Source organism: Mytilus galloprovincialis, chromosome 2 (assembly GCF_965363235.1).
Source record: "Mytilus galloprovincialis chromosome 2, xbMytGall1.hap1.1, whole genome shotgun sequence".
In the NCBI taxonomy this organism is placed as follows: Eukaryota; Metazoa; Mollusca; class Bivalvia; order Mytilida; family Mytilidae; genus Mytilus; species Mytilus galloprovincialis.
Window position 1 is genome coordinate 71351823 of NC_134839.1, and position 72089 is coordinate 71423911.

General features: G+C 32.5%; 1 long non-coding RNA gene across 1 annotated transcript; it reads left to right on the plus strand.

Moving 5' to 3' along the window:
* Positions 1–9269: 9269 nt before the first annotated feature.
* On the plus strand, positions 9270–18991 carry LOC143062394 (uncharacterized). Its single transcript, XR_012974728.1, has 4 exons — positions 9270–9368; positions 16745–16890; positions 17780–17871; positions 18724–18991. It is a non-coding gene; the product is annotated as an uncharacterized LOC143062394 (long non-coding RNA).
* The last annotated feature ends 53098 nt before the right edge of the window (positions 18992–72089 follow it).

Here is a 72089-nt window from a genome sequence, read left to right on the forward strand (position 1 = left end):
AATAGGTAACGAATAGGTAACGAATAGGTAACGAATAGGTAACAGGGTATACGTATTAACCGAGCGCTGGAACGGGTACATGCGCGCTAATAGGATCATTTCATCTCTAAGAACACATTCTTACCACCAGAGACCTGAACACAATTAAAAAACGATTTATTTCAAGGTGCACCGTATACCCCGCGCATTAAAAGCGAATAGGTAACGAATAGGTAACAGGTTATTTACCGAGCGCTGGAACGGGTACATGCGCTCTAATGGGGTCATTTCATCTCTAAGAACACATTGTTACCGTCTGAGACCTGGACATAATTAAAAATCCTTTTCTAACAGGTGAAACGTATAAAAAAATGTATTATAAGCGAATAGGTAACGAATAGGTAACAGGGTATTAACCGAGCGCTGGAACGGGTACATGTGCGCTAATAGGGTCATTTCATCTCTAAGAACACATTCTTACCACCAGAGACCTGAACACAATTAAAAAACGATTTATTTCAAGGTGCACCGTATACCCCGCGCTTTAAAAGCGAATAGGTAACGAATAGGTAACAGGTTATTTACCGAGCGCTGGAACGGGTACATGCGCTCTAATGGGGTCATTTCATCTCTAAGAACACATTGTTACCGTCTGAGACCTGGACATAATTGAAAATCCTTTTCTAACAGGTGAAACGTATAAAAAAATGTATTATAAGCGAATAGGTAACGAATAGGTAACGAATAGGTAACAGGGTATTAACCGAGCGCTGGAACGGGTACATGCGCGCTAATAGGGTCATTTCATCTCTAAGAACACATTCTTACCACCAGAGACCTGAACACAATTAAAAAACGATTTATTTCAAGGTGCACCGTATACCCCGCGCATTAAAAGCGAATAAGTAACGAATAGGTAACAGGTTATTTACCGAGCGCTGGAACGGGTACATGCGCTCTAATGGGGTCATTTCATCTCTAAGAACACATTGTTACCACCAGACATGAACACAATTAAAACACGATTTATATTAAGGTGCAGCGTATACCCCGTGCATTAAAAGCGAATAGGTAACAGGTTATTTACCGAGTGCTGGAACGGGTACATGCGCTCTAATGGGGTCATTTCATCTCTAAGAACACATTGTTACCACCTGAGACATAGACATAATTGAAAATCCTTTTCTAACAGGTGAAACGTATAAAAAAATGTATTATAAGCGAATAGGTAACGAATAGGTAACGAATAGGTAACAGGGTATACGTATTAACCGAGCACTGGAACGGGTACATGCGCGCTAATAGGGTCATTTCATCTCTAAGAACACATTCTTACCACCAGAGACCTGAACACAATTAAAAAACGATTTTTTTCAAGGTGCACCGTATACCCCACGCATTAAAAGCGAATAGGTAACGAATAGGTAACAGGTTATTTACCGAGCGCTGGAACGGGTACATGCGCTCTAATGGGGTCATTTCATCTCTAAGAACACATTGTTACCACCTGAGACATGAACACAATTAAAACACGATTTATTTCAAATTGCAGCGTATACCCCGCGCATTAAAAGCGAATAGGTAACGAATAGGTAACAAGATTATTTACCGAGCACTGGAACGGGTACATGAGCGCTAATAGGGTAATTGCATCTCTAAGAACACATTGTTACCACCTGAGACATGGACATAATTGAAAATCCTTTTCTTACAGGTGAAACGTATAAAAAAATGTATTATAAGCGAATAGGTAACGAATAGGCAACGAATGGATAACAGGGTATTAACCAAGCGCTGGAACGGGTACATGCGCGCTAATAGGGTCATTTCATCACTAAGAACACATTCTTACCACCAGAGACCTGAACACAATTAAAAAACGATTTATTTCAAGGTGCACCGTATACCCCGTGCATTAAAAGCGAATAGGTAACGAATAGGTAACAGGTTATTTACCGAGCGCTGGAACGGGTACATGCGCTCTAATGGGGTCATTTCATCTCTAAGAACACATTGTTACCGTCTGAGACCTGGACATAATTGAAAATCCTTTTCTAACAGGTGAAACGTATAAAAAAATGTATTATAAGCGAATAGGTAACGAATAGGTAACGAATAGGTAACAGGGTATTAACCGAGCGCTGGAACGGGTACATGCGCGCTAATAGGGTCATTTCATCTCTAAGAACACATTGTTACCACCTGAGACATGGACATAATTGAAAATCCTTTTCTAACAGGTGAAACGTATAAAAAAATGTATTATAAGCGAATAGGTAACGAATAGGTAACAGGGTATTAACCGAGCGCTGGAACGGGTACATGCGCGCTAATAGGGTAATTGCATCTCTAAGAACACATTGTTACCACCTGAGACATGGACATAATTGAAAATCCTTTTCTAACAGGTGAAACGTATAAAAAAATGTATTATAAGCGAATAGGTAACGAATAGGTAACGAATAGGTAACAGGGTATTAACCGAGCGCTGGAACGGGTACATGCGCGCTAATAGGGTCATTTCATCTCTAAGAACACATTCTTACCACCAGAGACCTGAACACAATTAAACAACGATTTATTTCAAGGTGCACCGTATACCCCGCGCATTAAAAGCGAATAAGTAACGAATAGGTAACAGGTTATTTACCGAGCGCTGGAACGGGTACATGCGCTCTAATGGGGTCATTTCATCTCTAAGAACACATTGTTACCATCAGAGATATGAATTTAATTGAAAATCTTTTTCTAAAAGGTGCAACGTACAACAAACGTACTATAAGTGAATAGGTAACGAATAGGTAACGAATAGGTAACAGGGTATTAACCGATCGCTGGAACGAGTACATATGCGCTTATAGGGGTATTTCATCTATAAGAACACATTATTACCACCAGAGATATGAACACAATTGGAAATCCTTTTCTAAAAGGTGCAACGTACAACAAACTTTTTAAAAGCGAATTAGTAACGAATATTTAACAGGGTATTATCCGACCGCTGGAACGGATACAAATGCACTTATAGAGTTATATCACCTCTAAGAGCCCAAATCTTCCACCAGAGACAACAAAACAATTGAAAATCATGTTTTAAAAGGTGCAACGTAAGATACACGTATTATAAGCGAATTATAAGCGAGTGATGGAACGAATTAAACAAGGTAATAGCATGCTCCGAAACGATGTACACCCTGCTTACATGTTTAACTCTACCACATTATGTAAGTATGTGCCTGTCCCTAGACAAGAGCCTGAAATTAAGTAGTTATCGTTTGTTTTTGTGTTACATATTTCCGTTTATTTTTTTGTATATGAAATACGGCCGTCAGTTTTGTTGTTTGAATTGTATGAGGTTGTCATGTCTGGGCCTTTTATAGGTGACTACACGGTTTGGGCTATGCTCATTGTTGAAGGCCGTACAGTGAACTATAGTTGATAATTTCTGTGTCATTTTGGTCTAATGTGGAGTGTTGTCTCATTGGTAATCATACCACATCTTCGTTTTTACGCAAGCGCTAACACGGTGATTTCATCCCGTCGAACCAAGATCCATCTTCAAACATACGGACATAAAGCAGTTAAAAGGTAGAACGTATAAAAAACAAGTAAGGAACAAATGCGTATCGAACATGAAGTAAAAGGATCGGTTGAGCACAAACACATATAAATAGGTCATAAAAAGATCATTTTACCTCAACCAATTCAGAACTATTACCATATGTAAGACTATTAACAACTAGATTTGTAATTGCTAGCAATAACGGAAGGCACCCCTTCCCCCTATTACCAGGTGAGCAACAGCCATTTTGACAATTCCAAAGTCAAAGAGAGCATCTACAGATGTCTAGTAACATTTTTGCAAAGTTTCATTAAGTTTGAACATTTTGAATTTTTGATATTTTTGCTGTTTCCATGGTTACGGCGGCCATTTTGAAAATTCTAACTTCAAAATCCAACTCTGCCTATGCCAGTTCCCATTCCTGTAAAGTTTCATCCAGTTTGCGGAAAATTCTTATTTTTGAAATTTTTTGACCTTTTTGCATTGTTTCCATGGTAACAAGACCTATTTTGGAAATTCCAACTCCAATGTTGCTCATCATTACTGTGAAGTTTCATGAAGTTTTGAGCATTTTGAGAATTTTGAAAATTTTGGTGTAGTTTCCATGGCAACATAGTAGTTCCAATGATCGCCAAAATCATCCAACACCTGTATATAGTGGGCACCTACATTGTTTTAAAATATGATGATTCTGAGTTGAAGCATATCCAAACAGTTCACCAAAAACCAAAAGCTCATTTTTTTCACAATTGTGCCGTTTCCATGGTAACGGCAGCCATATTAAACTATTCCATGCCATAATTAAAAAGGGGGAAGGATATTTAAAATCAAATAAGTAACGAATAGGGAATAGGGAATAGGTAACGAATAGGTAACGAATAGGGAATAGGGAATAGGTAACGAATAGGGAATAGGGAATAGGTAACGAATAGGCAACGAATAGGGAATAGGGAATAGGTAACGAATAGGTAACGAATAGGGAATAGGGAATAGGTAACGAATAGGTAACGAATAGGGAATAGGGAATAGGTAACGAATAGGCAACGAATAGGGAATAGGGAATAGGTAACGAATAGGGAATAGGGAATAGGTAACCAACTTGATCATTTTTATATCAGCGCATCATAGTTCATTGCAAAGGATATTCATTTTAATTCATTAATTTAAATTGATATATTTTGTTTGCCATTTTGAAAGAACTAATGTTAAAGTAATATACTAAAATACATATCATTCTTATAAATGCAGTACGACTGTGCAAGACCCCCATGTGTGTTTAAGTTTGCTTACGCCCATTTCGTTGTGTCACAGCCAACTACCTTACCCCTAGATGATCATGTGTCTATATTAAACTATAAACAGAGACATCTTTATTAAAATAGTACGTCAGCTTGAAATTTCCAATTAGTATAAAAAAATAATGAAAATAATAGTGAAAACCTATCTGTAAAATACACCTTTTCTTTACAATTAAGGAACTGAAAATAGATACAAGGAAAGAATTTTACTTTTCAAATTAAATTTTGAATTTGTAAACTTATGACAAAGTTTATAATATGTTATCCTCAATTGGAACTTAAAATAGTAATTTTTGGATTCAAAACCTATGACTGTAATTTTTGCTCTAGTAATGATATAGGTGATGAATTTCATTACTTGTTCCATTGTGAAAGAGTACTTTTATAACCATACCATAACGCTTGTTTGGAGATGAATTAAAATTGAGAATGGAAATGGGGAATGTGTCAAAGAGACAACAACCCGACCAAAGAACAGACAACAGCAGAAGGTCACAAACAGGTCTTCAATGCAGAGCGAAATTCCCAGACCAGGAGGCGTCCTTCAGCTGGCCCATAAACAAATATCTATACTACATGAACTAGTTCATTGCTAATGAACACCATACTCAACTCCTAATTGTACACAAGAAACAAAAATTAAAAATAATACAAGTCTAATTAGTATTCTTCTTGACATGCTAGTGCTTTGTATTGGAAAACGAAGCAACATAACTCCGGGGAGGACTGAGGCTATAATTTCAATTTGTATATTGGTGTTTGAATAAAAGATTTTTCATAATTACACTTTGTATTTTTATGAATAAATTTACAAATTAGCTAATTATGGGAATATTTATCAAAACGTTAAGCAATAATCCAGGAAACATACACTATATCTGTATTAGTTTTGTTAAAAAATGCATATTAATATTGGTAGTAAGGACCTACATGTAGTTCTTAATTGAGATCCTCATCAGATATCCCTGGCCATATATTTTCCTTTTTGTCATATAAAGAAATGCTCGAATTTAATATGTACGTACGGGAAACAAGGAACATTATCCCCAGACAAAAAAAATGATTCTAAATACATAGATATAGGAAAATGTGGTATATGAGTGCAATGAGACAGACTCTCCATCCAAGTAACAATTTATAGAGGTAAATCATTGTAGGTAAAAAAAAAACAGCCTTCAACACGGAGCCTTGGTTCACACCGAACAACAAGCTACACGTTCATAAAAGATGAATTTTATTACAAAGGATAATCATCATGAATTATACTGGAATTGTCCTTTGACCTCACTGATATTAATATGTTTATGTGTTGATCTGTGATGGGTATATATGTTAATGAAATCCTTCACCGAATACGGGACCACAATATTACTAGTGGTAGACCCCAATGTTCAACAGTCTTCAATTTCTACCAAATATGGGCTGTCAAAAAAAAAATGCTAACATTCCAATTTTCAATAACAGTTAACAGCAAATATATTATCACAAAAACAGATAACAAAAACCCTAATAGTCCAATAACAGCTAACAATGAATAAGACAATAACAGCTAACAGCAAATATATTGTCAGAATAACAGATAACAAAGAATCAATTTGGCCCATAACAGCATAACAGTTAAACCCCTTGCTCCCCTCTTTGGTTGCCAAAGAGACATATCTCCATCCATGACAAAATCTCTTCAATGTAAGCAATTATAGGTCACAGTACAGCCTTCAACATGGAGCATTGGCTTGTGCCGCAAAGTAAGCTGTAACCCCCCAACTTCACATGTAAAACAATTCAGATGAGATTAAACAACACCCAGATTTAAATACGAAATCATCAATGTTAAAACATGTATATATGAATTACAGTAACAAGAGACAACAAAAATCATAGATTTCTTACTTGGAACAGGTAAGTTAGGAAACCGTATATATATTTAGGGAGGTTAAAAGTATGTGCAGGATCTGTCCCTTTCCTCTAACATAGGACAGTGGCATTACCGGTACAGCACAACATAAGAACAACCAAGTAAAACTCTGAAGAGAACAGCTTTTAAGTTTTAACTAAATAGTTACACTACATGTTCACTATGCGTTCCGAAAAATTTTTTAACAGGTGTCAAGTTTAAAATTCTGTGTACTTATATAATCTTAAATACTATATTGACATCGCAGTGTTAAATATGCATTCCTGTAAATGTTTAGCAAATAGCAAAATCGTCTGCAAGGTTACTTTGTAATACTTAATTTTCTGTAGTAGTTTGAAATTTTAATTCATAAACTCGGTTTTTAAATTACTATGCAAATGCTATAGAAAAATCATAATATATATCCCAAAGTTGTCTACTTTTAAAAAAAGACATTTTATGTTTCAATTCATGACATACAATTGTTTTATTGCTGCTTCTTCTGAAGTCAAACATTAGCAAAAATTCGTAATTGAATGGTTTGTATTATTTAAATATCAAATTGTTAAATTTTCGGCACACTTCGAACGAAAATGTAGTCTTTTGTTTTCTCTGAAGTAACTTTTTTATCCACTATTGATGTACTTTAAATTGGAAATCAATGTGGGGGTCAGACCTATAATCCGACAGTCCGATAGTCCGACAGTCCTTTAATCCGACAGCACGATAGTCCGACAGTCCTATAATCCGACAGCCCGATAGTCTGACGCACGGTCACTTATCTCTGAAAAGTATGCCTATATAGACATGGAACGTTTGTAAATTGGTATATTTTTTCACACAGAAAATTAACAAATCAGTCAGTATGACGTCTTGTACAGGACCGCAATAATCCCATACGAATCGGAAATGAACGGAATCGGGGTCCGTTCACCTTAAAACATGATCGCTCTCATTCAAATTCGCCCCTTTCACTTTCACACCCTACACGTTCTTACCAAAAGTCCGTTTGCACCCTATACCGGTTTGCTTTTGTTTATTATGAAAACAATGATAAACATATTTATAGCAATACTATTACTGCCCAATTAATATACTAACCAAAACTGTATTGCTATAAAAAAAAATCATTGTTTCTTAATAAAGTGCCTTTCTTATTTCGTGCTGTCATTTTTAAAACTTCAGCACTGCAGTCATAGGTCTTAACCGCTATCTGCTTTGTCTGCGTACTGTCTTCATGTCATTGCCCATCTTCATTCCAATCTTTTTCACATAATTGGTGTCATGTCGTGTTGATTCTATGACTAAGGATGCTCAGGTCCTTATAATAATTTACATATAAGTATTATCCTTTTATCAGCAAAGAGTTCAGGTTTTGACAATCAGTAAACCAAAAAAATACTAGATAGTACAGCGGTTTATATTGCCATACAAGCTAGAGCAATGATAAGGTATTATAAATAGACGCAATTTATGTTAAGATTTCATTCCAAATCATTAACTATGAAACCGTTCTGAAAGTGGTTTTGCATCTTGACTGAAATTTGAGATAATGACACTATTCCTATTTTATCAAAACGAATTGCTCGTTTTAGAAAACAAAAGAAACGATAAAAAAAATATTGATACTTCTATGTTATTCTATCCGAAGTAGTCGTTTCATATCTTCGGGGCGAAACCCCTCATATATAAAAGCATACATCTAATACTTGTGACATATCACATTCAACCAGATTATACATTACATCTTGGAACAGTATATTTAACAATATATGTGCTCCTGGTTACATGCATGCGCTTGCGCATGTACAAAATGTATGTAAACAGACATTCTCGTTATCAACATCGACATGATGATATAAGGAATCTTATATTAATTGTTCAAACAAGATCAAGAAGGGATTTAATTTATATCCCATTTCGATGCATTCCACTTTTTAAATTTTAAACACTGCTCGCGTTTCAGCAGTACGCTTTTAAGAAGACAATCATCCTTTGCAGCAGCACGGCTTCGTGTCGGACCATCGGATTGTCGGATTAACGGACTGTCGGACTATCGGACTGTCGGACTATCGGACTGTCGGACTACTGGACTGTCGGAATTTCGGGGTGTCGGATTATAGCTACGCTCCCATCAATGTGACTGATGATAATATATTTTTTTCAACGCCTATGTGTATGCAAAATTAAATTGAGAATGGAAATTGGGAATGTGTCGAGGGAGACAACAACCCGACCATGAGGATAAATGAATCGGGTATTTTCTACATTTCATAACTAAAGAAAATAACAATACATATGTTTGTATATATCATGTATATGGTTGTCCATGGCCAAGTTCTTTTTAAAGTTCAATATTCCTACGCACAATTATAATGATTGATTTTTTATGATGAACAAAATATTATTTAATCAATCATACAAAAATTCACATTGATATGTTTTTTTTTGGTTGGAAATGATCATAAAATAAAATTCTATAAATTATCCATATTTTTGTAGGGAATATTTAGGCGTAGTGATATCCTGATTTTACCGGAAGTTGTTGACAGGCTGATCACCAATCTTCACAAAGTGAAACCTAATGAAATTTAGTAAAACAGTTATTGATATTTGAAAAACAGATTGAATTGTGGTAAGATACTATGTTTTTTGTTGAAATGCATGAACTGATTACAAAACCATTCATTCGATCTCCCATGAAGCCCATTTTATGTCCGTTGATCTATTGATTCGTCATACAATTTTTATTTTTATATATGAATTTTGTTTTATATTACAGCATACACAGTTATCTATTTTACATGAAAGATTAATAAAAATATAATTTCAAAAAAAGTGTGTGTTGTTTTATATGTATTTTAAGTCGTATTTCCTATGGAGAGCAACTGGTTGCCATTACAGTAGGTTACATAGTGGATAGTTATTTTCAATGTATTTATTGTGGTTTACACAATGGCAAGAATAAAGAGAGTCCCGAATATTTGGTTCAGCTCCTGGTAAACACAGAGCAAAACGACAAAGAATACGAGAAGGTTCAGGCAAAGTAAAACATGTGTTCAAGTGTACTTTGAAAGAAGGGACTGGAGTTAGAATAATAAAGAAGCGTAGAGCAATTGCTAACAACAGAATGATTATGAAACTATTAAAGCCAACTATAAAGAAGAAATTCCAGGTGTACAGGTCTGTCGATGGAGTACTCAGAAGTGTTGAAATTAACAATATAGCTGCAACAGGATACAGAATAATAAACTTACAGTGTTTGCAAAAACATGTTTCCGAGATAACATGTCATGCTATTCTTTGTGATAAAGCAAGAGAAAAGGCTATTTCAGGTGCAGTTCCAATAATTTTGGAATCTCAGGTAGCTCATTTTGGACTAGCTGTAATTCTCGCTGCCAAATGTACGGGATGTGGAAAAAAATTCATTTTGAGACTAGCCCCAAATTGGTAAACGTTGGAACACGTCACTATGACATCAATGTCAGAGCTGTGTGGGGTTCAATAGTAAGCGGGAACGGTTTAGCTCATCTAAATGAACAATTGGCAAGCATGGATTCCCCAACTATGGTACAGAACACATTCAGTGTTATCGAAAAAGAAATAAATCAGTGGTGGAAAGTGATGGTAGATGAAGAAATGTCATCCGCCATAGACTTGGAAAAAAAGATAGCAATAGAAAAGAATAGATATCATGAAGGTGTGCATAATTTTAATACAGTTATTCATAGATATATGAAGATGTGGTGTGAGTGCCAATGAGACAATTCTCCATCCAAATAACAATTTTAAAAAAGTAAACCATTATAGGTCAATGTACGGCCTTCAACATGGAGCCTTGGCTCACACCAAACAACAAGCTATAAAGGGCCCCAAAATTACTAGTGTAAAACCATTCAAACAGGAAAATCAAAGGTCCAATACCTTACAAAACTATAATTATTGAAAAATGACAATCATTATAAAATAAAATAAAAAAAACCTCCAAAACCCAAAAGTGTAATAGTTACATTTGTAAAATATACAAAATGTAGGATAATAATTATAATTTAATGGGTGTAGTTGCACTTCTTAATTTTATACAATAAATGTCCATTGATTTTTATAGGTTTACAACCCCAATTTAATAATAATAGAGCGGAACAGTCCTGTATTTAATAACAGTATCGATCCCTTACATGATTGATCGATTTATTATTGTTTGAATAATGTTCAATAGCAACTATAAAATGTATGTTGTAAGAGAAAGATTTATATTTTTTCTAAAGGGGGGAGGGGACACCCAATTTTGCTGAAAAAAATAGTTGATTATTTAGGGAATCAATGAAGCATGACCAGAGTTGGACCCCTCTAAGGCAGTTAAAGGGTCCCTAGTTTCTGCCATTTAATAAGGTTGGTGGACAATGACGATATAATGAATAATAAATTTTTATAAAGAAAATGTATCTTCATACTAGAGAACTAACCTTCCAGAATGTAAAAAATCACCAAAAGCAAAAGGCCCATTAGCACCTGTATTATAGGGGCCCAAATGAACATTGACCAGTATTTGTTATTGCAATGTTTTGGGCTCCACATAATATTTTTTAATGATTTAATGATTTAAAAGTCTTTACGATAAACTTTGGAATCTACAAAACTGAATGTCAAGTTCATTAAATATTTAGTAACATTTATTATTATGTTGGCCTGTACAGATGATTTTTACAAGCAGAAATTTAAGAAACTTTGGTGATTGGCCAGTGGTTTAGCACAAAGATTGTGATTTTATTTAACTGGAATAAGGCTCTGCAATTAATATGGCCCCTAAAAACTTGTTACATTGGTTATTCAGGGTGCAGAGACCATAGGACTCAGTGTAGTATCAACACATGGCACAAGATTCACTTTTGTAACGTCCATTCTGATTTTATATTGAATTAATCCATTTTCATATGTATGAAATAACACTCATGGTCATTCATCCTGTTTTATCAAAAGCTGATAATACACATGTATGATTTGATGACACAAGCAACCACCCTTTTGTCGGATACATGTACATATTGCAAGATAAATACATACTTTATACAAAAATTGTAAAGAAGTATTTAAACAGTTGGGAACCAATAAACAGATTAAATCAACCACAGAAAACTAATTATAACTTATTGAACACCCAGTGGCATATATTTCTGTAACTTATTGAACACCCAGTGGCATATATTTCTGTAACTTATTGAACACCCAGTGGCATATATTTCTGTAACTTATTGAACACCCAGTGGCATATATTTCTGTAACTTATTGAACACCCAGTGGCATATATTTCTGTAACTTATTGAACACCCAGTGGCATATATTTCTGTAACTTATTGAACACCCAGTGGCATATATTTCTGTAACTTATTGAACACCCAGTGGCATATATTTCTGTAACTTATTGAACACCCAGTGGCATATATTTCTGTAACTTATTGAACACCCAGTGGCATATATTTCTGTAACTTATTGAACACACAGTGGCATATATTTCTTGCATATTCCTTGACAATTACGGTATTACAATTTGATCAAGAAATTCTATATCACAAAGGGAATGTTGGGGATTGAGTTTGGGGGTAATTGTCCAATTCATGAAGGAATTACGGGCCGAAAAATGTTGAAAAACAAGCATACTAAACTCAGAATTATACACAAGAAACTGAAATAAAAATCAAACAAGATTAACAAAGGCCAGAGGCTCCTGACTTGTTACAGGCGCAAAATTGCGGCGAGATTAAACATGTTTATGAGATCTCAACCCTCCTCCTATACCTCTAGCCAATGTAGAAAAGTAAACGCATAACAATACGCACATTAAAATTCAGATCAAGAGAAGTCCGAGTCCGATGTCAGAAGATGTAAAAAAAATAAACAAATAAAATAACAAACAGACTACTAGCAGTTAACTGACATGCCAGCTCCAGACCTCAATTAAACTGATTGAAAGATTATGTTTTCATCATATGAATATAAGGCACAATCCCTCCCGTTAGGGGTTTAGTATCATACTATCATGACTTTAATAAATATACATTTCCTTCTAGATATTCCATCCATAACAGTTATTTGTGATGGTGGATGGAGCAAAAGGTCGCACAAGCACTCATATAATGCTCTTTGAGGCGTTGCCGTTGTAATTGGTGCAGAAACTAAAAAAATATTGCACATAGGTATCCGAAATAAATACTGCTACATTTGCAATAGATGTAACTCCCTAGGAATAAAACCTAAAGACCATGAATGCTTCAAAAACTGGACTGAATCAAGTCAATCTATGTAGTTTGACATAATTGTGGAAGGTTTTTTTGAAGGCTAACGATTTTGGAGTCCGTTTTATGCATTTTATTGCAGATGGCGACTCATCCATCCATGCACAAATTATGGAAGGTGTACCTGTTTGGGGAAAATTTGTTCAAAAGATGGAGTGTGTTAATCATATTACCAAGTGTTTTAGGGGTAATTTAGAAAATTTAGTAAATGAAAATCCGAGTTATAAAGGAAAAGGCAAGCTGTGCAAAAGGACGAGAATAAGAATTGTTAGTGCTATCCGGTGTTCCATAAGAAGAAGGTCCTCAGAAAAAAAATAAAACACTAGCCATCAAAAATTTAGAACACGATATCCGAAATACAACATCACACATCTATGGTGATCACACTAGATGCAATGAAGATTTTTGCAAGGTAAAACAGACTTTAGATAAAAACCACAGTAATGGAGCACAAACAGATGCAGTTGATGATGATAATGATGATAATGGTGATGATGACATTTTCCTCCAACAATCGGAAATGTGGACTCAAGGTACATCCTTACAGGCTCAAGAGCAGTCAAGAGGCTCTTGCATGCTTTCAAATTCCGATTTACAATCTGGAATGAGACAGGATCTTACTCTCCTCCTGAACAATGTTGCACATAAGGCTAGATCTTTATTAGGTAACTTTACAACTAATTTGGCAGAGTTTTGGATGCATATGAGAACAAAATTTGATGTCGGAAAGATAATAAACCACTGTAATAGAGGATCATGGCATACCAGATGCTATGCCACTGCTTTAAGATTTAACAAAGGGCCAACTTGGTCTCCAAATGTGTGGGAGCAAGCTACCTAATCAACATCTGGTGCATATTTTGATAAGCTATATGAACAGCGCAAACAATGCATTAACAATAACAATACCACCGAAGACAAGTGCATTATTAAACAAAACCGATGGAAAAGAAAAATGTCATCAATAAAAGAATCAAATACAAAGAAAGCAAAACAGCATTATGGAAAAGAATCTTTACAGGTTGAAAAAGATATTGCGTCGGAAGAATTAGAAAAATTAAAAGTTAACTATTTGAATAAAAACATAGACATTCCTGAAGCTGAAATCATCAAAATTGAAAAAAACACTACGTCTCAACTATGTTCTGAAATTTGGAAAGATGAAAGAAAAAAACGCATTACAGCATCAAATTTTGGATCAGTTGTAAAAAGAAATTCAATAAACAGCTGCGCCATGAGCGCATGATACGCCCGACGTCTTGTGTGAAAGTTTTATGCAATAATCATAAATAGTTTCTGAGAAAGTTTTAAGCAATAACCATATATTGTTTTTGAGACACGGCGGGACATGTGAAATCCCCAACCCTGTTTTTTTTACAAAAAACTAAATTTCACTAAAATAAAACTTTGAATCAAAACCAAAAAGTATACAGATCTTTAGATTAATATAACAAAGAAGTGTGTAAAGTTTTAAGCAATAATCAAAAATTATTTTTGAGATACGGCGCGACATGTAAAAAAAAAACTCCCCTGTTTAAAAAAATACTCAATAACTCCAAAATAAAGATTTGAATCATCACCAAAAAGTATACAGATCTTTAGATTAATATAACAAAAAAGTGTGTAAAGTTTTAAGCAATAATCATAAATTGTTTTTGAGATACAGCACATGTAAAAAAAACCTCCCCCTTTTTTACAAAATACTCAATAACTCAAAAATGAAATTTTGAATCATCACCAAAAAGTATACAGATCTTCAGATTAATATAACAAAGACATGTGTAAAGTTTTAAGCAATAATCATAAATCGTTTTTGAGATATGGTGCGACATGTAAAAAACCCCTCCCCCTTTTTTACAAAATACTCAATAACTCAAAAATAAATTTTGAATCATCACCAAAAAGTATACAGATATTAAGATTAATATAACTAAGAAGTGTTTAAAGTTTTAAGCCATAATCAAGAATCGTTTTTGAGATACAGTGCGACATGTGAAAAAAACACACCCCAGTTTTAGTTACAAAGTGCCGTAACTCAAAAAGTTTTAATCTTATTTTCACCAAAAAGTATACAGATCATTTGACCATCATAAGAAACAACTATGTTAAGTTTCATGAAATTTGGATAACTTTAAGTCGTTCTCAAGTTACGGTGCGACATGTGTACGCCGGACAGACAGACGGACGGACACCGGACATTTGTATACCATAAACCGTCCCGTCAAAATTTTGACGGTCGTATAAAAATTAAAATAGCGCCATTGATTAAACAACTCCTGTACAGTACATTCAAAGGCAACAAAACTACAAGAATTGGATTAAAAGAGGAAAAAGTTACCATCACTGAGTATGTCAATATTAAACAGAAACAAAATATACACACCAAGGTTGAACAATCAGGACTTGTCATTGACAAACATCATAAATTTTTGGGAGGAAGTCCAGACGGTGTAGTCACTGAAAACAATGCTAAAGGACTTATTGAAATTAAAAATCTAGTTCATGACAAGAATATTAATTTGACACAAGCTTCAATGTCAGTAAAAAACTTTTGCCTAGAAAATATATCAAACAACTTAAAACTGAAAACAAACCATAACTATTACTTTCAATGCCAGGGTTTGTTGAATGTATTCAATTTACCATGGATAGATTTTGTGGTGCGAACATTAAATCCGTATGATATACATATAGAAAGAATATATAAGGACACAGTACTTTGGCAAACCAAGATGATACCTAAATTAACAGCATTTTACCACAATGCTTTACTTCCAGAGTTAGTTTCACCACGCTACAATAAATATCCTGGAATAAGAGAACCTGGCATATGGGTAAGGAAGTGTTTGACGCGGTTATTTTGCTTTCTTTTTAACGAATAGGAATAATCTTCCACACGTACAGTCATGTCCCCAAAAAAAATTCCTATATTGTACTTATATATGTGAATATTGATTTAATCAAAAGTGACATATATATAATAGCTAAATCTTTTTGAGGTGAAGTTTACCTGAGAGAGTTTTGTACTTAGTTTGTTCATAAATATATATATATGGAGAGTTGGATGGGGAGTTGTCTCATTGGCACTCATACCACATGTTCCTATATCCATATATTAATTTTGAGTAAAAGTATATACAAATTTATAGTAAAAAAAATGGTTAGTAAATATAGCATTACTAAAGCATTGACTATTAAACTGTTGAAATCCATTTAGTCAAATACTGTAATGTATTTGGAACTGATGTATATGAAGACAGGGGAACAACAATAGTGTTAAAATAAGGCTGATTTTTTTTTTATCTCTTTATTGATGCATGCAATTTAGGCATTCAGAGTTTTCACACAATGCAGAAAATAGTATAAAGCATTGAGCAATTAATACTAGAACAACGATGCAAATTGTTTTACTGTATAATGTGAATAAAACTGAATTATTTGGCTTGAAATAATTGTGGCTTTGTCCACTTAATATATGGAAATTATGATGGTAACATACATTTTGTTCAGATATTTTGCACAAAACAATTAAAATATAGGCAATGTAAAATTTCCTATTGTGTACTGTCCAAATTAAAGTATATTATAATATTAGATAATAGAATTTGTGTAATATTATATATAGCTATCATGATCGACTATTAGATCATTAGAAATAAAAAATCAACAACCAATCAGTAATTAGTAGCTGTTTTTACATTTTCCTTTATTATTTCAGTACACTGAGGTACCATATTTAGGAAGCGCTTCAAGTCAACAGACATCTGGTAAAGTGAAGACAAGACAGAGAAAATCCTTGATAGTTGAAAGTGACACAGAGATAGATGAACCAGTGGTAACAACTACCAGCAAAATTGCTAAAAGGTAATATTATTATAAAATATAACATTATTTAAATGTGTACTAAAAAACCAAAAGTAGCAGTACATTTTTTATGGTTTCAAAAGACATTGGAAAGATGGGAAAGAGTGCTCACATCATAATTTCAAAATAAACAGACAGCAGCATGGCAAAAAAAAAGGTTCTAAAGACAACTTCTCATAAAACACAACATAGAAAACTAAAGACAAACAAAACCAACCCCACCAAAAACTGGGTTTGAACTCTAATCGTCTTGCAGGGTAAGCAGATCCTGTTCCACATGTGGCACCTATCATGTTGCTATTTTTACTACAAACCTGGTGCTATGTGTAATTTAGTAGGTTAATTTTCAGAAGAAAAAAAAGGATTAGTATAAAAACAGTGTTTTGTATGAAAATATCTTACTTATAACTATACAATAAAGTTTCAATAAATTTACAGCTAATTTCCTAATGCATGTAGAACAAAACTTTGGTTAGCTTGGTTGCTTTGTTTGTATATTGTACAATCATTAGGATAACATCCAATTAAATTCAAATATGATATATACAGGTTAAACTATGTCTATATAAATTGTTTAAAGATGTCAATCTAATTTACAAAGCTTGTATAAACAATTATACAAACAAAGCAAGCAAGCCAACCAAAGTTTTACTTTGCAAGCATTAGGAAATCAGCTGTATTGACAATTTTCATATGCCTCAGGTGATTAAAAGGATAGTTATGACCTACATATACACAAACTAAACTTGTCCCTATCAGTGTTAACACATATAATGTTGATTTATTATATAAAGAAAAAATGCCATCATCCTATGTACTTATATGATAAAAATTGTTATTAAAATTGTTAGTGAAGTTTAAAAATAATTATTTTTTCTTTTATTTTCAGATTAAAACGCAAATGTTCTGGACCAAAATATGTAGGGAGAGAAATATTACATGAATGGGTGGAGGAAAACAGCAACAGAAAGTGGTATAAAGGTAGGGTAATTTCTGTAATCCATAATAAAGATGGAGACAAAGATGCTGTATATGAAGTTCTATATGAAGACTTTGATAAACCTTATGAGATTGATCATTTGCTAGAGGATTTTACAAATTCCTCTTTGAAATTGATTGATTTATAGATGTAATTACAATATCATAATTTAATGTGCACCAATAGCTTCATGAGGATGTTTTTCTCACAAATAATTTAATTCTACAACAACACTACAAAAATATCAATGTCTGAGCTTGATCTAGATAATCAAATCAAATAATTCAAACAATGAAACAAGCAATATTTCAAATATAAAATGTATATGACATTGGCGGTATGATTGCCAGAGAGAACAATATAATCAAGAAACCAAAAACTATTGATTCAAACAAACTATGTTCAATGTATGGCCTTTTGCATGGAACAAATGCACATAATTCATAATGTTTTGCTAACTGTTGGTATATATAATTAAATTTAATATGTAAAAAGGGAGGTAATAAGCATTAAAATTATATTTTCTGATTTTAACAAAAAAAAACAGATATTTTCTTTATCCAATGATGTAGTTTATTGCTTTGGTAAAATACCGTTCAATTTAAATCACCGACCAAGTTAACTTTCTAACTTCATTTATATTATATAACATTTTACCATTCAATGATTTTTGAAAACATGCTTTCCATACTTTTCCCAAAAGTAGTTCTAAGATGGAAGATTTCATATCTTTTTTCAAATAAAAACCAAACACTAACATTAGAATTTAATTGAAATCAAGCAATTAATGCATTAAACAACATTGGTAGCACATAGATATAGTTACAAAGAATGTTTTTGTTTATTTTTCATAGATTTAGAAGACAGAAGATATACAGGGCATTTTTTCTACAAAAGGACTTACATTTGGTATTATATTACTTTTGTTTGACATTTTATATTTAAATCAATGTGACACTATGATACTAATGACCATGACGAACACATTGATATGTAATAAGTCATAAATTGTTGGGTAGAAATATTTTTAAATATTTTTTTTTTTTATTTTTTCAAATGTTTGTTATGATGAACCTTAATGTACCCAGTGAGTCAAAAATGAATAAAATGTTGAATATAGGTAATATGTAACGGTTTATTTCTTCCTCTGTGATATTTTATCCTGAGGATAATTTGTCCCGGTAATTTTTTTCCAGGCATGGTATTTCACAGGTTGATTTTTTCCAGAGGAGTGAAAATCTATCTGTGTTATGCGGATAGTATGTACCGGTATATATTTGCCGTACTATATTTCACAGAACCGTGTGAAATAGAGTCCCATTAACTACTATGTAAGTTACTCACAATCAATTAATATATACCCAACTATAATTATAAAATGTTTCACAAAGGTAGACTAAATTTGCATAATTTATCAAAGGGAGGTAATTATGAGCAATTTATATTTTAAAGACATTAATATAATATATTTCTGAATCTATTTTATAGCGAAATTTTTATTTGAATCTTATTTTTTATATATTCATTTATATAAAAAAGATGACTTGCAACTTGATTTAATAAGACAGATAACATAACATTTCACAGGTAAAAACTATCCAGCTGTTAAACATGCTATTGTTCCAATATATTGTTATGCTGTGATTTATCTGATTTACATATAATCAACAACTACATCTCTGTCCACAGACAAAACTATTTATATAGTTAAAAATATCATCATAATCAAATTTTTCTATTACTGTTAACAGTAGCAATATGCAACTATATTTCTACCTTACTTTAAAATTTATATGTGTACTGAGATCTGAAAACAACTCACTTTTTACATGAATTTCACTAACCTTATTATTTTCACAATTACGATCTTTGAAATTACTTCTGATTTTCTTCCCTATGTTTCATGATAATTTTCTTTTTAAAAGGATGATATGGACTTGAATACATTTTTTTGTATTTCAGGAAATTTTTTCAAGGATAATTTGTGAAATTATTTCCCATTATAATATATATTTTTTTAACAATTTTGCTTTATTTCAAATACACTATTAGTATTTTCATTGTATTTTAAAAGGATAATTTTTTTCTAATAACTATTCAATAAGTTAACTACCCAGATAGAATTTCACGGCAAAGGATAAAATATCCCAGGGAAATAGTTTCCTCCGGATAAAAAAATAACAACAACTACTGTGACATTTTTTCCTCCGGATCAAATTTCACCCGGATATAATTTTGCTTTACAAATACACAAGTTCTTACTCACCTATCATGGTTCCTCCAAAAGATTGTAAAACTCTTATAGAGTCAAACTGAAAAGTCACATTACTTCACGATCTAGTACTCTCATGATCTAGTACTCGGATGACATATTTATTTACATTCCATAACACAACACTCTACACGTGGTCGTATTGTAACCAAATCGAGTACACTCAAAACATAGTTGAAGCATGAACTTGTGTATTACCTTTGAAATATGTGTTAATAATTATAATATATGTATACGGTAATGCTACTACCTATATTTACTTTGTATATATAATACATTTGTATAAGTTCAAATAACTTGAAATCATATAGTTTAATATATACATGTAAGATAATTTCTATACTCATTCTGTATCTGTAATTATAATATACTATACATATTTGATGCTCCTGTAGCGCAGTTACTGCGTCTGAGTTTGATTAATAAAGTTTGTGGAGAGTAATTTCCGCATTAGATAAGAAGATTCGGTAGCAATAGAATTATGTTAGAAAAAAATGTTGGTGATCTGAACTGAGGAGCATGTGCCCCCTATGCCCCCTGCCCGGTAAATCCGCCACTGATTGGTAAACGGACAGAAAGTCACTGGACATAAAGTAACAAATTGTTCGAATATATTAGAGAAAGATCTTGAAATTTTTGCTAGGATTTTTCAGTATACGGATATGGATAGTTACTGCACATTACTAGAAAGCAAAGAAATACTGATGACAACTTTAAAACATGAACAATTGTAAGACATAATAGTGTCCTGTGAAAAAGTGTCCACGAGGACAGTTTTTCATAGACATTTGGTATTTTATAATGTCCATTGCCATGGAATAGTGTCCCTCAAATGGACAGATTTTTACTGCAAAAGATATATCTATATGAAATATAGTCCACCCACAGGACAAACTTTCATAGTAGTTGCTATTAAATTGTGTCCTTCAAGGGAAGTAATACAAAGGTCATTAAAAAGTTTTAATATACTTAAATTTTAATTAAATTATGAAGGATTGATGCGAAATTGATTTACATACATGTGTAAACAAACAAATAATTGATGGAAGTGAATATAGAGAAATTTAAGGTCTAAGAAATTTCCAGCAAATGGTAATGACAATGAAAGAATAACAATAAGAAGGAAGTGTAAAATTAAGTCTGAAGAACTCTACTGTATTTGTTATGTCAGAGAAGAAGGCAATTGAAAATAAATAATGTCCATTGCCATGAAATATTGTCTCCTAAGTGAGTTTACTATGAAAATGTGTCCAGTGGACATTTTTTCATGGGGGACATTATTAAATCTTACACAATGCCATAGAAAGAGACAAGAAATACAAAAAAAAAAGATATAAACATAAATAATCAAAATTTTAATCTGCTGACCGAGTCCCTGAGTTAATTTTGTAGATATTTAAAACGGTGTGTTCTCATTTCGCCTTAACTGGAAATTCCAGGTAAAAAAAGGTAAAAACTATACTAAGGCCAGATGGGAATTGAATTAAGGCGAAATGTGAATTTGGATAAAAATATTAGATAAACAAATTAAACCTCTGTGTTTTTATTGCAATTTAAACAACATGCAATTAGGGAATTGTTTCTCTTGAATTATTATTTTTAATTAAAGTTGTGAAATCAGGAAAAATCTAAAATAAATCATTTTTAAGTAGGAAGGTTGCTTCTCTTGAAATATTGTTTGTTTCATATTTAATAAAAGTTGAATTTTTATTTTATTTTATGCAGTTAGAAAAATCTAAATAATCTAATTATCCTCAGAATTATCCTTTTACGTTATGCAACACACAAAAAAGTTTAATAGAACAAAACAAACATGTTTTCCAACAGACTTTTATAACAGAAACATTAATAATTAAAAAAAAATTGAATTAAAAAAATACTGTGCTTATTGTATATTAAATTTGTAAGGATTTCGTTGAACCTTGTGTCTCGCCTACTTTTGATGTTAATCACAGCCTCAACAAAAATGATAAAAAAAAATAATAAAGATATTCCTCTCTTTACTAACTTTTGATTGTCCAAGTTTTGTAAAAAAAAACAGGATAGTTTATGAATCTAATAAATGTTTTAAAAAATTTAACTGCAGACTATATGTAATGTATCTAGAAGAAAAGCTAAGTCCATTCATAAGTAAAATACGGAAATAAAAAACAAAATTTTAACTTAATTTCTTTCTAGATTCTAGCTTTTGATAATAAACAAGCTTCTATCCAAGTTTGGTACAAATCCCTGTGGTAGTGTTCTCGAAAGTATCCTAAGATTTGTCCAAAGTCATAGATCAGACCAATTTTAGGATGGACTTATGATCGTCTTAGGACACTCTTAAATTGTGTCTCGAAGCTATCTCAGACGCATCTTATGTTAGGACGTCCTAAACATAACCTAAGTACGAAATTGAAAATAGGCAACGCATTTTTTGGCTAAAAAATGTATGAAAGATGAAAACTATTAATAAAATTGCTTACGAAATTTGTATACTAAGATGCATTATTAAATGCATGATGTTAAATGTAATTATAAAATAATATTAAAAAAGATTTAATTTTTTACTGAATACAATGTTTTTTTAAAATGATAATTTGAAAATCGTAGTGTAATCGTATCGTGAAACACGAGGTTCAAAGTTTAAAATCATACACAATTTCTTAATATACTATTTAATAATCGATGGTGCGCTTAATTTCATGTCAATTTTTACGTAAACAAATTAGCAAAAAGCATGCACAAAGTGAAAATGAAGATAGGATGATCTTAGGACACCTAATTAGGTGTCCTAAAGTTAGAACGAACAATGCGATGTATGCTAAGTTAAGAGAGCTTCGAGAACATGACTTAGGACAAAGACTTGTCATAACTTGGTCTTAGGACACGTCCTAGTCCTAAGATAGCTTCGAGAACACCACCCCAGGTTAGTATAAAAAAGTTATCAAAATTTTAAAAACTTTAACCTCTGAGTGAATGTAATGTTTCCTGGCAAAAAAAAGGATGAGCCACTCGTAAAAGAATTATTCAAAAAGAGAGACATTGGAAAGACACAAAAAAAACATTTTTTAAAAAGTATTTCAAGACTGATTTTGACATTAAAATAAAACATATCAAACAAAATTGCAATACAAACAAAGAATACCTTAATTCCATTGTTTACACAAGTTCCCATTTCGCCTTAGTTAATTCTTTTAACCTGAAAATTTGTACTAAGGCAAACTGGGATTAATTTTATATAACAATTTTGACAGCTAAGGTGAAATGAACCGAACTTAGAGAGATATTTTTGGGCGTATGACATTTGCGCCGATTTTGAAAATTTTCATTCTTTCATTTGCGCCGATTTCATTTTTTCATTTGCGCCGATTTTATATTTTTTCTTAATTGGATTTACAGGTAAGTTACAGGTAAGTTCATACTTTTACATTGGCTGAGCACAGAGTATTTGGTAAATGGCTGTCCCAATGTTTCGGGTTACCATTCATTTCCCTAAATGAAATCGATGACTGCTTCACGTTTGACAGTGTCTGACGCTCCTTCTGATGACAAATGTCATATATTCTTAGACAACGTACAATAAAACATTCCATAACTGTCAACCAATTCGTGATGGCGTCCATAAAATTAACGAAGGGATGATTTCAACTTCACCATTTGGAACTCTTGGTTTAATAGCTTCCTTGTGAGAAAATGCGAACTCTAGAAATGCCCCCACCAGTACGTATGCCAGACAAAGAAAAGATAGCCTTCGTTATCGACAATTACGCCAAATATAGAAGAGACGAAATCATAAGAAAGCAATATATTAGATGTGTTGCCTATACATACTCAGCAAGAACAGATTTATGATTTGAATGTATTCCGTTTTTATGGATTTGAATGCTGTACATATATTTTTAATTCGTCATTTTAGTTTAAACAAAGTGCTTTTATCTTAGGTTTTTACTTCTTGATTTTAAGCAGGAGACAACAGTTATATACATGTTATGATTGACAATCAATTTCTCAGCCATGCCCTAAGTGCAACAATTAAGGATTGGCAGGCACACCAGCAGCTGTCCTTAGTCATGCACTACTTTTGTGGCCGGAAAAACTTGTCACGTGTTTACGTAAAGCGAAGGTAGCGGTCCTCTCCTGACGATAGTTTTTTGGTCTACGAGATATTGACCTATCCTGTGCAGTTGCAATTTGTCGATATCTGTTTGTTAGTCTCTAAACTGTTGCCTTATGCACATTAAATCGAGCCAAGATGTCATCAACAATCATTCCGGCATCAACCATTCCAAGAGTTTTTGACGGTCATTTTCTGGTTGTCCTGGTTGACGCCCCGCGCAAATTTTTCAAATGTGTATGTGTTTTTCTTACCAATGGTGTGTTTCTGAACATTAGTGAAAAGAATGTATTGATATCGTTTTAAAAGTACAGGTACAGAAGGTAAAACATCAATTTCACGTGCAAAGCTGAAATGGCGCCGAATCAATCATCAGGAAAAAAATACGACTGTTTTAAATCACAGGCGCTTGGGTCTAGGATACAGATTTTTTTTTTTTTTTTTTTTTTTTTTTTGTTAAAATATTCAATTTTCTATATTTATAATACATATCTATCACTTTTGTGCATGTCTCACCTAGTTTCGAGTGATTTAAACGACCCAGAGAAAATACCCAATTTTACTATCCATACTAAGAAAGAAAAAGGCAACTAACTCGACGCCATTTTTCTGCTATCTATAAATAAATAGATTGACCTACCTGGATTCCCCAACGATTTCTCTGGGAAAACGTGCCTTCCTTGCCGTCAGATCGCACACATCGTTGATATTTATCAAATTGGTATTGTTCGTAACATTTCTAATCCATCTCCAGCATATAATAAAAAGATTTTAACTATTTTGACTAATTTCAAATTTACGTGCCCGGAAGTTGACTGTTTTTCCCGAACTTTTGTTAAAGGGAAGTAATAATTTCCCGGACTTTCTCGGAACATCTCTCCAAGTACGTATGAAAATAACAAAGTGATACGATGACTTTCGAACTAATACTATATGTTAACAAACAGATATGATGAACATAGAACAAGATCAAGCCCCTAATTAGTTTGTTAGTGGTCATAATCTTTTAATTTTCAAAAAAACACAGTTTTGATTTTATGTTAGAAAGGGAACTGCAAAATTTGGAAATTTTGTCCCCCCTTTTTTTTTACTTCAGTTAACATGACCCATGTTTTGTAATGATTAAAACAAAGTCATTAACATTTTCGTGGAAAGAAAAAATTAGTTAATTTCCTTGCACCCCCTCCCCCCCCCCTTTTCCACCAAATAAATATCAGATCAAATGGTCAATGGCTTAATTTTGGTTAATTCCTCTCATAAGCCAATTTTGTGTGAGTATTTGTATATTTATAAATAATCTTGAATCAATGTTTTTATGAGTAACTTCCTTTGGTTGAATTGTCATCATTTCAGACTGAATATGATGACAGATTCTTTTCCGGCAATAAGTTGCGCCTTTTTGGTAAAAGTTCGGAAATCATCGTATCACTTTGTTATTTCCATACGTACGTGGAGAGATGTTCCGAGAAAGTCCGGGAAATTATTACTTCCCTTTAACAAAAGTTCGGGAAAAACAGTCAACTTCCGGGCACGTAAATTTGAAATTAGTCAAAATAGTTAAAATCTTTTTATTATATGCTGGAGATGGATTAGAAATGTTACGAGCAATACCAATTTGATAAATATCAACGATGTGTGCGATCTGACGGCAAGGAAGGCACGTTTTCCCAGAGAAATCGTTGGGGAATCCAGGTAGGTCAATCTATTTATTTATAGATAGCAGAAAAATGGCGTCGAGTTAGTTGCCTTTTTCTTTCTTAGGGAGCTACCATTTGATTTTTATGGGTAAAAAAATGAAAAATTTTGTCCTGCATTTTTTTTTTTTAGTTGTAATCTCTGTCCTGCCTTTTTATTTTTCACTCTATTCGGTCCTGCCTTTTTTTTTTTTAGTTTATCCTGACTTTTTTTTACCTAAATTGTCATCCTGACTTTTTTTTTGCAAGTGTCTCATCCTGCCTTTTTTTTTACTCAAAATTCCTGTCCTGCCTATTTTTTAAAAATTTCATCCTAGCCCCCCCCCCCCCCCCCCCATAAAAATCAAATGGTAGCTCCCTTAGTATGGATAGTAAAATTGGGTATTTTCTCTGGGTCGTTTAAATCACTCGAAACTAGGCGAGACATGCACAGAAGTGATAGATATGTATTATAAATATAGAAAATTGAATATTTTAATTAAAAAAAAAAAAAAAAAAAAAATCTGTATCCTAGACCCAAGCGCCTGTGTTTTAAATTACAGGTAAAACTAAGGATTATATCAATGATGTTTATAAACAAAATTTCCAGAAACAACAAAAAAAAAAAAATATTAAAAAAAGTGTTGCTAAACTTTTTTGGCTTTTATTCAATTTAAATCAATACAGAATGTCAATTATCATATATTTTGTCCCTCCATAATCACTGAAATGCACTATCCTTAATGTATTTAATAACTAGGAACAATTCAGAAACATTGTTGAACATGTATAATTCTATTTTATTTAAACGTTGTTCTCATATCATTATAGTCATAAGCAATAAGGATATTCTAATCGATTTTGTTGATTGTGTAATTCAGGGCTGAGTAGGTGTGTAATCGATGAAACGTGCCCGCATTATATTATGAAAATTAAAAATATCGGCGTTTTGCATTTGCGCCGATTTTTTTTTCATTTGCACCGATTTTTTTTACAGGTAAATAACAGGTAAATTACAGGTGAAATGATAGAAGAAGATGTGGTATGAGTGCCAATGAGACAACTCTCCATCCCAGTAATGTTATTTTCATTTATCATTAAAGACCTCTTCCGTTAGCCAGTTGTACATATGTTATGAATTGTTATACTCATTTCCGCATTTTGACCTTCCCGCGCTCCATACAAAGAAAATCCTAGTGAATGTGAGTGTTAAACATTCATGTTGCTTCTGATATGTCATAATTCCATTTTGTTTTTATTAAAATTATATGTTGTTATGATTTTGTAATAAAATAAAATTTCACATTTTTGTTGCTAAACTTTTTTGGCTCAGTATATATATAATAGTTCAAGAAAAAACACAACAATATCTTTAAAATGATTTTTTTCCTGTTCAAAGAAATATATTGTTGAAATTATCTGCTGTTATTCGTATAAATAAAAAAAGAAGTTGCGATATGATTGCCAATGCGACAATTCTCCACAAAAGACCAAAATGACACAGACATTAACAACTATAGTTCACCGTACGGCCTTTAACAGTCCATAGTATGTTTCTTTTTATCATAATTGCAATATGGTATTTTATATTCTTGCATACTATATATCAAGTGTCTTGTTTTAAATTAAGATAGGTCAAGTTATCATTAGACTTCAAAATGTTGAATGAGTTGACGCCGTATACTGCTAATTGTATTTTTTTTTTATAAAACTCTGTGATGTGTTACAGTACAAGATTTTTATAGTGTATTATTCGCCATAAATACAAATTTTATTGTCATATAATTATAGCGGTATTTTTAACATTGCCTACAAGAGAGAGATAGGGGTTTGGCTTGCCATAAAACCAGTTTCAATCCATCATTCTTCAATTGAGAAGATTCACAATATTACTTCCATGATTCAGTGTAACTCCATTTACCGGTAAATTTTATTTTAACTTCTCTGACAAAAAAAAAACCCAAAAAAAACCAACACCTTTCTCAAAGATGTATTTTTTTTAACTTTACGAGCTAACAATTTGCCAGAGCAATTTCATCGTTGATCCATATTCACCATTTGGTACATGAATATGTCCGTGTTTAAAGCGATACGTATATGCAGGACAAATTATTTTGTTGAATGAAATCATATTCTAATGGGTGCCGTAGGAGAACCACTAGAGTTTTGAGCAAGAATTTCTTGGCATGAAACAGATCGAAATCTCGGGGTTCTGATATTTCATGTATATTTTGAACCCGGTAACCTTTGCCAAAAAAAAAATGAATGGTAGTTCCACTGCCATATTCGATGTTTATTCTGAGTCAAGTGTCTGGGCGGAAACTCCCAAGTAGACAACATGCATGTGTATTAGACCATAGCCGGCTTTTCTTATAAAATAACGAGTGTTGCCTGTCCGGTACACGAAAAAGTCGGTTAGAAAGCAAGTTTTTAATTCTAGTTAGATTGGAAAGCTTAATTCGAGGGTTGAAAATTGTAAGCGCTAAAAAAAGGAGGTTGGAGTGGTCCACTGGCAATATTTTTATTTCATAAACGGTACATTTGATAAGTTTATATGTTCTTTTATTTAATCTTTTTAATAACTAATGGATGCCGTAGGAGGTCCAACAGAGTTGTGATTAAGGATTACTTGGCATGACCAAAAATATGTTGGTCCGAGAAACGTTAACACTCAAACCTGACCAACCTTGAATTTCTGCTGACCAATGTCCTTACTGAGTGAAAGATACATACATTTTATTAACATCTAACGAAAACTTTGAAAGTTGAACGTATAAGGATTATTACTTAAAAAAAAATGAGATTTTTTTCAAAATTTGAGGAAAAAATTCGAGTTTCTTTTTAAAATAATACATAGATAGATCTTTATTCTCATTAACTAAATAACATAGTTACAGAGATGATAATATATACAATATACAACATATTTTGCATGTGTGAAATATACATAAATAAATGTAGTTTTAACCAGGAGGACAGACTTTCACTGATATATAGTTTATAAATCTACACAATTTTTCTAGTAAAACAATATTGACTGTAGTGAATACATTTTTAAATTTAAGAATATTAACATTTGTACAACAATAGTGTGGTAAATATTTATATCGTTCTTTTTTGAAAAAAGGACAAGACATATAATTATGCCCGCGTCACACTGTCCCGATTTTTACGCCGATGGCAACGCGATTATGGAAATTTTCAAAATCGGGACTGATCGTATCCAGATCGGGCTATTCGTAGTGCCATCTTTAACCATCGTAGAACCATCGGCCACTTTTTCTAGCCTTCGGGGACAACTTCGGGAAGGGTTCTAAATTTTTTAACATGTTAAAAAATCCCCGAAGGTGCGTCCGATGTTGAGGGTTCGTATTGAGCTCGTATCACCATCCTCACCATCGTAATGTCACCGGAAATGCATCTTTGAACATCGTATTGCATTCGTGTTTCCATCGTTTCCATCGAGCAGTTTTGGCATTACGATGTCTACACGAATGAACCACGAAGCTACTAGAAGGTCTTACGATGGCAACACGACTTCGTGAAGTCCTAGTAATCCCGTCGTGATGCCATCGAATAAAAGTACGAAGGTGACAAGATGGAACTACGACGGCAATAAATCCAGCTAAATGTTAGTTTTTTCGCGCTTAAATATATTTAAAGTGCCATGCGCGATATGCAATGGTCAGTCTAATACGACAGTTAAGAAAGACGTTCACAAAACCTGGAGCTCATATCATATGATTCTATGAGAACAAGAAAGGCGACAGCGTTGTTTCTATTAATTCAAATGGAACAAGAAGAGCAGGTATTACAGGCTCAGGATTTACTTTTACAAATAAAATATTATTTTTTTCAATTTTTCATATCAAATAACATAATGAAAATCATAAACGCGCCACGTATACCAACACTGCAGGTACACGTTTTTATGTATCGTCTGAGATGTTGTCACACGAATGTTTACTCCATAAACATTTTGTTTTCTATATGTCATATTTTGCCGCATTTGTTGCTTTCCCCACATCCTTCCTTTAGTCTATATTATTATGATATTCTCCTGGAAAGAGCTGTTTTTGAATAAAAGGGATCAACGAACCCATTACCTTACCTTTAAGATAGATCAGTTAACATGGGCATAATTATGGGTGATTATTCAGACTATTGCACACATTTTACAGTTCAAACAATGTAATGCCGAGCGTGGCATCCCCTCGTATGTAACATATTGGAGACAAATATGGACACTATATTTGTATATGACACATGCAGAAAATGGTAAATTGAATACGCATATTTGATACATAAACTATTTTTTTAGAAATCAACCAAAAATTATTCAGTAACTGGAAATACCCACGGTCTTCCGTCTTATGATTAAACCAAAAATTAAATATACAATATAATATATATTCAATATTGATCAAACAATTTAAAACGCGTGATGCCTTCGGCGTATAATTTAAATTCATCGTAAGCTGTACAGACATCGTATGGCCATCGCGCCATCATCGTAATCCATCGTGTAGCCTTCGTGATCCATCTTGTAGGCTTCGGCTGAGATATGAAGCTTTTAAAAATACCGTCTTCGGTTAACCTTCGTATGTCCATCTTTTGCTATCGTATATACTTTCGGCACCCTCGTATAGACTTCGTTATTCATCGTACTTGCTTCGGTCACTTTTTAGTATTTTAACGAGATCGGGACAAACTTCGTACGAACTTACAATTTTCGCATTCGGGTGTCCATCGTATATAAAAATCGGGACAGTGTGACGCGGGCATAATGGAATTTATCACCGATGTCAGCAAATTCACAAAGGTGACATAGCCTCTCGGGTCTTTGAACATTTTGCCACCTCCCTGTCTCCACTGGCAAACGGTGATTGCCACATCGAAATTTACATAGTTTCAGTGCATTTTTTAACGATAAAACTGAAATATAATTTTCAAATTTAAGTTCTGTTTTGAATAATTTATAACATAAACCTTTTGATGATTGATTTACATTTGCAAACCATTCTTGTTTAAACTGATCTTTTAACTTTTGTTCAATACTTAATACAATCCATTTTTTTGAGATACAATCTTGATTTTGTCAAATGTTTGACATACCACAGTTATCAAAAATACTTTTGATAAATAACAACCATTTGTTTTCAATTCCATACTTATTATAATTAATATATATCAACTTATATAACATTGACGAAATCTTGTTATCAAGTGTGTTATCAAGAAGGTTGCACCAAAATTTTATCATCCGTAATTTAACGTATAAAGAAATCGGATATCTTCCCAATTCCCCGTAAACCATAAAATTTGGAGTCGATCTTTTTAACCGTAAAACATGCTTACAAAAACTCAAATGTACTCTTTCTAAAATGTCAAGATTTTCGTATCCCCAGATTTCGGCCCCATATAAGAGTATAGGTAAAACAGCTTTGTCTACCTTTTGAAAATATCATTACCTTTGTCTTGTTAACATTAATTTTAAGTTTCCAGTTTTCACAATATTGAGAAAAACTATTTAGAAGTAATTGCAAATCTGTGCTTGACTCAGCGAGTAAAATCGAGTCGTCAGCATACAATAAGACAAATATCTTAAAATAAATATCCAGTTCATCTTCTATATCAGATGTAATTGAATGTATACCTTTTAAATCACTATTTTCTAAAAATTCATGAAGATCATTTAAGTATAAAGAAAATAATAAAGGAGAAAGATTTTCCCCTTGGCGGACCCCAATATCACTAACAAACATGTCAGATGCTTCATTATTATGTACAACTCTTGATTTCACATCTTTATACAAATTTTCTACAATTCTGAGAAATTTACCAGTTATCTTATTTAATACAAGCTTATACAGAAGCGAGTTTTTTTGAACAAATTCGAAGGCTTTTTCAAAGTCAACGAATGCACAATGTAATTTTTTTCGTTTGACACATAGCAACTCAAAGAGTGCATACAATGAAAAAATATGATCGTTAGTAGAGTATCACTGTCGGGAGCTTGCTTGATTTTCGTTCAAGATATTAAGTTCATCAACAAATTCCCCCAATCTATCATTAAGAATAGATGTAAAAATTTTACCAAGGCATGACAAAGCATTGATCGTCAAAAAAAGGGTTGTTCCGACCCCCGGGACCCCCACCACTGCATATTAAATTCATTTATTTGGCAACAAACGCGCGATTTTTACGAATTTTTTTTAAGGGGAAATGGGGGGATTGTATGGCTCATCCTGCATTTTTTCACCCAAAATAAAGATCACAGCCTGTGTATTTTAAAATGCAATAATTCAGAGTAAAATCCCCTTAAAATGCCAAATTAAAAACATTTAAAATCAAGCTAAAATAATCTGGTGCAGGAAAATTGGTACCGTTAATGTTACTACACTTGTGAAAATATTTATATTTATAAGTTAAAATCGACTATTAAATGTATTCTTTTAAAAAAAAATTTTTTTTACTGTCTGCATTCCTCGTCAAATTTTGCTAATTTGACTAAAATCTAGACATCAGGTTCTCTGTTTATTAATTACAATCCAAGATGGCGAAAGACAGTTTTAGATTTTTACCTACACTCAACGTCTCCTCGGCGGTTGCAAAGCACTTTTTTTCTTAATCAATTTAGTTTTCAATCCGGATAACACAGTCACATTACTATAGTAAGTAGTCTTTCATGTTAAAAGACAATGCCGCAATACTATCACAATGTCATTTACACTGTTCAAACATCACCGCACGTCAAACTTTGTACAACATAAAGCCGATTGGACCTTAGTGACAATTTGTCCCGCCCTTATAAATTGGCGTACGTCCGAGCTATCAAATACCTTCAAAATTCTTCCATTAAAACTATTTTACACACAAGAAACTGTATTTTCTTAACACAACACAAACAATATTCGTAATCTTAAAAAATAGAACACTTAAAAAATATATCCAGTGTGCGTTGCGCATGCGATACAGTTTTTCGATATAATGTCATTTTGATAGTTTTGAAATATGTTGTAGGGCTAAGGCCTTGGCGAGTTTTAAAATAAAACATAGGTCACCGTGCTCGTTTTCGAGAAAATTGACAATTTTGTAAAAAAAATGTAGGCAATGTTATAAAAGTTTTGGAGTAAATATTCTTCGTCGTAAATTATTAAGATCGGGTTCAATTTGAAGCTGTGATAAGTGATAATAAGGAAAAAAATAAATCCCTACACGAACGACTATACAATTATCTAAGCCTTGCTTGATCTTGCGGACCAAATGCTCAAAGTGGTATTTTTTTAATCCAAAAAATATGGAAATACAGTGTTTCTGAAAAAGTCATTTTTATCATTTTTCTGCATAAACTGCATTTTGTCATGCTTTCTCCAAATCTCAAATAAAAAATATATGTCACCGTGCTGGATTCTATGATAAACGCGATTTATCCTAAAAATTGCTTCCTCCCTTTGTAACCTCAACGTTAGCGCTAAAGTGCACGACGTCGCTGGCAGACTTTTTCGACGTTATGGCTGTAAATTACAGGCGACATTTTTCAAATGTATAAATTTTGCTTGTAAAGACCTACCTATAAATAGGTTATATTGTTTTCGGAAATAAAAGCATGTAAATCATAAATACATCTCTTTGTTTGTGGTTTAAGTGAGAAATATCTCAAGAAAAGTGATTTATATGGACTGTTGATAATTTTTACGGCTTTTAAAGTTAAAGACTCGGCAATTTAGAACTTGACATACAGGTACATGTACTGTACACACTAGTGTATTAACGTATGTTTTTTTGTTGTTTTTTTTTTTGTTTGGTGGGCTGCTGTTCCTCTATTCACGTTTTAATCACTTCTATTTAGAATTTTACATTAATTCATAAAATTAACCTTTTATTCGTGTCAATGATAACAATTTAATAAAATTGGGAGGCTCCTAAACAGTTTTAAAGTTGACAGTTTTTATAGCTGACTATGCGGTATGGGCTTTTCTCATTGTTGAAGACCGTACGGTGACCTATATTGCGGAGAGTTGTCTCATTGGCGATTATACCACATGTTCTTTTTTGTTGTTGTCAGAAAACAAAACAAAATCTTTAAAGGAGAAACTTCAATATGATAAAGGATGCTTCTGTCCAGACAGAGAAACTATACCATAATTATTTCAATTTTTGATTTGGCAAAAACGATTGAATTAATAGCGAGAGGACTGGACATATTTCCTATGCGTAATTTCTTTTGTAAATTATAAATATATATTTTTTTCACCACAGCGCGACGCATTGCGGGGTATATAAAATATCGCACGTTCATTCCTCTGTCTGTCCTTCCGGTCCTTATGGTTAATTAGATTTTTCAAGGGTACAATCCATGCCAAATTTCTGTTAAACTGATATCGTATGGACACGTTTGAAAATCAGTGCATATCAACTATCCTTTAAAAGAGTTATGCCATTCGGAAATATTAATTATATTGGAAATTGCATTGTATTTGCTGTCATTCCGTCATTTCTCTAATATATTTTGTAAAAGAAATAAAACAACAAAAACAACAGCTGCACTACGAGCGCATGATACGCTCGTCGTCTTATGAAAAAAAAACCCAGTATACATGTTTTTAAAACAACATGGGGGTGGTACAGGAAGTCATGGGAAGTATATCCTGGCTCCTTCCTTATTCTTGCTCAAAAGGGATTTTGTATAGCACAACATTTTTTCTATGATACCAAATTGTAGCTCAATAAAAATTCACTGAGAATTCAAAAATGAAGAATCATCACGAAAAAATATACAGATCTTAAAGGGAAACTCCGCAAAAAAAATGAAAAATTGATATTTTGTTCTTGAAGCATGAAAAACCACATGTTCATCAATAAAAAAGTTTTATTCTGTATGTAAAGAGATCAAAATCGATTTTTGAAATTAATTATCAGTTCTTGGAAATCGCCATCTTGTCAGCATGTCCGATATAAAAAGTAACGTGACTTCTTGTGATATCGATAAACCACAAAGAACAAACAGATTCGGGGATTTACCGACCGTGCGTTATCATCAATCAATCGTGTATTGCCGTAGACGTCATACAGTGTAAAAAAATGTCAAAAGCTATATTAAACCCCAAATAAACTCATATTACAACAACCTGTTGATTGATAAGTTGAAATCTATTGAGGATAAAAGTAAATTAAATTTTTATAAAGGACTTGAGCCAAATCTATTGATCAAACCTTACCTCTCTAACCCAAACTTTGAATTTAGAAAATTAATTACAAAACTTAGAATCAGTGACCATTCATTATTAATTGAAAAAGGAAGGCATTTTAAAATTCCTCGCGAAGAGAGACTTTGCAAAAAATGCAAAGTACTAGATGATGAGAAACATTTCTTAATAAATTGTTCTCATAATTCAAATATTAGATTAACATATTTTAATTGCATTAACAGAGAAAGTAATTTATTTGCTAATCTCACTGACAATGACAAAGTTATATATATTCTTAACCCATCAACACCAACACAAGTGAATAAACTAGGATCCTTTATAAAAAAAAGTCAATGGAACTGAGGACAGGGGACCCTTTAATATTTACCTGAATTTGTGTATATATATTATAAGTTATTCGACGGCAATTGACAAGGAGCGATGTTAGGAAGAGCTTTAGCTTGGACATAATATGTTGATATACAAATGTAATATAATATTTCCACTGTCAGGTTATAGAAATGTATATTCGAAATATTGGACATTTCAATTTCTTTATTAAAATAGTTGTTTTTTTAACTAATCTTTGAATGATATACGGAATCAATTCAGAACGGTCATTTATAAAGGGTGTTGCTAAACGGCGGAAACGGAAAACGGAACGGAAACGGAAACGGAAAGAAATTGTTATATAAACGGAATTAAGGGGGGGGGGGGATAAAGAACTATGAACATCAAAAGATCTTGTCTTGCTGGTAATTTTTGCTATTAAAAGTTTCTATCTATTTATCATATATTCCAATATGCATGTAACAGGCGAACATGCAAGTGAGAAAATTCGTCATATAAGGTCGATAACTCCTATAAGAAAGCATTTGACCGTTTTGACGTGAATGGACATTAGGTAAGGCTCAACATTCTAATAAAATTGAGAATGGACTGACCAAAGAGCAGACAACATCCGAATGCCAACAATAAGTCTTCAACGCAGCGAGAAAATCTCTCACCCGGAGGTGGTATCAGCTGGCCCCTAAATAACATTGTGTACTAGTTCAGTGAAAATAGGCATCACACTATACTCCAAAACATATAAATGAGATTAAATCTAAAAAAAAAAAAATATATACAAGAAAAATAACAAAGACCAGAGGTTCCTGACTTGGGACAGGCGCAAAAATGCGGCGGAGGTTAAACATGTTTTGTGAGATCTTGGTCCGAGACAACAATTATTTCGTAGTGCATTTCTTTTAGAACATAAATGAAAATAAAAAAAATCCCACCTGCGCTTTCTCAAAGAAACTTTTACAGTGTGTTGTACTACTTTTGGGACAAATTATATCAAAATTATAGAAAACTTCATCGTCTCTAACTCAAAATATGGACAATTTTATGTTTAGGGCGTCTTGAAATCTTTTGACAGCTTCCGAAGTGCCAATTTTAAACCTTTTTCACCTGGACCAAATCACTACTTTCCTTTAAAATTCTGGACCCAAATTTTTTTACAGTGTAATTTCACCCCCTACTTGCAATTTGAGGCATTAAACATGGAGAAATAAATTTGGAAGGGGTATAAAAATTAATGGCAAGTAACCCACTGTCAACACTAGGGACTATATTTGTGAACAACGAAAATCAAGGGACGACAATCTTAACCCCCCCCTCCCCCCCCCCCCCAATACCTCTACCCAAAGTAGAATAAAGAAACACATATGAAGCAATACACACAGTAAACCTAATTTTAAAAGAAGTCCGACGGTCCGATGTCAGATTTAACATGTTTTTCACATCAGGTTTTCGTTATTCATAGCGTTTTTTAATAGACAGCACTTGCATTTTATCCCTATGTTTTAATTTTAGCCATGTCGGCTAACTTGGCTGACAGGCAGGGTTATCCATCACAGTTTTTAAACTAGATACACCAATAATAATTGTTGCAAAGTTTAATCAAAACTATCAGGCGACTCCCTAAAAGACATATGTCCGATAACATTTGGCCCAGTAGTTTCAGAGACTGAGAAATTTTGTAAAAGTTAACAAAGACGAAATTGGCCGACAAACGCAAACTGACGAGAAAAGCTTACTAAGCAGGGCCAGGTCAGATAAAAAAAAAGAACTCTCTCAAAGTATACTAACGACTAAAGCAGGTCTTAGTAACAGCAGAAAATGACCATGACAGAGCAAAAACATTGAATGAACATTTCATCATAATTGTATCAATTAAGCAGACATCAACTAAATATGTACCACTACAACAACAAATGGAAGTTTTTAACGACCTTGACTGGCTATACAGCCCTTGCATGGTACCACTAAATAAAGCGTTACATTCAAAATGGAAAGACATTATAACTTAAGTAGGGGCACCTGACACTACAGGGAGATAACTCTGTAAAGTCAGCTAAACGTTTTAATTACGTTGTGTTGTAAAAGGAATATTAAGGTTCTCAATGATCAAAATTGGTGTTTGTCAAATTGCTATATAACCAGTGTAATTTTTCCGACAAAACGGTTGGTTCAAAATTTTTAAAATTTTTATATTTTTGCCAAAGGGTCAAAGTAAATACTTTGTCAAAATTTCATAAAAATTAAACGAGCCAAATTAATTTTAGTGAAATGTCATCAATGCTTTACGTCTTAGATGCATAACTTTTTTATTAGTTGTTAGTGGCTTTGAACTAGCTGTAAGTTAACTGCGAGTACTCTCAGATATGTACCTAGTGTTGGGATGTACACGGCCATGTCCACTTGTACTTGTGTCCATCTGATGAGTTAAGCATTTTAAACTGATTTTTATAGTTCCTTCCTATGTTGAAATGTTATATCACTGTCCAAAGTTAGAGGGAGGGTTGGGGTCCTGCTAACATGTTTAACCCCGCCACAATCTGTATGTATGTGCCTGTCCCAAGTCAGGAGCCTGTAATTCAGCGGTTGTCCCTTATTTATGTGTTACATATTTGTTTTTCGTTCATTTTTTGTACATAAATCAGGCCGTTAGTTTTCTCGTTTGAATTGTTTTACATTGTCATTTCGGGGTCTTTTATAGCTGACTATGCGGTATAGGCTTTGTTCATTGTTTAAGGCCGTACGGTGATCTATAGTTGTTAATTTCTGTGTCATTTTTGGTCTCTTATGGAGATTTGTCTCATTGGCAATCATACCCACATCTTCTTTTTATATATTTACGTAAATGTCGCAGTTGCAACTATGTGCTGTCATCAAGGATTGCGTCCAAAAAAACCCGTTACGGACACCTTACAGATATATTTATTTCATATTTTGAGAAAGCCCCATATAAACTATTAAATCAAAATTAAACAGTTACAGGAAACCAGGTAAAACACAATGTTGGATTTACTAATTCCTATGCTTCCGCAACCAAAGAGTCGTGGTAAATTGAACAACATCAAACAGGTTGATTCTAGGGTCTTTCAAGGAACTGTTCTTGGTCAGGTGTTATTTAGTAAATGATATCAATGATATCTTGGAAAATGGGGGTGTTTGGCCAGTAGAAACATCTACACAATCAAATGCGTAGTGTGAAAGAAAGTATCATTTCCGTCATTAAAAAGAACAGAGCAGAATGAGTAATCAATTGTCTTGACATAACACCAAAATCAATAAAGACTACCAATATAAATAAATGTAACTTTCAAAATTCAATATTCCGTTTGTGTGAATGAATATAAATACATGTCTATGCTAACGGGTGCCGTCAAATGTGCAGCTGATCTATTTACCCTGCCGGAGCATCTGAGATCACCCCAAGTTTTTGGAATTGTTTGTCTGTTTGTCTTTTGGTCTTTTTGACTTTTTTTAGTCATGGCGTTGACGGTTTGTTTTCGACTTCTGTGTTTGAATAACCCTTTTGAAATTTTCGGCTATTTTTCTATAGTGTCTACCTTAGTAAAACAGCATACTGAATGAGTGACACTATTTTCAATTGTAATATTAGGAAACAAAATTCACGGCTGCTTGAGAGAAATTCAATTTTCAGAGAAGAATTAAGCGGCTTGATATTTAAAGCAGCGTGGACAATTTGATTTTGAAAACCTTAGGACATGACTACTACTAACTTGGTGAGGGCACTGTGCAAATCGTATATATCGATACATGTCCCTGTGTATTCCAGTGACATCCTGTCGACTAAAATTCGTATTACGCAATTAAACAATACAGGTTCATGCATGGTCTCTTTATTGATGTACCCGGTGTGCACAGGTAACATTTATTGAACCACACATTATAGTGGAGCGGCGGAGAGGACAATTTTAGAAATTCAAATTACCTAAATACCTCATGGGATTTTAATAGCTCATTGGAAAGCTGAAATCCTGTACGTTTTGAAAATATGTGTCGTCAATATCAAATCTGGTACAATAATATCGAAAATCAAGGTCAAAGGTCATCACTTAAAAAAATCCTACTTTCATCTAGAGAAACAATACCATTGATATTTTTCAAAATTAATAATCTATTCAATAAATTATAAGAGTAGTATTATGTAGAAAAACGTTAGTTCATACAAAATCTTTTTTATATTTGCACATGACGTCAGAACAACGTTTTATTTAACTTTTTTAAAGGTAGTCCATGGTACATACAAATTCATGGTATTTCATTACAAGTACCTACATTTTGACAAAAACATAAATCAGTGCAAGTAAGACCCTGCTCCTTGCAAACACGTGCTGCCTAGCATGTTTTCCCCCTTACATGAACTAATTAGATCTTGTAGAAAGTCCGATGCCATTTGTCCCTCAAAGAACGTGTCATGTTGCGCAGTTTTCCAACAAAGGCACATGGGGAGCCATTACTTCGGTTGGCTAGATTTGCCGACAACCAAACTTTGCTTTGCCACATTGTACGTAGTACGTGATACTTAAATACAAATTCACATGTCGAAAGCTTTTCGGTTGAATTGTTTTACACTGTCTTATCGGGGCCTTTTATAGCTGACTGTGGTATGGCCATTTGGGCTTTGCTCATTGTTGAAGGCCGTAAGGTGACCTAAGGCTACATGATTACCGAAACGGCTTGTTTTTGTCCTAAAGAGGTTGAATACCGACTTTTAAAATTTATCAAATAGGTTGACAACATTGCTTCTGACATTTCCAACGATATGCATTTGTACTTGGTTATTTGCACGATAATAATCCCTAGATATATAAATATTTTCCATTTTTTGTCATAAAATTGAGGCTGCTTCATAAAGTACATACATACCGATTTGTCGTTGGTTTTGGTGGAGCTACATGTACTTAAGTCGGCTTTTATCCAACCATTTTTATGCCACACCTACGATAGTAGAGGGACATTATGTTTTCTTGTCTGTGGCTCCGTTCGTTCGTCCGCAGGTTAAAGTTTTTGGTCAAGGTAGTTTTTGATGAAGATGAAGTCCAATCAACTTGAAACTTAGTACACTTGTTGCTTATGATATGATCTTTTTAATTTTAAGCCAAATTAGACTTTTGACCCCAATTTCACGGTCAACTGAACATATAAAATGAAAGTGGGATTTTCAGGTTAAAGTTTTCGGTTAAGGTAGTTTTTGATGAAGCTTAAGTCCAATCAACTTGAAACTTAGTACACTTGATGCTTATGATATGATATTTCTAATTCTAAAGTCAAATTAGATTTTTGACCCCAATTTCACGGTCCATGGAACATCGAAAATGATAGTGCCAGTGGGGCATCCGTGTACTTTGGACACATTCTTGTTAATTATGCTTTGATGTTATTCGCTGTCTTAACAGCGTCTCCAATGAAAATATCGCTAGCAAATACAATGCTAGATTTATATTGTCCTTGTTGAGCAAAAAAGGCAATGGCATCCCTGTAGTACCTCTCAAGTTTAGCCTTATGTTTAGAGGAATTACAGTATGTCTTACTTATTTTATCAGGTAAAAAAGACTGATACTTTGATGGTTAAACAAGAGACTTTTTGTCAAGAATAAGGTATTTTTTGGCATCTAGCGGGACCCGTTTTAACGAGATTGTTAAATTGTCCATGTGATTGAATAAAAAAACAAATCAAACACACCTGAAAACCAAACGAACCCGAAAATGAAATTCACTTTCCCAGTTCAATTCAACAAAAACGAGTATACAACAATACCAAACAACATAAATTAATCACAAGGCTTTGGAAATTATAAAATGAACAAGAAATATGCTTAAAAATGACTACAAATGACCTTCGCTAAATCGCTGAATGTGTGACTATAACTAGAAACCACAACAATGTCGGTAAATCTGTGACAAATATTCGGACTTGAAATCTGGATAAAAATCAGATATTTAGTCAAATATTTATATTTTTAGGAATTAACTTCAAAAAGTAAATCGGGTCGATTGAAGTATTATACGGCGGCTTCATTGTTGTGCCTTTAAAATATACCTATACTGCACGTGCAAATAATGCTAGATGAAAAACGATGATTTTTACAGTGTTATTTTCAACCATTTTCAGATGCATTAAGCATTAAATTTAGGACTATTTGGAAATGCCCTTACATTGTATGAAGTTCACGAATAACTTTATTTACCTATTTCATTCAAAAATTATTTTTTAGAACGGGTTTGTTGTGAAATTTGACTACCGAATCGGCAGTGGGGTATGCGATGCAAGTTGGGTAACGTCAGTAAAGGCTAATTTAAACGTCATTTGTACCACATTTGATATTGACGACAAATATTTTTCTAAAGCTGAATAATCGATAAACATTTTAGGACCTTAAAATTCCATGAGGTATTTAGGTAATTTAAAATCGTTAACTAAGCGACTTTTTCAACATTCGCCGCTCCACTATTATATATTAAATATATAACCGAATAGAGAAAAAATATAGAGAATGATCGACGAAAAAAGGAAATAGTTATTGCAAAGGAGCGGAGATAAAAAGAGAGTCACATTGGGAAACAAATGTTTGCATGACAAAGTTATTGCTCGCTTTGATATTTTTAGTTATACAAAATCACATATCGTGTTCCAAATTGATATTCACGTGCACTTACTTGATGTCTGCATAGCATGGTTAATTATAACTTAAAAATAATTAAGTTTTCCATTTTAGTGGAAGATATTAGCAAGCAAAATCGAGGGAATTGTGCAAATGATGATACAAGCATGAAAATAACCACAAAACATCATTATTATATACTTTGTAAGAAATAACTGCTGGCCATTAAAAAAAAATTTTTTTTCAAGATGGCCACGGCTATTTTCTAAAATGGCTGTTTTCTTTAGTTTAAAAATACTGATTTTTCTGGAAAACTTTTCTTTGAACTTCTTTTAGTAAAAACCAATTACCAGGTTTGGTGGCTACCTTCCTTTCATCACATATTAATTTTATTAAAAATGAATATTTGACATATCCAGTATTTGCGCATGCGCGAAAATGTAACAAAATTCTTTCAAAAACATTTGAACTATTACTATATATTTAGTGTTTTTGGATTTCTAATGATATTATGAATTGGTTTAATAACATTTTTCAAGGTTATGATACACATGTGTTTCACACTTTTGCGCATGTGTAAACTATTTATAGATATAAAGAGCGATTTGTATGCACTACCAGGCAATTCTCATGTATTCGATGGTTAAGGCGAAAATGTGGTTAATCCCGGAGAAACATCAATTGTAACTGCAGATCAGCCACTTTTGGAAACGCCTAGACAAATTCGGTGGGAATGGCCTGATGAGTAAGGAAAATATAAGTGTGTTGTCATGTTTGATGGATTGCACATTGAAATGACTTGTTATAAAACTCTGGGTGATATATTGCGTGATAGGAGATAGACATGTTGTCTTACTGAAACCAATATTGCAACACCAGGAACGGCAGATTCTTTTTATGTATGTTCAAATGTACCTAGGACTAGACAGGCGCCTTAGACAACTGCATGTATTTTGCTTAAACATTGTTAATTTCAGATTATGAAAGCTAAACTTTGAATACATAATTATGTCATGACTCTGTGACGTTCAATGATTTAAAAGACTGGTGTAATGAAATAGAGTCATCTCGACCACAGTTTAATTCCTGGCATTCAATTATAAATTAAGAACTACTTCTAATTTTGGTATTATGCTCATTTCGTGAGTGAGATTTCGTACTTTTCAAACAGTCCATATAAAGCATGATAGCGTATTGTTTTAGGTCTTGATCGTGTAATTTACGCTCGATCGTTACCGACTCATCTTCGAGATATGACTTCCCTTCCCGAACATCACTCACAGGTGGAAATGGAATTTGAAAATGATAATTTCACTGTACGTAACACCAGAAAATTTCTTTCTTGTAACACAATTGATCAGGCACAAAAACAGAATAATGCCATTGTGAAGGGCGATGTTGGTGCCATAGAATTAACCGAAGATCCCTTTTAGACAAATGGATGGTAGCTGTACCAGGAGTCAGTATACTACAAGATTAATTTGAAAGATCTAGTGGTTTGTGTCATTTTAAAACAGACGAACGACATAATGAAGACTCTACGAAAACACAAAAAATATTTCTTTAAACAGCTTTAAAGGCTTTGCAAAGTGAGGAACGAGTTTGGAAATTCATTTCTAGAAGAGTCGTCAGATTTGTAAAAAAAAGAATACTCCATTTAGGAAATTGTTGATTCGGAAATAGGTAAGATATGTAAATAAACTCCAAGATATTGGTCCAAACAATACGAAGATCTTTTGAAGCAAATGCAAAACGAAGGAGAACCTACTGTTTATAATCAAATAAAAAAAAACAACTTCCTATTTTGGCCGCAAAATGAAGCTGGAAACGTTTTTGTCAGAAACAAAGCTAAAGAACCTTAAAAGTGATTGCGGTATCTTTTCTAGACTTTTCATTTCTTGTCATAGTAGAGTTTTACTTGGAATATTTCTTTATCCATAGAAACCAAACTGCTCCACCGTCTTTATCTCAGGATGTCACTTAAAATATTGGTATTAAATCGCTGCAAATGGTTTACTTGAAACATTCTGCGATTTGCTGATCCAAATTCGGACGCATTTATCGTTGATGGGGCAGCAGTGGTTAATTCCAGGTCACAAAATTGGGCAAAAATATTTGATGATTATGCTAATGATGTCATACTGCCTTATATAAAATCTTGCATCGATAAGTATTCAAAGGTAGACATTGTATTTGATGTTTACTAAATGAATAATTTAAAGGCTGTGACAAGACAAAAGCAAGGTTCTTGTGCCAGATGAAAAGGTGTTGGTTCTGGTAGAACACCAATGGTATGGAGTAGTTTTCTCTGTGAAGATTACAACAAAACGAAATTGTTCAAGTTGCTTGCTGACAAAATTGCTTCTTAAGAGACTAATAAAAATGTGTATGTTACTCATGGTGAAAATATTCTTTGCACTTTTCTTTCTACTTTCTATCTATCCCGTGTAATCATGAAGAAGCAGATACACGAAAGTTTGTCCATGTTCGGCATGATTATGAAAAGTGTTGTAAAATGTAATTTTAGGTAGTACTGACACAGATGTAATAGTATCAAGAATTGCAGCAATCGCAAAATTAGGTAGAACAAATTGTGGATAGGTTATGGAAGGAATAACGACTTTTGATGGCTTCCTGCACGTGACATGTCAAATGCGTTTGGTCCTTGTGTAGCTGCTCTTCCTTTCGTCCATGCATTTAGTAGATGTGGAATTGTCATGAGAAAGGCAAAAGGTCAGCTTGGCTAACAATGGTTTTTCAGATGTAAAGGACGTTTCTTTTAGGCTTAAGTATGAAGCGAGGCACGATGTGAATTGTTTGCCAGGAAACAGCGGCATTGTGATGCAATTCCGCCTACAAGAGGTTCTTTTCCAGGGCACATCAAAAGAGAAGTATATCAAGGAGGAGTTGTTTGGGCTCAGACTGATTCATGTATTCGACGACAGGTACGTGTTCCAAGTAATGAACACTGGGATTGGATGAAAGAACGAATCAATGACAGTTGGAACCAAGATGGACTTCTTTGACTGCCGTTGCATCCTCGTGTCAGGAAATTTTGAAATGCGGAGGTGAAAATTCAGCTGTGTTGGTAACTGAAGATGCTACCGGTCTGGCCTTCCTTGTACGGGTTGTTGTATAGGCAACTATCAGATAATTATGAAATTAGCAACCTGTCTTTCTAACCAAACTAGGCATTTAAACGTAACAAAGAGTGTTAACACTTGTTAAGTTGATGGAAATTATAAAAATATTTTCTACGTATTTGCCGCCATTTTGGAACCGAAAGTCACTATTTTTCTTCATTTATGTGTTGTAATGTCGTACTTAGGAACTTTTTTTAACGTTTTATCATAACTTACATTGGATTATACCTATAACAAATCTTTCAAGGATTTGCATCCCTTGTGAAGTTGCTTGAAAGTATAAAGATTGAATTTTTTTACTTTTTTGCCGGCATTTTGAGACCGGAAGTCACCTTTAGTTTCATTAATGTATTGTCTAGTCGTAATTTAAGAACTGTCATTTACTTTTTATCAAATCTAACATTGGATTTTACATATAACACACCTTTTAAAGGATTAACGAATTGTTGTCAATTTGTAATGACGCCATTTTCGAAATATGTGGTGGCCATCTTGAAAAAACATTTTTTTTTTTGGCCAGCAGCGGATTTTTTTTAAGTATCATTTAGTCAACCTTTATACCAAATTTCATGCTTGTATCACGATTTGCACAATTATGTCCATAATATCTCCCACTATTTGTTATATCGTAGTGTTGCTGTGTTTCTTTATTAATGATTGTGTAAACTGTATAAAAAAATATTCATTGTATTGTATTGGAAAACAGATTGACAACTCATGGTCCGACATCATGTAATTTTGCCACATGACGCTCAAACGTTGCGCACGATGTTCCTACAACACGACATTTCACCACCACGACGTCAAAGAGAGTTTTCTGAAACTTTTGACGTACATTCATTCAATTTGCAAGTTTCATTTGCTTTTTTTTTATGTAGTTGGTTGATTCTAAATCTGTCTCTATTAATTTTGTCATGTCTATTTACCATGAATTTATTTACCTCAAGTTGTGGAAATCGATTAAATAATTTTTACCCTTAATTCACCTTCAAATGTTGTATTGTCGTAAGTAACTTGGAGGAAGGAAAAATGGGACAGAAGTATACGGTTTTCAATAAATGAATTATAACAAAACTTTAATCGCAGGCTGCTAAAATTGCATGGTGCATATCATCTGTCATTGTACATTTTTCATATCTTGATTCAACCCTAATACAAATATATCCGACACTCTGCAAGTAAATAAAAACATATTTACCCTTGATTAATTTGAATTGAATTGTATTAAAAATTTGCTTGACACATAACTTGTCGAAATACAACCATTAAATAAAATTATTATAACCCGATCTTGAAAATTATTTTCCCAGTCATTTGAAGATGCTTGCTTTTAAAATATACTAATTGTCTACCGAATCGTCCGTATAATACAGGGTTGCATTAATTCAATGAAACTGTCTTTGTCGCTGTTTCCTACAAGTCTTTCAGTTACCTCCGTTTCATGCACAACATGCATCGTGGTTTTTTTTCGACAACCACAATTTTTTTTTAATTTCACCACGCGATTCGTTTTAAGTATCAGGAATATACAATGGAACAAATTTTGCACATGTAACGTCAAAAAAAAAAACCCGTTTGTTTGGATTTTTCGACGTTTTTCGACGTTTGGACAAAAATGGCTACCGTTTTGTAATGTTTCGTAGCATTTTATTCTTGTAAGACCCAAACATGCAGTTAATAAACAAAGAATCTAGACTTTATGTTCTTTTTGTGTATCTATCTTTTGTTTTGGTTAATTATAACTTACCTATAAATATTGGGTAAAAAACTCGCATTAATTGCTTGGAAAAATGAAATATCAACATGGACAAAATAGCTACCGCTTGAAAAACGACTGTGTAGAGATTGTTTTATAGAATCTACAATTTTTGAACTCACGAACAATGAGGCAAATGTTTGTGATGTTGTACTTATCTCACATTGTCTAGACATTTTTAGCTACGTCTACTTATGAAACTACCTTTCAGCCGTTAAGTCAACGAAAAACGTCATTGGACATTTTTCTTATTCCAGCTTAATATGCAGCCACCGAGTCAAACGAAATTCGACAAAAGAACGGTTTTAATTTAAATAAGAACTGACACACTTTGTTGCTCCTGCCAAGTTTCGGGAAGATCAGAGAATTGGAAATATTAGGATCACTATAAATAAGAGATAAAACAATTGTTCAAAAATGTAACGTTGGACATCCGTTTTTTTTCACATAGCTTTGTTGTTTTAATCCTCAAGTATACTAGATATCACTAAGCATATGACATAGAGCTATAAGAACATAAAGGAAAACATATACTGAATTAGTTTTTATAGTGGTTTGTGTTTGTTAACATTTTATTTTGCTTTGCGGAGGAAATTTCGAAGATTCTGTTTTAAATCAAAGGGGTTGTAGGAACAGCGTGCGTGACGTTGTAAATTTCTTTCTACCATCATCATTTTATTCATTAAATATTGCTGTAAACATCGATGTTTAACACCCAAACAAAATGGGAGTAGTATATACCTTCAGAGTTTCTCCGTGGTTTATACTTGTGAAATATATAGACGAAATTCGGTATTAGTGTGAATCTACATCTTACTAATAGTAAAACAATTTTTGAATTACTATTTTGAGAGAACACTCAACAAACCAAAACGAACTTATGACAAGATATAACCATGCAGGCATTTAGTTTTCGTCAGATTCAAGATATATAATCACTCTCAAATACGTATATATGCATGCAGTTTCAAATATCAAGAACAATTAGCGGTCGATGTCTAAAGGTCACTGTTAGGTCCGTTTACTAACTGTTTAGAGTCAGACATGTCACTTGTACATTCTTGGAAGCCTTCATGTACCCCATTCGACGATGGGAACTCTTCTCTGATAGTGTTGACAACATAAGCTTATATGGTAATTCTGTTTATCTGTATACAAGTGGTTGGCCTCGTCTGTCCAAACAATCAAATTAATAACGAAACACTGCTAGACTACTTTTTCTGGTAGAAAGGACCTCTGGAACTCATCCTCAATGGCACTCATACGCCAGAAAACTTGCAAGTATACAAGTAAAGATTGTTTCAAGAACAACGAGGTTGGGACGAATTATTCTATATGAATTTGGATAATTGACCGCTATCCTGTTCAGCATTGCACACAAAAAAAAAACCTTGTAAAAAAAAAATCCTCAAACAAAATAATGTATATAGATTTATAATATATGTATATCCATTAATGAATTAAACGATAAGTGGCATTCTTTTCACAAATAATTTAGATAGTGATTGTCAGATGAATTGAAATAAGTAAGAACGACATGTTAAAAAGAAAATAAAAAAAATCATGCATGTTGCACTGTTGTATTTTTTTCAATTACACACTTTAAAATTGCGAAAGATTTGCGATACTAAAGCATTTAGAAATCGCCAGATTTAAACACAAGTTAAAAAAATCCGGTAAAGTAAATCAGATGTGCAATAATTTTTATTTGGGAAATGCAAAATTTAATTTTTAAGGTTAAAAGTACTGTTCTTTAAACTTAATATTTTAATTTAATGCTAATTGCATAGAACGTAATCGGAAATTGTTCAATTTGTATGTTGTATACACTTCCGAAATTAAAAATTTATTTCAATAGATTTATACAATTAAATTATTGTTTCTCGATTGTCATCGGTGTATTAAACTCGCTATATACCCTTTCTGTTAATTCATTCGAAATGACAACATTCACAGCTGTGTACTCTTAAATTCACACCTGTGTACACCTGAGGCTAAATTGCTGCAAGGTAAAGTTCAAACCAATTCTCCTCAAATCGAGAAATATACAATGGCTTTACAAAATAATATACACACTCTGTTCACACATACTTTTCATTGGAATGGTTATCAAAGTTATAACGGCAAATAAAACGTACAATATTTTCAGTTCAAGATCAGTAAAAATGTTCAATAGATATTTTATGAAAAAATCCCAACAATAATTTTTGAAATTAATTCAAATTTTTTTATATTTATATAATTATATAGGAAGTTTTATTCAATAAGACAAAACGGTAGACGCACGTTCATTTTGATGTTGTGGTTATTAACTATGACCAACGATCATCTGGGCGCTTTTAATTACGTAGTATTGTGACAAGAAATTAAGACTTTAACAGATTTTATTTTTTCCAAAGATTCAACAAATCGGGCTAAAACGTCACAACCCACTCTCGTAGGTCAAGCAAAAAAGTTACAAATACTTGATTTTCTCCGTTATTAGAAGGAATATAAATTTAAAACTTTGTGATTGTGTTTTTTATGTTAAGACGAACATATTTAGATGATAAGTAAAAAATCGCGGATTTTTCCTTTAATACTAGTATTCTTTGCCCAATGTTGAGACTGTAGCCAAATAAGTAATAATAGGAATAACTAAAGATTTAATAACTGTTACTCGTCCTATTATTGTTGAGTTTCTTTTCTTCCAGTTTGATATAATTTTCATAGACTTTTCTAGCTGTTTTTTAAAATTTAGTTTTTGACAATCTTCTATGTTATGCCAAAACTTTTTACATAGATTTTTAATTAGTTTTTCTTTAAAGTTAATAGGTTCATATTTTTCTTTACAATATTTTTGTGTTCCTAGCCGAATACCCTCTGATTGAGATCTGTTAAGTTTTAATCCTGACAGTGAACCAAATGCTTCAATTATGTTTAGAGCTTTTGAAATATCTTTTTTTGATTTGAGAAAAAAGAGTAGCGTAATCTGCAGCTGACTTATTTTTTAAGTATTACAAATTATTGTACTAAATGGACAGCCTTGGCGTATTCCACGATATATACTCATTGGTTTTTAGATCCACCCATTGTTTAAAACTGAACTTTATGTCAGTATATATAAAAGTTAACGACATAAAAAAAAAATATAAAAAAAACAATCGTATTCTTTTTTCTAGAGAGAGGATTGTATTTATATTCGATTATGCAAATTCTTCTTAATCGAACTAGCTAAACATGATGAATTTGAATATGGGCGCAATTAATGTGCACACCATTAATCTGCAAAATAAAAATGTGTAGAATAGAGATTTATTTCTAAGATGTACCTACATGGCCAGCATTTTCTGTCATCCGTTTTGGATACCATTGGGAAAATACAGCGACATGTTTTATTGGCACATTCCATTTTATCAAGGTCATCAGTACAATCAAGTTTGGTTTCACAATCTGTTTCTAAAGATTCTGTAAACAAATATGTTTATTGCAATCAATTGTGAATTGGTCTTTTTATTATATTGATATTTTCATCGGGAGATAATAAATATATTGATAGTGTGTGTATATGTTATTTATCGGCAAGGTTTATACAAAACTTTCTATTTAAGGTTCATCATAACAAATGGACAAGTATGGCCGTATTTACATCTCAAAACCTACTCTGAGTAGAGACTTACCTGTGCAGTTTTGAAAGTTTTAAGGCCTGGCATCCACTAGATATACAAAAAATAATGCTTTTTGTGATTATGAAAGAAAATCTTTTGTGGATTTTGCTGGGTATTTTTTTTTCTTTCCTGCCGAAGGTGCATGGGCAAGATAATGCGTTGCTTTGTTTCTTGCTTATAGTCAAAGATTTTGTTGGAATATCTTATGCAAGCTAAAGATTGGTCGGATTTTTTTTACATGTTTTGGACGTTTTATTCGAATTTGATGATCAACATTTTATTTAGCTAAGAATAAAATTAACGTATATAACGGTTCAGACCATGTAAAATTAATAACACAGCAATAGCTTGCATGAAGTATTTAGATTCTAAAAGGACAAATACGATAATTTAAATAAAACTGAAACGAGGGTTGGTATGTCGTGTGTGTGGCTGTTCTATTTAACACCCTTTTATATAATTTAAAATCTATAATATTTTATCCCCTTTTATAAAAAAAATATTTCTTTATAGTGTTCATCTGCCTCATAAACCATTAATTCAGCGTTTACAGATGTTTTGTGTCATTGTTTATCATTAAATACACTTTTAACGATCTCTAATTTAACCAAACTATGAAAAAATCACTGCAATAAACGCGCATCGACATGATGACGTCACTACCCGTGTGTTTGATTTAGAATAAAAGAAACATATTTACCAACACAAAATAATTTTCATCTATGTATACTATAGATTTGTTTATGCAATAAAAGATAAATCATTTTTTGGATAAATTATATTTAAATTTTTAAATATGTATCAAACTTCCAATGGTTGTACCCATCTTGTTCCTATAAGTAATTTCGTAACTTATAACTTTCATGCACTAAGTGTGTGGATTTTTTTTGATTATCCTATTTTCACCAAAAAAACGTATTGCCCAACAAACATTCATTAACCTGCAATGATAAGCTGGCTCTTTTTTCATATACACTCAATATTTTTTTCCTCAAATACTATATCAAAGCAATATGATATATTTTATTGTTGGTATGCATGTAAAGTGTTTAGGGTTCGCCAGACAATGACCTCATTTACATGTACCATTGATGATGTTATTATATGATATTTGTAGTTAAAACCTTCATAATAAATGCATTTATATTAGTGCTCATATTTCAGACTTGGTACAGGCATGTAGAAAATGGTGGATTAAGCCTGGTTTTATAGCTAGCCAAACCTTTCACGTGGATGATGAAGCATTGACAATGAAAAGGTATGTTTTTAAATAATGAAAAAAAATATCAGAAAAAACAAAACTCCTTTAACCCACTTTCAAGTCACGTGTACGGTTCTTCAGCTCAAAGTTGAAATATGTATAAAACTTTAGCTATATAAAACGAAACATTACAAAAAGCAAAACATATTATTTAAATTAGTAAAATTCAGGGTATATATTTTTCATTGACGTTGCGTACGATGTTTGTACGAATTCCGTTTTGCTATAGATTATCATAAAAATAAATGTGTAGACTGGTCATCTCAATAAAACTATATAGTAGGTTTTAGTTGAATATGATTTAAGGGTTGCAAATAAAGAAAAATAGGACCTGAACTTTAAAAATAGCAAAAATTATAACACTTGATTATCCTATTTTCACACAAAAACGTATTGTCCAACGTTAGAATATTGCTTTTATTAAAGAAAATTACATCTTTAAGCAACATCAGTTATCACTGAAACCGTCAACCGGGTAATGTCTTGTTATGAAACGATCTTCACATATCCAAGGTAATCATCTGTCAGGTTTGTGAATTTCGGGAAATCGAAAAATGCTGACAGGAAAAATATTTATATTTACACTTTAAAAAGTAAATTTACATTAGTCTACTTTTTTATGATATTTATTGCCGGAAACATGAGTATAGTCACTACCGCAATGACTTCAACAAGTATAGCCATCTTGTCACAAAGGGAAACAAAAACGTTATTTTTTTTCTCACCAATATAGTTTGAACGGATTTATATCAAAAGAGCATGATTAGATCATAGAAAACAAAAAAATGATGGTAAAAGATTTCAAGTTTTTCTATTTTAAGACTAAACCGTTTAAAACGTTTTTCATTAGGCAACACGTTTTTAAAATCAAATCAAAACGTATAGCCGATTTGTCACAACGCCCCCAAAACGTTATCGATGTCATGCTCGTGTTTTAAAATTTATCATAACTTTATGTTTCCAGTGGAGTCCGAATAAAATAAGAAATAGAATTTATAATATAACTCTTATATAAGAGTGAAATTTGAAGTTAAAAATCAAATCCTGATAAAATTAGATTGGATTTCAAAAACGTGTTGCCTAATGAAAAAGTTTTTAAATTCAATTTTGAAAATCTGTATGAGCCAAAGTTATGTTATATATTTAGATCATCAATCAAGATAATAACTTTTTGTATTGAAATAGACAATCAAAAATTATTATTAGTCGTCGACGTATTTGTCACGTAATCGCAATATATCAAGTCATAGTTTGATATAAAAGTAAACATGTGGTAGGATTTCCAATAACATTATTATCCACTAGAAATCAAATGGCATGGACATAAACAACTATAAGTCACCGTAAGGCCTTCAACAATGTACGAAACCCATAAGATCATTTGTCAAATAAATAATACTATATTACTGTATATACTTAGTACACTGTTTAATGTTTGCATTTTATTCACTTAAGAAGGACTCAACGTTATTTATAATAGCTGATTTTTCTCAACTATTAACATTACCAGCGTGAGAAAAACATGATACATTTAAAAATATATGTCGTCAATTAATCAATTCAGGTATTCGTCTATTTACAAAGATGTAACTAGATCTTGTCATTAGAACAATCGTAATAAAAGATAAAAGATACCAGTTTTGCTGTTTGGTAACCTCACTAATTAAAGTTGATAATTTCAAGATGAAAGTCGACAATTTGAAAAAAACAAATAATGAAGTATGGGCCTAATACGAGTTGATTGTCAAGATATATGTCTTTACCATCGAAACTTTGTGTTGTGTTGTAAAAAACCTTTTTTATTAAGACTGTTGCTATATCTTAGATATGAATGTAGAGAACTGAAATAACACAATTCTGATATCATTTGTATAGATTTTGCTTTTATTACTTATGAAATTTGACAGACTCATGAAAAGGTGGTATTTGATAGAAATTCCTTTCAAATATGCCCTCTTCATATATACCTTATCTGTCCTTAGGTAAAATGCATAAAACAACATACCTTGTATGAACAGAATGAGAAAGCACACGAATATATTCCAGATTATCATTTTTTTTAAATAGAAATATATATTCACATGTTAAGTCAGTTCATTATACACAACGCAATGATCTAAATGTTAACAGTGAAAATATTGACATAAGTATTAAATGATTAAAAATTCATATAGCAATATGCAAATAATGTTTCTGTCTGAAAACAAACTTTTAATGTAAAAATATGTAACAAATTTTAATCAAATATTTCATTTAGTCAATTTTGATTTTGAAACTCAATCTATGCGTTTCAATGCATGATATAGTTGGTGCATTGTATTATATTCAGCTGGGAAAAGCATATGTTTTTTATATTGTCTATGTAAATGGCATCAATATAAAAAGGGGATTTAAATCATTGTTAGAAGCAAAAAGGCGAACGATCGAAAATTTCAGCCGAAAAAACACTGACAACAATTACTCAATCGAAAAATAACATTCTACCAAACACTACATGGAAAACTTTAAACTGAGAATCACAAGGTTCGTGTTTGAAGCCCACCACAAACAATGTGATCTAGAATGGTAAGCTAGTGGCACCCGTCGTTTTGATTGTGGCAAGTAAAATTCGGGGATGATTCACATTCGGTAATATCCGAGAAAAAAAGACGGGGTTTTGGGCTACTAACATTGAAACTTGTCCGTGGTTATCTGTGACACAAATATTCCATAATAGTCAACCAAATCATTAGAAGGAATGGCCCAATCTACACTATGGCATGATATACCCAGGTTGTTGCATTTTGCGTTATACATGTCTAATGCAAAATAACTAAACAATTGATCAATTTGTTTCATTTTCGCGTGAATTTGATTTCCTGTTATTGCCTTTAACGTTTTTACGTTTTCGCTTTCGTGATTTCACCTACAAATATACAAAGGCGATAACGCTAGGTAACAATCTTTTTTTCAATATCTTTATTTGAAACCCGTTTAAGATACAGACTACACAATGGCAAGAAAAGGGCTTATAACATTTCACATAACACAATTTTGGAAACTTACAAAACACGGACCTCACTTTAACCGGGGTTTTGGATTCCAAGGAAGGGTCAGTAGTTACTGCCCCAGCGGTTACACTCGTAAGAAGTTATAGTAAGTCGTGAATATTCAACACCCCTAGTTTTTTTTAAACAGATATTTCATATATCATATTGTCATACTTAACAAAATGCACCGGAATAGGTAATTTATCGTATTTTGATGTATATATATATTTATGAGTCTAAGATATTTCTATACTATGGAAGCATAATGAGGCCATGTCCACGATTATGCGTTGTGGCCTTTATATTTTCAAATTTATTTTATTGTTTACACTATTTCGCGTAATTTAATTCAGTGGCTTCTGTATTTTTAATTTAAATAATGAGGGTTTTTTATGCCCCACCTACGATAGTAGAGGGGCATTATGTTTTTTGGTCAGTGCGTTCGTTCGTCCGTCCGTCCGTCCGTTCGTCCGTCCGTCTGTTCGTCCGTCCATTCATCCGTCCGTTCGGTCGTTCGTCTGTCCCGCTTCAGGTTAAAGTTTTTGGTCAAGTTAGTTTTTGAGGAAGTTGTAGACCAATCAACTTGAAACTTAGTACACATGTTCCCTATGGTATGCTCTTTCCAATTTTAATGCCAAATTCGATTTTTTACCCAATTTCACGGTCCATCGAACATGGAAAATGATAGTGCAAGTGGGGCATCCGTGTTCTTTGGACACATTCTTGTTTTCTATGATATATTGTTTTGTTGTAAAAATCAGTCTGTGAAACTATAATTATGGGTATTGTCTTTATATCTCACCCCCCTTGTTCACATTTTCAACTCCCTTTATGGGATTATAATGTTGCATCCACTCAATAATTGATATTAGCTAAAACTATTATTTTGATATTGGTTGTGATGTAATGATTAAAAACAAATTTACAATTATAAGGGTGTTCCCGAAGCAATAAATAGTTATTGAAGGGTAATGGTTAGGGACCGTGCAATATTTATCAGGCATATAGGACTGGTGCAAACCATGATAGGTGAACAAACACGTTTTTCATCCACCTCAAGAATAAGGTCTCCACCATTTATTTATTCACTTTCGGTGACCATAGGACATGAAGATTTATTCAAACTATTGTTATCAAACCAAAAGAAAATATTAACTAAATCTCCCAAAAAACATGTTTTTCAATAAATAAAATAGATTTTAACAATAAACAATGTAAACTGCTGTATATTTGTTATATTTAAAAGTATATAAAAAAGAAGATGTGGTATGATTGCCAATAAGACAACTATCCACAAAAGACCAAAATGACACAGACATTAACAACTATAAGTCACCGTACGGCCTTCAACAATGAGCAAAGCCCATACCGCATAGTCAGCTATAATAGGCCCCGATAAGACAATGTAAAACAATTCCAACGAGAAAACTAACGGCTAACTAAGTATAGTGTGTTTGTTAAAATATATAAAATTAGAAATATATGCTGCTCAACTTTTTTGCGTGAACCCCCTTAGGGGGGGTTACGGTGATATATTTGCGAGTTTCGTAAGTGTCTACGGGCCACTCGATCAAGAACAAGATTCTCTGAAAGTCTCGACAATTTTCGATCATTTACACAGGTATTTATCTTTTTCTTTGGTACGGTACCTTTGTGGATAGATTACCACGTGACATTGTATATTTCAACAATCAAAGTTCATTTGTAGATTTGAAAGTAAGCAATAAAGTCTAGGTTGCAATTAACAAAATATATGTGTTTTTAATAATGTGAATATTTATTAAATAGTAAGTACAATGATAGCGCAAATTATATGATTTATGCTTTAAGACGGTCCCTCTACGCTTTGTTTGTTGTATATTAAAACAGCGTGTTGTCGTGCATTGTGGCAATAAATATGGGAATAGTTTACTGGTATATAATGACCCAGAATAAACTGATTATTTCTGAACGTTTATCCTTTTGTATTTGGATCTGTAAAAACATTTCTAACATCATTAATAGATACTACCAGACTAAGAGAATATTCATTGTTAAGTTTCAACTGAAACTAAACTTATTCTTAATAGGATATAATTAAAATTGTTATTAATACGTGCATTGATTATCATGTCTCACATATTTGAACAGTTATTACATTTATGAAAATGTTATGTAATGTATTACCACCAATGAGCAGGGATGCGTACTTAAAGTTATCTTAATATCTAAATTTTTAACGGTCGTGAATGAAAAATATGTTTCAAATCACATGTATTTTGAAAATCCGTCATCTCACAAAAACGTTATTATCATTTTACAATAATTATAACAAAATTATTAACTCTCATAATGTTAATCATTTTATACTGTTTAAGTATAGATTTATAAATCTCTGCTTATATTGTGTATAACAATATCTTCATATAGTCGAATGATAGACTTTAAACAGAGATTATTTGATAAATACAATGTCCATCACTAAATACTCAACGCGTCTGTGTTTATTGATATTATATTCTTAATTTTCGGAAAAAAGTTCACTAGCAGGAATATATGTTTATTATACAATCTCAATTCTTTTTTTGTTTGTTAGTTCAACATAATAGCATCTAAATAATTGTACTATGGTACAGTTTTGAAAATAACATTCATTGTGTTGACCAGCTATCATACACGTCTTGATTCATTCACATTATACATCATCCTGTTCAAAGGCCCAAATTCCGAAAAATGTCAATGAATCTGGAGTCGAAACACTTGAAATGAGTAGCTTTAGTTTGAGATTCGAATTCAACTATTATATTTAATACATGCGATGTCGCAAATGCGTATTATTATCGATATGTTTTCTTCTTACTATTTCTTCGACAAAAAAAACTTCGTGCATGCATAAATATTAATTTCACTCGTGAATGAGAATGTTCGCTTTTCTTTTTTAAATTCAAGACATAGGAGTAAGAGATTGACATGTTACTTTCATCACGGTCATCATGTAACTACGGTATTCTCACCTCTAGCTGTTTTTCTTTTGTTTTGTTTTTGAGTCACTGTCCTATCATTAACTGTGACAATATCGAAATGTCCTGAATGTTATACTCAAAGGAATAGATAACTTAACTTTGCTTTTGAACCTTTTTTATTCGAGCGTCACTGATGATTCTTTGTACACTTATTACGGGTATGGCGTACACCATTTTAATCCTGGTATCGTTTTATATCTATATAACTTCTATATAAATTATTTCTTTTGAGAGTATGCTCTTGTATTCATGACACTTCATCAATAAAATATTCTTCAAAACCAAGTTTCTCTGTAGAATACATGGATTGTTTAAGTAAAAGAAAGAAATCCTTATATTAGATATTTTTTATGAAACCAAAATTAGTCTCTAAATAAGAAGGCCGAATGAAGCTGGTGTGTTACTGTTTAGAAAGAAAAGTTTATCAAGTAGTCAATCAGACTAATCAGAGACATATTATTTTATATCAACAACATTTGGTCTTGGTGCATTATTGTCAAATGGTAAATTATACCACATCTTCTTATTTTTACGATTGTTTTTTTTTAAGTGTAATGGTTACATTAGTATAAACTTTGTGACCCTGTCTAAAACCTGTGTTTTTCAGTGAAAGTTTTTTTTATCGTATTAAATATTTGTTTTTCGTTTATTTGTTTTGTATTTAAACTAGGCGGTTAAATAATCGTTTAAATTGTTTGACACTAGTTGTGTTTAGGTATATTTTTAAATACCGATTACCCCAAGCAAGTTAACCTCTTCCAGCACAAACCAAAAATATTCCCATTAGGGATATTTTGTTAGTCTATTTTTTCCGTTGTCTAATAAAAGCCGTCAAGTTGGACAAACTTTCTTGTTTACCCGCATTCCCTTATTTGTTTGTACAAACGGCATGTAATGTGACAATTAAGAGATGTATTGTGTTTAAGCTTTGACTGCATGAGTTGATGATGTTTACTGGCGACGCGTTACTAGTTCAAACACATCAAACGAATGGATAACAACTGTCATATTCCGGATAGTGGAAGATATTAGCAAGCAAAATCGAGGGAATTGTGCAAATGATGATACAAGCATGAAAATAACCACAAAACATCATTATTATATACTTTGTAAGAAATAACTGCTGGCCATTAAAAAAAAAATTTTTTTCAAGATGGCCACGGCTATTTTCTAAAATGGCTGTTTTCTTTAGTTTAAAAATACTGATTTTTCTGGAAAACTTTTCTTTGAACTTCTTTTAGTAAAAACCAATTACCAGGTTTGGTGGCTACCTTCCTTTCATCACATATTAATTTTATTAAAAATGAATATTTGACATATCCAGTATTTGCGCATGCGCGAAAATGTAACAAAATTCTTTCAAAAACATTTGAACTATTACTATATATTTAGTGTTTTTGGATTTCTAATGATATTATGAATTGGTTTAATAACATTTTTCAAGGTTATGATACACATGTGTTTCACACTTTTGCGCATGTGTAAACTATTTATAGATATCAAGAGCGATTTGTATGCACTACCAGGCAATTCTCATGTATTCGATGGTTAAGGCGAAAATGTGGTTAATCCCGGAGAAACATCAATTGTAACTGCAGATCAGCCACTTTTGGAAACGCCTAGACAAATTCGGTGGGAATGGCCTGATGAGTAAGGAAAATATAAGTGTGTTGTCATGTTTGATGGATTGCACATTGAAATGACTTGTTATTAAACTCTGGGTGATATATTGCGTGATAGGAGATAGACATGTTGTCTTACTGAAACCAATATTGCAACACCAGGAACGGCAGATTCTTTTTATGTATGTTCAAATGTACCTAGGACTAGACAGGCGCCTTAGACAATTGCATGTATTTTGCTTAAACATTGTTAATTTCAGATTATGAAAGCTAAACTTTGAATACATAATTATGTCATGACTCTGTGACGTTCAATGATTTAAAAGACTGGTGTAATGAAATAGAGTCATCTCGACCACAGTTTAATTCCTGGCATTCAATTATAAATTAAGAACTACTTCTAATTTTGGTATTATGCTCATTTCGTGAGTGAGATTTCGTACTTTTCAAACAGTCCATATAAAGCATGATAGCGTATTGTTTTAGGTCTTGATCGTGTAATTTACGCTCGATCGTTACCGACTCATCTTCGAGATATGACTTCCCTTCCCGAACATCACTCACAGGTGGAAATGGAATTTGAAAATGATAATTTCACTGTACGTAACACCAGAAAATTTCTTTCTTGTAACACAATTGATCAGGCACAAAAACAGAATAATGCCATTGTGAAGGGCGATGTTGGTGCCATAGAATTAACCGAAGATCCCTTTTAGACAAATGGATGGTAGCTGTACCAGGAGTCAGTATACTACAAGATTAATTTGAAAGATCTAGTTGTTTGTGTCATTTTAAAACAGACGAACGACATAATGAAGACTCTACGAAAACACAAAAAATATTTCTTTAAACAGCTTTAAAGGCTTTGCAAAGTGAGGAACGAGTTTGGAAATTCATTTCTAGAAGAGTCGTCAGATTTGTAAAAAAAAAGAATACTCCATTTAGGAAATTGTTGATTCGGAAATAGGTAAGATATGTAAATAAACTCCAAGATATTGGTCCAAACAATACGAAGATCTTTTGAAGCAAATGCAAAACGAAGGAGAACCTACTGTTTATAATCAAATAAAAAAAAACAACTTCCTATTTTGGCCGCAAAATGAAGCTGGAAACGTTTTTGTCAGAAACAAAGCTAAAGAACCTTAAAAGTGATTGCGGTATCTTTTCTAGACTTTTCATTTCTTGTCATAGTAGAGTTTTACTTGGAATATTTCTTTATCCATAGAAACCAAACTGCTCCACCGTCTTTATCTCCGGATGTCACTTAAAATATTGGTATTAAATCGCTGCAAATGGGTTTACTTGAAACATTCTGCGATTTGCTGATCCAAATTCGGACGCATTTATCGTTGATGGGGCAGCAATGGTTAATTCCAGGTCACAAAATTGGGCAAAAATATTTGATGATTATGCTAATGATGTCATACTGCCTTATATAAAATCTTGCATCGATAAGTATTCAAAGGTAGACATTGTATTTGATGTTTACTAAATGAATAATTCAAAGGCTGTGACAAGACAAAAGCAAGGTTCTTGTGCCAGATGAAAAGGTGTTGGTTCTGGTAGAACACCAATGGTATGGAGTAGTTTTCTCTGTGAAGATTACAACAAAACGAAATTGTTCAAGTTGCTTGCTGACAAAATTGCTTCTTAAGAGACTAATAAAAATGTGTATGTTACTCATGGTGAAAATATTCTTTGCACTTTTCTTTCTACTTTCTATCTATCCCGTGTAATCATGAAGAAGCAGATACACGAAAGTTTGTCCATGTTCGGCATGATTATGAAAAGTGTTGTAAAATGTAATTTTAGGTAGTACTGACACAGATGTAATAGTATCAAGAATTGCAGCAATCGCAAAATTAGGTAGAACAAATTGTGGATAGGTTATGGAAGGAATAACGACTTTTGATGGCTTCCTGCACGTGACATGTCAAATGCGTTTGGTCCTTGTGTAGCTGCTCTTCCTTTCGTCCATGCATTTAGTAGATGTGGAATTGTCATGAGAAAGGCAAAAGGTCAGCTTGGCTAACAATGGTTTTTCAGATGTAAAGGACGTTTCTTTTAGGCTTAAGTATGAAGCGAGGCACGATGTGAATTGTTTGCCAGGAAACAGCGGCATTGTGATGCAATTCCGCCTACAAGAGGTTCTTTTCCAGGGCACATCAAAAGAGAAGTATATCAAGGAGGAGTTGTTTGGGCTCAGACTGATTCATGTATTCGACGACAGGTACGTGTTCCAAGTAATGAACACTGGGATTGGATGAAAGAACGAATCAATGACAGTTGGAACCAAGATGGACTTCTTTGACTGCCGTTGCATCCTCGTGTCAGGAAATTTTGAAATGCGGAGGTGAAAATTCAGCTGTGTTGGTAACTGAAGATGCTACCGGTCTGGCCTTCCTTGTACGGGTTGTTGTATAGGCAACTATCAGATAATTATGAAATTAGCAACCTGTCTTTCTAACCAAACTAGGCATTTAAACGTAACAAAGAGTGTTAACACTTGTTAAGTTGATGGAAATTATAAAAATATTTTCTACGTATTTGCCGCCATTTTGGAACCGAAAGTCACTATTTTTCTTCATTTATGTGTTGTAATGTCGTACTTAGGAACTTTTTTTTAACGTTTTATCATAACTTACATTGGATTATACCTATAACAAATCTTTCAAGGATTTGCATCCCTTGTGAAGTTGCTTGAAAGTATAAAGATTGAATTTTTTTACTTTTTTGCCGGCATTTTGAGACCGGAAGTCACCTTTAGTTTCATTAATGTATTGTCTAGTCGTAATTTAAGAACTGTCATTTACTTTTTATCAAATCTAACATTGGATTTTACATATAACACACCTTTTAAAGGATTAACGAATTGTTGTCAATTTGTAATGACGCCATTTTCGAAATATGTGGTGGCCATCTTGAAAAAACATTTTTTTTTTTTGGCCAGCAGCGGATTTTTTTTAAGTATCATTTAGTCAACCTTTATACCAAATTTCATGCTTGTATCACGATTTGCACAATTATGTCCATAATATCTCCCACTAGGATTAGGTACAGGCATTTTCGTATGTAGAAAATGGTGTATCAAACCCGATTTTATAGCTAGCCTAACCTCTCATTTGTATGACAGTCACTTCAAATTTCATTATATTGACAATATTAATGATGTGAGAACAAAACAAACAAACATAATAGGTAAAAATGTAGGGACACAGCGGTCAACATTATGTTATAATCGTTTTCACTATATGACCAAACAAATATGTCACAGAACAGCACAAAAAAGCATATAAACAAAGCACATTAGCAAATATTAAAGACACTAAATAACCAATTGATGACATAGGAGTTAACAATGCAATATTGTTATCGCCATCATTTAATTCTAATGAAAATGACAGAAAAAAAGTTAAATCATACATTTCAAAGCTAATGTGCGTCGTCTACACGTTGGCATACATTTTCATAGCATCAATTATGAATCCATGCCACGAAAATTGATGATGATATCCAATCAAAATAAACGTTATAAATGATGAGGTATTAGACTATTCTGTACTGTTGTTGACTTCTTTACTTTCTGATTTTGATATAGGTTTTGTGTTTGCTCATCTATTGAAGTTAGTTTTAGAGTAGAAGTTCGTTAAATAATTTCGATATTTATCTTTGTTCATTTCTATTAACATACATGTATCATGATAAAAATATTGCGTCCATTTCTCTTTTTATTCATACATATTTTAGAACCTATTTTGACTATATATTAAAACACTTTCTCGATATCATATTTATGCATGTACTTTTTCCGTCATAAACATTCCATTACATGTAAATGTTTATTCTTAAATATTCATTTCTGTACCAATAATATTTTCAATATTAGTTAGCATTTTATGCAGTAAATATGTTTTAGACCATATGTAAAATGGTTTTCGAGATGTTGACTCGGTTAATCTTATTCTAGAAAAAATATGTAGTCGTCTTAATTGATTATTTCAGAACAGACTTGTTTCCAAACATGCCAAATAAGGTAAATACAAACAGGTTTATGTGAGGGTTTTCTATAGGTTATAACTAAATGAGAATAACTGCAAGAAATAACCCTGTAAATTCAAATAAATTAATGATTGCGTTTTAACTATTATCATATCAAATGTGAAATTATGTGGTAGCATACAGTCTGAAAATTATTTGTTAATTATGTTCATTTAGTAGACGCAATGACAATGCCTTTGCTGTTTTGTTTAGAACGGAGAACATATGGTTTGAAGGGCTTACTGGCCAAACTGAAGGAAAAAACTTCGAGTTGGAATGCATGCTCATATGTTCTTATATTAATATGGAAGGAGATTTGCATTGTCCAACGATATATCGGAAAATTTATGTGGTGTAATATGACGTTTTTGTTTTGAAGTAGAAACTATTGTAGTTGTGTTGAATATAATTACATTCTGAAAGCTTGTGACTTTACGGTGTAAGGGGTGTGTTAACTGCCACCTATCGACAACTGTATATAATCAAATTTTCGTGTATTATAAAATATCGTCAACAAATTGTTTTTGGTATATTTCAACTTAAAATACCCAGTTCAGAATGTTAAAGGTTCCGGTTGATAATTGATAACATCATATTGTCAGAGCTTTACCAATTTTGTTTCAACTTCGGAAAATAATAATGCTCTTAATTATTTCCGAGCGATGTTCATTTGAAAATATCGTTCTATTAATAAATGTATTTATCAAAGTTGTACAAAATTGAACTTGTAAAATGTTGTTTGTTTATAGTTGACACGTGTTGGTTAATTATAGTAAGGTCGGTTCGATTAGGATATTTAGTTCATGCACGAGTGAACTCAGATGGTATCTTGTCATTCTAGCCATTGCAGTCAAAGTGTACAGTAGCATTTTGCCAAATAAATAATATTATTTTCAGACTTGTGGACAACAAGTATGGGGAAACAAGTAAAAACTGCTTAATAGCTGTGTATTTAAATGAACTTTCCACAATATTATACTCATATTTATATTAAAATGTGCGCTTGTTTATGCATGTGTCGTCTCCCATTGTGCCATAAAATCTGACAGTTCCTCTCTCAGAAATGTTCGGCTTATGTCATCATTATCATTTATTAAGAAGATATGTATAATTTAATAAGCAAAATAATGTTAATTTAACCACTTTACATTTATGTCGAAACAACACAACTTTAAATGGGATGGCAATACGAATGAGTTTTCTGTGACACTTTATGTGTTTTGTTAAATAGAATTTTCATAAACGATGACGAATTGCGATGTACCTCTTTATAATGGAAGTAAAACTTATCAGGATGTACTAAATACAAAATTATATTAGCCAGAATATTTGTAAAGGACAACCAATAACTTGCAATTAAGATTGTTTTCATAATGGTTTCATATTTCTAAAGTTTAATGGTCATCACCATGGGCCTTGTCAATTTGTAACTTGAAGTTCATCTTCAAACTAAAAATCAACTGTATATCTCATTGATATGTTCATAGTTATAAATTAACTGTTAACAAAACTTTGAATTTTTGAAATACTAAGTATTGTCTACCTCAGCAATAGATTACCTTAGCTGTATTTGGCAAAACTTTTAGGAATTTTTGGGCCTCAATGATCTTCAACTTCGTACTCTATTTTTGCCTTTTTCTTTTACATTTTTGTATTCGAACGTCACTGATGAGTCTTTTGTAGATGGAACGCGCGTCTGGCGTAAATATAAAATTGCAATCTAGCTATCATGATGAGTTTATTCATTTTAACAATGAAATTCTGTTTGTTGATTATGTATTGTTCTTACTTTATTGTCAATTAAATTAATATCAAACATTTATAATGCTTCATAAGAACTGTTTGTCCTCATGTGACTCATACTGCGCTAAAACCTGATAGGTTGTTACATACGCGAGCGAATCTCACGAGTTGAGACATATAAACACCATAAGATGGTAACAAGGGAACGTAGCCATTCAAAAATGAATAATTAACAATAGGAAATGAAAAATCGTATTTGTTGATATATTAATAATGTAACAATAAATCCTGTTTGAAGAATGTGTGCAATGAACAGGCCTGCGTAACAATTTGGCCGACATAGCGTTAAATAGAACACAAGGGTAAACTTCAAGTTTTTGTCTTTTATCTTGAAACCGCTGTATATAATCAATTGTTTAGAATCATAAGATTTATGATCTGTCTATTTACATCAAAATTTTAAGATGACTATGTTATAGGAATCATTTTCCATTTTTTATTCGTTATTTTATTTTGTGTTTTGTCTATTATTTTGAAAATAATCATAGATAGAGACAATCTTTCAATCAATCAATATAGCGGAAATGATCACTGAGAAAACAAACATCTACAAATAATTCTATATATTTGAAAGCGGCAATTAACTTTGTTTATCAGAGGTTCTATTTTTGGCCATGTTGGATATGTCGTTCTGCAGACAGGCTAATTGCACAAATTCTGTTTAGAAGATCCCCTAATTTATTTATCTCACTTCATTTCACTCAAGGCTAGCCTGATAAAATTTTGCACATGATAGTCTATGTTCTTTTTCTATCTGTTGTTACTTTTTCGAATTACATGCTCTCCTATTATTTTTCGTCATTATCAAATAATTCTTAAATTATAAGTATATCAACAAATACTTGCATGTGATTGATCTGCTAGATTCTAAAGTTTTACACTTTGATAAGCCATGGTGCCGAAACTACATCTGTTGCCTCTGTGTAGAATATATTCATTGGCGGTACACTAAGGAAAACGCCGGGCTAAAAAGAATTTTTTCGTTTATTCGTTCATTGTGTGTTAATTTGCTTTTTTTTTATTGCGTTAAGCCTTCCAATTGATATTTTATAGTGTGTTTTTCTATATTGTGATGTTATACTATTGTTAAAGAAAAGGGGGAAGGTTTGGTACCATTGAAACGTTTAAAAGAGGGACGAAAGATATCAAAGGGACAGTCAAACCTGCTTCAAATGTTTGACCCTGTCCGAAGTCAGGAATCTGATGTACAGTGGTTGTCTTCTGTGTATGTAGTGCATACGTGTTCCTCGTTTCTCGTTTTTATATAAATTAGACCGTTGGTTTTCCCGTTTGAATGGTTTATTTAACACGAGTAATTTAAAGGACCCTTCATAGCTTGCTGTTCGGTGTGATCCAAGGCTCCGTGTTGAAGACCGTACCTTGACCTATAATGGTTTTATTTTATAAATTGTTACTTAGATGGAAAGTTGTCTCATTAACACGCATACCACATCTTCATATATCTATTTAAATTAAAAATAATGAACAAAAATGTATTGGTTACGAATTATGAGTATCAAACACATGTTTTATGTCCTCGCCGCTAGACGATGGGGGTATTTAGTCTATTCTTTGTCCGTCATTCCAGTCCGTCATTCGCGTACGTTACAAGCACAGGTTTTCGTTCTTAAACTTTAAATTTAAATAAGTTAGCCCCAACCAAATGGTTACCCTAAAACACAGATCAAATTTCATATTGAATTGCGTCTCTTTCACCGTTCTTGAGTTGCACCCATTTACAAAAACAAGAAACAAACATCTTTTGCTTATTTTGCAAATAAAGTTCGTTAAAATTAAATCGCTTGTAGTCAAATTTGTTTCACTTTGGCCAAAAGGTTTCAGTAAAGTTAATGAATAGCAACAGCACAAGGTGAGGAGAACAACTCATTTAATCCTTTGGGTCAGCTGAGTTATAAATATGTGATAATATATGCTAATGCAAAATCAAAAATTACCAAAAAAACTGTGGTAGTTAAAATTCCACACATTCGTTATCACGAATATAATCCGTTATAACCAATTTTACAATTCGTTATTACGGTTTAAAAAATTAATTTAAATCTAAATCGTTGTTACGAATTGTATAATTCGTTATTGCAGATTAACTTTGTGGTGACGAATTGGTGAAAATCGTTATAACAGATTTGTAATTCATAATAACGAATTAAATTTGTTATTATGATAACAAATGTGTTATAACGATTTTCACCAATTCGTCACCACAAACTTAATCTGCAATAACAAATTATACAATTCGTAACAACGATTAAAATTCGTGATTTCGAATTCTAATCATATTTTTAAGAGGTCCAAAATTGGCTTCCGTAGCAGATCATTCATCATTTGAATGTATAGTACAATATATTTGTAGGGGCTGCTTCGGTTTTCCTTAAAAAATAATTCATGATGCTGATTTTTACAAAGTTCGTACTTTTAAAATAAGATAAAACGTAGAGAGGAAATTGTTCAGTTTTACGATTTTCTTATAGATGATTATGTAAATTGTTAAAACAATATTTTTAATGCAGAGGGGAAAAATATGACAGAAAAACCCTAAAACCTGTGAGCTCCGCTCAGGTTAAATGTTCAGTTCAAAGTGGAGATATGTATCAATATTTTACGGTACAACAATCAAACATTATAAAATGCTACTTTTCATTTAAAAAAATGGTTACGTTTCTGGCATATATTTCCATTGAGACCAAGTGAACAAATATTGAATGTATTAGATAGGTTTATGATTAAAAATTTGAAAATCCCTGTAAGCCAAAATTATGTTGATTATTTAGTTCATTAATAAACAAAACACCTTTTTGCATTGAAATAGATTAGTAATTATCAATATTGGTTGTCGACTAACACGTTTTCGTCACGTAACAACAGTACCACGGCCGACACTCGGCTAACCGAGAGATTGGTCGGTTAATCTATATTGAATATGCGGCTATATGGGCGGTTGGTCTGTTAATCGGGTTGGCTATACGTCTGTTAAGAGTAAAACACACAATTTAATGTTAAACTCTGTTAAATATACAGATTTTTGGCATATTATAAGAACCAAATCAAAAAAAGAAAAGTGTCTGACAAAATGATATCTATCATAGAACATTTTCCACCTGTAAAAACATTTCATAGTCTGCGCAGTATTCAGTAAAACTAAAAGGCGTCGCGCAAGTATATAGTATTTATGTTTATACGCATAGCATTGTTTTTAATAAAAGGCGAAACACACAATTTAAAATATGATTTAACGGACACAAAATAGTACTTTGGTTCTAAAATTAAATTGACATTAGTAAATATTTCATAATTGTAATAAAACGTGAATAATACCACGTTTTAGTGAAAATTATGGGAATAAAGTCGGTTAATGGGTTGGACAATTAAAATTGTGTCAGTTAAGAGTTATCTAGCCACGACAATTGTTTTGCTACCTTTATATTTTCCCATTGAAAAAGTTAAGAATGAGATGTTCTTGAGTAAAAAAAATGACAATACGGTGCAACAGTATCCTTCTAGTAAGAGCATTTTTATTTTGACTTTCTTTGCATTTTATTGAAGGGTGTTTCACTTCAATATAACATGATATATGGATTGGCCGCTGAAATATGCATGAATTTATTATTAACGTTTTCAATCAGCCTTAATTTTTGTGTCTGTTCAAGGTAGCACGTTCTAAAATCCGACTGAATGTGTCTTTCTAATACAACACAGGGTACATATTATACATTTATTTCCCGTGCATGAGGGAGATATGAAGATTTGTTCACCCAAGAATATTCATATTTCACGATGGCTTTGCCTGAAGGAAATATGATTTTCGAGAGTGAGCAAATCTTCATATCTCTCGAAGCCAAGGGAAATGAATGTTTTATTCCTTTGTCTATAAGCTTAACATGAAATATTAGTTTTTCTATACATTTTTTTCTTAATTCGAATATTGTTTTTGAAACTAAACACGACTTATACATTAATAAACATTACGGATCAAAGTTGATTAGAAGTCTTTAAATTTGTTTTAACGCTTAAATTTGAACATGATAATGATTCTGCTATAGCTATTTGAAAAATAAGAATTTCAAATCGTTATGTACATTAATCGTGTGTGACGTCGCAGGATGTAGTCCCTACATTTCAGAGTGGAATATGATACTCAGATGGGAATTTGATACTCAAAGGTGAATATGAAGATTTGTTCAATGACACCGGGCATAACCTCGACCAATCAAATATTGTTTAAACTATAGATATGTATAAACGGTGGAATAAAACGTGCTGTCGTTCTCATATGCACATGATATTTGTCACTGGACGTTAAACCTTTATTCGTCATTATCACCCAAGTGGTTCTTTTCTTTTATTACTGAATCATATATTCTTTACACATCATTCTAAAGAAGTAAATGGAAAGGAGCGAATGCAGCTACATTTGTTTATCTTAGGTTTTGCTGAATTCATTCTATTCCGTTTATTTTCTTTCTACATAAGTGCAGTGGAGAACTACAGTTGTCCGCATGTAAACGTCTAGCATTTGTCACCAATTTGAGTACCACGCAATCCGTTACTGTTTCAACACCCAGGGGTGTTTCATGGCTGTATTCTTAAACAACTATTACTTTATCTCTCTTTTTAGAAATGCATCACAACTTACTGCCCTTATCTATTATTCTATATAGATCTATATCTGCGTCTCCATCCACATTCTCGTGTATACCATGAATGTCCGGATTGGGGGAGTTGTTTATTTCTGTATTCTTTTAATTGTTATGTAAATTTCTCTACATTTTATTTATTTCACTCGTTTTTCTTCCTCAATTCTTTATTTTTAAGCATATTTTACTTACTGGTGTGTAGTTACATTACGACGTTTATCTCTGATTTATATATGACATCAATGTAGATGACAAATTGTTCTCATTCCGATGATGACAATTAAACAGAATCCACATCATATATACACCATTCTTGGAAGAAATCAATATTACTTTAATATTTAGGAGATAACTGTATTGTATTTTTAGCTCCGACGGCATCAATTGGGGATTTGATGGTCGCAAATTAAGTTTACTGGCGACGCGTTATCGGAGACAGTAAACAGGTATTTGCGACCATCAAATCCCCAATTGATGCCGTCGGAGCTTAAAATACAATATTGTTATCTCCATTCTAATGAAACTGACAGAAAACAACGTTAAAACATGTATTTAAAATCTGTTATATGCCGTCTGCGCTTGCGCGTAAGTCCCATAGCATCAATTGTCAATTGATGCCATGTAAATAAGTGACGCTATCCAATCAAAATGAACGTTACAAACGTTGTTGCATTAGAATACACTTTTGAAGTAATTTTTATCAATTTTCAATTTCCATTGTCTAAATTGTTTATTGATCATGTGTTGTTTCTGTATATTTTATGTTTCATTGTTCATGTGTTGTTTCCGTATATTTGATGTTTCATTGTTCATGTGTTGGTTCCGTATATTTTAGCCGCTTTAACTTACCCTTTTTATCCGATAACACCCATATAGCAATAAAATTATAATTTTTCATAACTCTTAACAGACCAATAAACAGACCGAGTTTTATACATCCGACCCATTAACAGACCAGGTTTTAAATAAAAATTGATTAATGTCACCAAAATACAGATTTTCGTGTAGATTTTTCACACAATGATATTAATATGGTTAACAAACATCATGCCTGTCCTTTTTCGATGTTCAAAATATTGCATGCAAGTAAATTCAACCAACGTGTCATTTTGTGTATATTTTGTGTGTGTAAAATGTGTATAAATTTATTGACGAGTAACACGCCTTTTCATTTTATAGATCGTTTATCGAAGCTAGGAAAAAAATATTTACACCACTGAATACAGTGCATTGAATTGTTTTGTCAGACATGAATATTTTTTATGATAAAACTATATTTAAAAAGTTATACATTGAAACATACTGAACTTGCAATGATTTTCTCGATAACACCTGATTAACAGACTTTAGCCAACCCGATTAACAGACCAACCGCCGATATAGCCGCATACTCAATATAGATTAACCGACCAACCTCTCGGTTAGCCGAGTGTCGGCCGTGAGTACATCATATGTTATATTTTATTATGAATGGGAATAACTGAAATAAGGCTTTTGTAGATTTTACTTTTATTAGTGAAAGTCTTTTGAAATCATGCAGCAAATACTGAATGATGTAATTCATACCTATTTCTTATGATGTTTGACAAACTTATGTTCTACAAACACATGAAAGGGAGATTAGTGATAGAGGTTTCTTTCAACAATGCCCTTTCCATATATACCGTATCCTTAGATAGAATTCAAAAACAACACACTTTGTAAAAACAGGGTGAGTAAGCACACGAATATATTCCAGATTATCATTTTTTTGAAATAGAAATATATATTCACATGTTAAGTCATTTCATTAAACACAACGCAATGATCTAAATGTTAAAAGTGAAAGCATTGACTTAAATATTAAATAATTAAAAATTTATATAGCAATATGCAAATAATGTTTCTGTCTGAAAACAAACTTTCAATGTATTAATAAGTGACAAATTTTAATGAAATATATCATTTAGTCAATTTAGATTTTGAAACTCAATCTATGCGTTTCAATGCATGATATAGTTTGTGCATTGTATTATATTCAGCTGGGAAAAGCATACAACTTTGATATTGTCTCGGTATAAACATTCCATATTAAAA